We start from the raw sequence: 72089 nt of genomic DNA, 5'->3' as shown, positions 1-72089 counted from the left end.
CTGCTCTCGCCTATTTTCTTTACATTCACTTCAAAGGACAGTGTTGTAATTATCACTTCAGATTTTAAGAGAATTGCAGTGTATCAATTGGTTGTACGGTGTCACCCAGCCTTGTGGCATAGCCTTTAAGAGATACTTAAGAAATCTAATCCTTTTTTACAGCTATCATAACATTTTCTTTGCATGCTATTTATAATTTTGCCATAGTATTTACCCAGTGCTTTTACATTACCAGTCCCATCCCCCATGTTTTACTATGAAGAGGGCTGCCATATTTGTGCAGCAGTAGTCCATTAGCATTGGAAACTAGACAAATTGACACAGGATAAACATGTTGGAAAAACAGACTGGTTTAGGCCAGAGCTGGGCCAACCCAGCCAGGCGCCCTAGGCAACTTGGCCGGGCACGGTGTCGGCTGCGTGCTTGGGTGCGCATCCGCGAAAGTACATCACCTATAGGTAAATTTAAACATGTTTTTTTGTCACTATCACTTTAAAGTGGACCTGTCACCTACACATAAAAAACTACATAATGAAAGTCCTTTCCAAATTAAATATGGAACCCCAAAGATTTTTTTCATTAAAACATCCATACCTGTTATAAAGGTGTTTAAATATCTAAACTGTCAATCAAATATTACCTGTCCCGCCTCTATGCCCGTGGCATAGAGGAGGGGCAGTCAATTACTTTCACTTTCCATTCAGCACTTCCTACATGTCACTGCTCTCCCCACATTCCCCCTTCCCTCCTCAGGCTCTATAATTGTGTAGGGCACTGCACATGGACATCAGGTCCCCCAATCTGGTGCATACACAAGATTTTAGGGTGATACACAATTTTCCTTAACCGTGTCCACAAAATGGCAGCTGCCTGCTTGCTGTGATTGTATAATTCCAAAACAGAAGGAAACAAAATTTAAATAATAAATACAGTGTAAGTAAAGTTTATTTTGCTCAACTAACATGATAGAAAAGAATTTGAAATTATTTCTTAGGGTGACAGGTCCCCCTTTAAAGGTGAATCTCACCTATTCAGCAGAAATGTAAAATTGTTGAAATTCTTGGCACTAGCACCCTAGTGGGCCACATTTTTTCCTGGACTAATCATGGTGTGAACAAACCAAATTTGCACTGGAGCTGTTCGATTTAACCGGCCTTACAAATAATGCAACTTGTGGGGGTCCCAGTCTGCATACAAACACAAAAAAGAATGCAGCATTCTGTTGACTCGGTTAGGCCCATGTGCCGGGCAAAAAGAGGGCTCTAGATTCCTTCCCCTCTTGACAAAACCTGTACTGGCACTGTTGGGAACTGTCCACTTAAATGTACACCATTCACTTCATTACTAAATGGAACTAATCCCCCAAATCTATGTTCTTGTAAACTAGACATTCATAATATAAGGACTGATCTTTTAATGAGTATTCACCAAATGACAAAAAAACTAAAATATTATCCTATGTTCAGCGTGCATCTAGTTTTAAGTTGGGGTATATAATTCCTGTTGCATTTGGGGAATTCTAACAATCTTTAATTTACTGAGGCAAATACTGTTGTAAATACCAACAGAAATCTGGGGCATCAGTAATGTATAGCTAATTTAACACTGCTGTCCTCATTTAACTCCATGAGTGAGGCGTCTGGTTTCCTTCAATTCATTCAAGCTTTGCTCTAGACATAGGAAATCTATTTAAAGTTAAACTGAGTCTCCTTACCAATTGCAGGTTCATTGATTGAGCTGCACATTCTACTTGTCTCTGTTGAAGGGAAATTTCCTATTAATCCTTTTTTTTTTTTTGATGTTACAGATATGAGAGCCGTTATCTGGAAATCCATTATCCAGAGCGCTCCGAATTGCAGAATGGCCATCTCACATAGACTCCATTTTAATCAAAGAATTACATTTTTCTTTGTAATAATAACACAGTACCTTGATCATAGCTAAGATATAATTAATCATTATTGAAAGCAAAACAATCCTATTGGGTTTATTTAATGTTTAAATTATTATTTAGTTGACTTAAGGTATGAAGATCCAAATTATTTATAATATCCCTTATCTGGAAAACCCCAGGTCCCGAGCATTCTGGTTAACACGTCCCATACCTGTGTATAGTTGTTCTATTCAATTATTCTATCGCAGTGTTTAAAATGGTGCTTAGATTTTTATTTTTAACATTAAACCGCTTTGCAGTTTGATTATATTGTATGTAGTTCTTAGCAACAAGGCACTGGGATGAGTGACTGGTAATAAATAAGTATTCTAGATGTATCTCGATCATAAGATGAATATTCTTTTTTTTATTATATATTATGAAAATTCTTTATTATATTCTAATTTAGGTGATATTTTTTTCTTAGTCTCCAATGGAAGATTTTTGTAGAGGTTAGAGAACCGTTAACTGAAAAGTTAGATAAAATTAAAGTTATGCATTCAAACCCCAGGTCCTGGGTATTCTTGATAACCGGTTAGGTGTTTAAACCCCCGGTCCTGAGCATTCTGGATAACAGGTCCAATACATGTGTATATAGTTGTTGTATTCTATCGCAGTGTTTAAAAAGGTCCTTAGATTTGCAGTTTGATTATATTGTTTGTAGTTCTTGGCAATAAGGCACTGGGATGCGTGACTGTTTGAATAAATAAACATTCAAGATTTACCTCGATCATAAGAATATTTATAAAGACAAATATTGTTTATAATTTAGGTTAAATATTTTTTCCTAGTCTTCGATAGAAGATATGACATTTACAGAGGTTTGAGAACCAGCTTACTGAAAGGTTAGATAATAGAAAATCTGAACAAATAATTTTTAAGACAATTGGAACCAGAGGGGAAAAAGTCCCTCAACTGAAGCCGAGAGATTACTGGCATATTTATTGCATCCCTCTGTATCCAGCAGCTCCTGGGATCACTATTAGGTGGTTAGACAGAGAACACATTGTTATCCTAATTCTGCTAGTTGCTAATTCTGCTTCTACACACTGGGATTCCTGTCTTCTCTGGTGTGGCCAAGAATCCACCTGTTCTTTCTTCTGGCCCCTGGGTCCTAGTGCTACAAAATTCCCTGATACAGATATTGATAGATGTTTATTAATTATAGTACAGGTATAGGATCAGTTATCCAGGCACCCATCTATCCAAAAAGATCCAAATTACAGGAAGGCAATCTCCATTATGACTTTTTAAACAATTCAGATTTTTTAAAATGATTTTCTCAGTAATAAAAAAACAATACCTTGTACTTCATCCCAACTAAGATATAATTAATCCTTATTGGAGGCAAAACAACCCCATTGGGTTTATTTAATGCTGAAGTTATTTTTGGTAGGCTTAAAGTGTGGTGATTCAAATTACATTATGATCATTTATCTGGAAAGCCCCAGGTCCTGAACACTCCAAATAACAGGTCCCATACCTGTACACTCTTAAATGAAGAGGGGATGGAAAAATAACAAGTCAATAAAGTGGCTAATTTAATAGTCCAGAAACACCTTGACTAAAACATAAATATTGTCTTTGCAGTTTGCAAGCTGTAGAAATTAGGGATGCACCGAATCCAGGATTCGGCCTTTTTTCAGCTGGATTCGGCCGAATCCTTCTGCCCGGCCAAACCAAATACTAATTAGCATATGCAAATTAGGGGCGGGAGGAAGATCACGTGACTTTTTGACACAAAACAAGGAAGTAAAAAATGTTTACCCCTTCCCACCCCTAATTTGCATATGCAAATTAGGATTCGGATTTGGTTCGGTATTCGGCCGAATCCAAAATAGTGGATTCAGTGCATCCCTAGTAGAAATAGATTACAATGCTGTTTTAAGGTGAAAATCAATTGCTGCCACTTCAACGTGATTTCCTTTTATTGGCAATCTTCACATCAAAGAATAATTTGATGCCGTTTCTTGTTAGAGGAAGATGGCAGCAGGATCAATATCTGAAAACTGCTGTTTGCCGTAGTTGATCAAATAAAAAATATGAAAAAATGTAAACCTCTAAATTGACAGAATATAACACAGCAGTATTGAAACTTGCAATAAAGATCTATTAAAAATGCTAATTATGACAAACCTATACCTTTAAATTTTATTCTAGAATGTGGTATATGTGGAGTTGCTATCCTATAACCTGTGGCTCTACAACTGTTCCAAAAAACAGTTCAACAGAGCCACACAATTCAGAAACTTCTTTATGGATGCCATTTGGTTGGTTATTTTCTGCACTGGGGTCGCCTGATCTTTTATACCCATGAGTATCATTCAGATGTAAAGATTTTGGGAGAGAGATACTTTTTTTTTTTTTTGCATTGAGCTTAGGAGAACAATGCAAGCATGAAAAATTTTCCTGGGTGGTGCAAAATAAGTGCTGTGGTTGGCCATTTGGTAGCCCCTATTTGGGCTGGCAGACTAAGGGAGGCTCTGTTTGGCAGGAATTCAAAAAAGCACCTGCTTTGAAGCCGCTGGGAGCAACATGTTTGGGATCACTGCTCTACATACACATTAGCTGACTATTTACTGTTTGCTTAATATGCTGCATGTGATGCAAAGTCACCATTCATTTCCTTAGCTGACTTTTATCACTCTACAGATGGGCCCTTTGGTTCTTCAAAAATGTAAAGAGCCAGCCATGGCAGTGTAACCTGCGTCTAGTCACTACGTTTAACACAGTGGAAGACTTCTGGTCGTAAGTGTGGGTTCCTGGGGGGTGTTAGCATGCAGAATAATATAATACATTTTGCTTACCTTTAGTCTGGGAGACCAAAAAGTCACTTGTATTGATCCTTTCTTAGGACCTTGATGCATTCAGTCTACCAATGACCGGCACAAAGTTTGATTCACTTGTAGTAACCCATAGCTAACAATCCGATGTTTGCTTTTGAACAGCAGAACAGTCAATGCCCCTTGCTGACTGATTGCTAAGGGTAACTAGAAGCAGAGAAAACTTTGCACTATTCCATTCATAGTGTTATAATTGTCAGTTTACATATATAAGAAAGTCATAAGTACTTGGCTATTACATTGTAAATGTTATTTATATGATGAGGCTTTAAAGGAGAACTAACCCTAAAACAAGCATAGCTAGAAATGCTGTATTTTACATATGTTTAGAACGGCTGTACCAGCCAGAAGTTCACCAAACTATAAAAATGATCTATGTCTACAAAATGGTGCCCATCTTTTAATCTTAATAGACAATCTTGTTCGTGTCACTGATACTAAACATGTTAAGTGTGCTCTAGACAGTTAAGAAGCTAACTTTAGTGGTTTTGGAATGTGAAGTTACATTTGTCATAGATGCTCATGCTACACAACTGATAATCAGTTCTCAGGCAGAATGCAGTGGTTTGTAACTATAAAATGTGAATCTGAATAATCAGTAACCAGGCTTGTATTGTGAATTTTATACCGTATTGTAAATATGCCGTAATATTGCGAGTTGGTCCCTAAACTGACAGCGGCCTAGATCAGGTGCTGCTGAAAAGATAAGCTACTGCAGGCATGTTAGGTGGCACAGAGATTGGTACTGAAACCAAACAGTGTAGTGTTTCCATCATATTTACGTTCTTTTTTTAAATGTGCAGTTTATCAAGAATTTCCCATTGGTTAAGATCCTAATTTGATTGTGTTCTTCAGATTATATACCCACATTCAGCTTGCAAGCAAACTGTCATCTGGCTGTGATTACTCTCTGTTTAAGGTAAGATGAATCTCATGTCTGTTGAGATCAGTGCACTCAACTCAATGGGCCTGCGCAATCTTTTACAAAACGGTAATGGTTCTGCAGATTCTGTCATGTACAGTGCATGGATTTTATTCACCTTTTTGCCGAAAATTAAAGTAAAATGACCTTTAACTATATGCCTGTGCACCTGCTTCACCAATTGTAGTTCACTTTGTTTTTTTCATAAACATTTCAATAAAAGATTTGTTGGTTTTTATATTCTATGTAGCTATACTAATTTAACATTTGCAACACTTATCCTAATTATCCTAGAACATGCCTTTAGGGCAGAGACGCACACTGCAATTCGGGGAGATTAGTGACAAATCTCCTCTCCTTCGGGGTGACTAATCTCCCTGAACTGCCTTCCCGCAGCTAGAATGAAAATCGCCGGCAGGATGGCACTCGGGAGTGCTTTATTTTCCGAAGTCGTCTGAAGAGCGACTTTGGAAAACGAATCTCTCCAAGTGGCAATTTTCATTCTAGCTGGAGGGGAGGCAGTTTTGGGGAGATTAGTCGACAAAGCAGAGGGAATTTGTTGCCAGGCGACTAATCTCCCCGAATTTCAGTGTGTGTCTCTGCCCTTCTATATGAACACTTGCACATGAGCCCCAAACTCCACCTTATTTTTCACAAGTCCTGTCCTTACTATGAAGTTTGTTTACCAGCCTATTATCCAAGTGAGTTCTTTCTGATAACGCCTTATAATGATTCCATTCACGAACAGGATGGGATTGAGCCCATGTGGGAAGATAGCAGGAACAAGCGAGGAGGGAGGTGGCTGATAACGCTTTCCAAACAACAAAGGCACAGTGACCTGGATGCACTTTGGCTGGAGACAGTAAGGGTGTTTCTTCAATAGAAAACAAAACGCAACACTTAATTAATTTGCTCTAGTTCACAAGATGTCACTGCAGCAAAATACCATGCAATCAATGTAGTATAATAGGAAAAATATAATCTACATGAGCACAAAAACTACACATTTTGTAAAATGAAATAATAAATAAGCATTTCTCTATTCCCTTGACTTGTATTGATTAACCTTTGGTTGGCCCCCTACAGTGAGCTGCGATTCTAATACTTGCTTGTGTTCCTAGCTCCTGTGCATGATTGGAGAAGCTTTTGATGAGTACAGTGAAGACGTATGTGGGGCAGTCATTAACATCCGGGCAAAAGGAGACAAGATGGCAGTATGGACCAAAGAAACTGAGAACCGAGAAGCAGTGACTCATATTGGGTAATAAGAATGGATTTTTAGTAAAGTTAATATTAAACATGCTAATCTATATACAGTATGTGTAAGGTTTTTTGCAAGATTCGTTGCTAAGAGTGTTCTTCAACTGAAGGACACTATCGCTCCTCTGTCTAGTGGTGCAGGTTATCACATGAAGAGACCCCTGCTTTATATGTGCATCTTGCATTATTCAGTCAACAAGGGTAACTTTAGACCTTCTATCTATGTAAGAAATATGATGGATATATTGATTGATAAACTATTGGTAAACAGCAGTAATCACAATAAACCAAATCCAGAAGTGTCGTCTGCCTGTGGAGTTTTTTGATTGATAAACTGAACCTTGGCAGCAAAGTTATTTATAGTATTTACTTTGTTTTCACTGGGTATTCCACCAAGTAATAAAATGCAGAATCGACTAATAATCACTTGCCTTCAGTAAAATCTAAAAACAAGTGATGCTAAATTAAAAAACTAAAATAAGTGTTAGTGTCCCTTTTAAAGAGACATTATACCAAGTCTGTAACTAGGACTTGCTTTCTCTTTCAAAGACTTTTTTTAACTTCATCATAGAAACTTCACCAATGTCAGGGTTGCTTAACCAAATTGCTAATAATGTCCCTTAACTTATCTCTGAGGACACAGTATGCTCTTGTTTTTCTCGATCAGTATCTCTATTTCTCTCCCCCATCCCTCATGTATCATTCTGTCAAGTTTCTTTGCCACAACTTGAATGAAACAATGACTGCTGATACGAGGGGAACTTTGCTGATGGCTTCTGTTCTTCCCCACAGGAGAGTGTACAAAGAGAGACTGGGCTTATCATCCAAAGTGGTTATCGGTTATCAGGCTCATGCAGACACTGCTACCAAGAGCAGCTCCCTTTCCAAGAACAAGTTTGTGGTCTGATGAGAAGGGACTCTCCCTTTTTTTTTTTTTTTGTTAAAGAAGAGAATTTTTCACTTGGTGTAGTTTATTTGTTAAATAAAAAACAAAATTGTGTGAGGTTCTAAATGGGTTATGTCCATGTTGAGTTATATACACTGGTGTATAATACAGGCTGTGTATGTGTGTTAGAGGCGGGGGGGGGGGAGAAACAGCAGTTTCTGGCCAAAGCAAGATTTCTATTTTAACCAGGTGTTCATGCAGTCGGGGAATATCCCCTTTTATTCAGCCACCAAACAACGTTTCGGGGGGGATCCTGATGAAGGGTGGGTGTACCCCCCCAAAACGTTGATGTTTGGTGGCTGAATAAAAGGGGATATTCCCCGACTGCATTAATCAGCGTGTGTGCGGATCCGTTTCTTACACACATTGGTTGCTAAGGGACCCGGCCAGGTCAACGGAAGGAACGCACCACCAATTGCAGGATTGGTGAACTACAGGTGTGCGGTAGGAGAATTACATTGTATTTTAACCAGGTGGCATAGACTTATCACTTATTTATAAAGGGCCAACATATTCCACTGTGCTATAGACATATGAAAAAGTTTGGGAACCCCTCTCAGCCTGCAGAACTTACTCCACTTTCAACAAAAAAGATAAAGTGGAAGTTCTCATTTCCCAGGAAGTACTGGGGTGTTTTCTGAACAAAGTTTTTTTTTTTTTTTAAGTGAAGCAGTATTTAGTTGTGTGAAATTAAATCAAATGTGAAAAACTGGCAGTGCAGGGAACCCTTGTAATTTTGCTAACTGCTTAATACTGATTACTACCAAATTGGTTGGATTAGCTTTGTTAATCCTTGAACTTCATAGGCAAGTGTCCAATCATGAGAAAAGGTACAGTATTTACAGTAAGGTGGCCAATTGCAAGTTGTGCTTCAGTTTGACTCTCCTCTGAAGGGTGACCGTATGGGATCCTCATAAGATTGAAAACAAAGATGAAGTATCATGGTTTAGGGGAAGGCTACAAAAGCTATCTCAGAGGTTTCAACTGAAAGGAATGTAATCAGGAAGGCCACATGCACAGTTGCTGTAAAACCCAGGTCTGACAAGCCAAGAAAAATAAAGGAGCAGCATATGCACCCAAAGATCACCTCCAAAGACCTGCAAGAATATCTTGCTGCAGATGGTGTATCTGTACATCGTTCTACAATTTGGTGCAATTTGCACATCTGTATGGCAGGGTGATGAGGAAGGAGCTTTTTCTGCACTCACGCCACAAACAGTCGCTTGTTGTATGCAAAAGCTAATTTATTTCAACAAGCCACAGTCATTTGGGAACAAAGTGCTTTGGACTGATGGGACAAAAATGGAGTTATTTGGTTATAACAAAAAGTGCTTTGCATGGTGGAAGAACACTGCATTCCATGAAAAACACCTGCTACCTACTGTACAAATTTGGTGGAGGTTCCATCATGCTGTGGGGCTAGTTCAGGGACTGGGGCCCTTGTTGAGGGTTGGATGAATTCAACCCAATATCAACAAATTCTTCAGGATAATGTTAAAGCATCAGTCACAAAGTTGAAGTTATGCAGGGCAGGGGTTGGATATTCCAACAAGACAAGGACCCTAAACACACTTCAAAATCTACAAAGGCATTTATGCAGAGGGAGAAGTACAATATTCTGGAATGGCAGTCACAGTCCCCCAATTTGATAATCTATGGGATGATTTGAAGCAGGCTGTCCATGCTCGGCAGCCATCAGATTAAACTGAACTGGAGAGATTTTGTATGGACAAATGGTCAAAAATACCACCATCCAGAATCTCATCAAAGGCTGTAGGAGGCGTCTAGAGGCTGTTAAATTTGCAAAAGGAGGCTCAACTAAGTATTGATGTAATATCTCTGTTGGGTGATGCATATTTTCTGTTCATACAATAAAACTTTACTGCTGAAATACTACTGTTTCCATAAGGCAATCTATAAATTAAAAGGAAGTTGCTTCTTTGATCGCTCAGCCAATGATAAACAAAACTCCAAAGAATTAAGAGGGATTCCCAAACGGTTTCATATGACTGTGGGTTTATAAACTTACCATAGAAAAAGAGCCAAGAACCAATACAAGAGGTAAAGAGGGTCCTGCCCAGAGGAACTTACAAATCATTGCTCTCCTCAGCTTGATTCTTGCCTAGTTGACCCTCAGATCAGGGCTTGAGTTAAGGATGTGTAGGCAGATGATCATATTGAAAGCATGTTTCCATTTTATCATTAAATTCAATGAAGGGCCAAGCATGTTTCTTAAATGTGGTTCATGGGAAAAATGCATCACATTTCAACACCCAGTAACAGAAAAGCACTGTGTTGAATTGCCTACTGTGCAGCTTTCTTGTGAAACACAGCACCACTGCAATGGAGCCCGAGCAGAGGATGAAGCATGTGTTTTGGGGGTGGGGGCTGCTGGAGAGTACTATGGTATATAGGGGGTGGAAGAGACATGACCTAAGGTGACTGCTAGCCTAGGAATGAAAGCACACGGAAAGAATAGGGAAAAGGCTTAACAATGGCACATGGACAGAATAGGAGAAATAATGAAAACATCCAGAAGTAGATAATAGCACATGGGAGGCGAAAAGGGGATGAAAATGGCAGGCTGGGCAGAGGCTGTATGTGGAAAAGGTCAGCATAAAGTGATAGCACCTGAGAAGAGTAGAAGTGAATGGCACACCAGGAGAATGCAAACTTAAAACAAGTCAGTCAAGTTGTGGGGTGGGGCGCTGACATCAAGTTACAACCCCGTGTGAATGGAAGCTGCCTGTTACCACTTGTTAGGCTCAAATCATGCATTTATAGGCTAAACTGCAAGCTGGCAAACATGGCGACAGGCACCTTCTACTATAAATGCTGAATAGGCGTGGGGGGTTATCAGTTGTTTTTCTGCTAGCTGAAATGCAGGGTGGAGAATTACTACAAAATCTTTTTCTACTGAACAATTACCCTGCCACAACTGCTCACAAAAAAAAAGGATGTTGCAAAATGAAAGTAGATCCTGTGTTTAGCACAAGAAATAACAACAAACAAAGGTATGTTCAGCACTATTCCTATTCACTGAACTCATGTAAGACTACTGTCCCTATAAAAACACTCTATGCTTTAGATTCCCCCATGTCTATGAATTTATTAAATGTTTACACATGGAGTCTTTTGACTTGCTGTGTTCCATATCTATAATAGCAGGGACCAGGGTTGCCAGGTCTAATTTTCAAAACCAGGCTAAAACTAGCCAAGAGGCACTAAAAAGTAGCCCAAAAACAATGTGTGCAGTGATGCCAGTGAATAAAAAGTCTAAAAAGTAAATTAATAAATTTGTCTTTTTTAAATGTTCAGTTTCCAGACAGATTCACCAGTCACCAGGGATATAACTACAGAGGGGGGCCCAGGAGGTATAGGGGCCGCTTAAGGCCCTAATACCTATACAATTTCAATAAATATTGGTAAAACAGGTCAACCTCTATACATTTTGGTGGCCAGTAGATGTTTGCCCCAAAATTGTCTGACATTGAGGAAAGTCACTGGAAAAAGGTGGGGATTGTTTAATGGCTCTTATAGATGAGTGTTTTTAGTCGCGCTCCCCTGCGTTCCGGTTTCATTCGTTCAGCCACAGGGGAGCGCAGGAGTAGACTCACTGAATTCTTTTCAATGGGGTTGTACTCACACAGACGCATGTAAACACCGAACACAGGTAAAATGCAACATGCTGAGTCCCAAACTGCAGCCCCGTTGAAAAGAATTCAGTGCGTCTACTCCTGCGCTCCCCTGCGTCCCGCAGCATGTTGCATTTTTCCTGCGTTCGGTGCTTACATGCGTCTGTTTGAGAACAGCCTCATTGAAAGGAATTCAATGCGTCTACTCCTGCTCTCCCCTGCGTCCCGCAGCATGTTGCATTTTCCTGCGTTCGGTGCTTACATGCGTCTGATTGAGAACAGCCTCATTGAAAAGAATTCAGTGGGTCTACTCCTGCGCTCCCCTGCGGCTGAACGCATGAAACCAGAACGCAGGGGAACGCAGCTAAAAACTGTAAGAGCCCTAAGAGAGAAGGGAGACGGGGGTACAGAGGCCAAAATCTAGTCACTCCTGACCACTACATAAGTCAGTCCCATTGCATGCTGGGTATTGTAGTCTTACATTAAATTTGGTCGCTGGAAATTGTTAAACAAAAACTGCATTACCCAACATGCATTGGGAGACGCAGGCTCAGCACATTAGGGCAAGAAAAAACAGGTCAAAGTAGAAACTAGCCAAAGGCCGAAAAAGTAGCCATACCTTGTCCATCCATTCCCCAGCTGCCCAAAGTCATGTGACTTGTGCTCTGATAAACTTCAATCACTCTTTACTGCTGTACTGCAAGTTAGAGTGATATTACCCCCTCCCTTCCCCCCCCCCAGTAGCCAAACAAAAGAACAATGGGAAAGTAACCAGATAACAGCTCCCTAATACAAGATAACAGCTGCCTGGTAGATCTAAGAACAACACTCAATAGTAAAAACCCATGTCCCACTGAGACACATTCAGTTACATTGAGAAGGAAAAACAGGAGCCTGCCAGAAAGCATTTCTCTCCTAAAGTGCAGGCACAAGTCACATGACCAGGGGCAGCTGGGAAACTGACAATATGTCTAGCCCCATGTCAGATTTCAAAATTGAATATAAAAAATTCTGTTTGCTCTTTTGAGAAATGGATTTCAGTGCAGAAATCTGCTGGAGTAGCACTATTAACTGATTCATTTTTTAAAAAAAAACATGTTTTCCGATGACAGGATCCCTTTAAAAAAAAAAAAAAAAATCTTGGTAACATAAACAAAAGTCGACTGCACCAAACTTTGCTTGATTTTTAAGACGACGTCCAGGTTAGGAATCTGGCAGAACCTGAACTGTATTGAAAGGGATATAATCCCCGTCGTTTTCAAGGGAAATCCTAGCCCTGGGCTTCTCAACAAACTGCTGCACGTCTCACGGCAGCTGGGAACTACGATGATAAGAGTCCACTGCGTAATATGCCACTGTCTCCGCAAGTGGCCGCTAGAGCACACCGCGCCTGGGACCTCCCATAGCTGGGAGGAACTGTCTTCATCATCACCGCATCCAGGATAAGGCAGTACAAGCAAAGACATGGATATCCCATGCCCGAATCCCCGGGAAGATCTATAACAATAGGCTGAGCTTCCAGCGCTCCTCACACCTTCCCAATGTCAGCCTTAAGCGCCAGGGAAGCTTTGGTATCACCCCCTCCCCTAGCCCTTCTCAGCGCTCCTTTCTGATCAGGTATCCCTGCGCCTGTTGGACTGAACCATTGCTGCTGCTCCCCCTCCTCTCCGGCTTGATACAAACCATGTCAGGCAAACACCAGCATTTTAAAGGTCCCGAAGTGAGCTGCTGTGTGAAGTATTTCTTGTTTGGATTCAACATAGTGTTTTGGGTGAGTTTCTTGTTGGGAGGGGGAGAAAGACAGATTTTGCCTGGGGGTGGAATATATTCTGAGAGGGGGAAGCTGGCCTCTTTCTATTGTTTGTGCAGTGCTTGGGTAATGTGCTAGTATTATTTTCTGGGATGTGCAGTTAAACTACAGCTCTTTGAAGCATTTGGCACTCTGCAACAGCTGGAGGGCTGCAGGATGGGCACCCCTTTTTAACCAGTGGAACCTCCTCTTCACTTTTTTTCTGGGACTTGCAGCTAACACTTAAAAATAAAAAAAACATCAGGAAGGCATGGGATTCACGGGAGAAAAGCCCCTTACAGGGTTAATGTGTGCAGGAAGGATGTGTGTATGTGTGGGTGGCTGTTTATTTTGCTTTCCCAGCTATAAATCACATCCAATTGGATTTTGCCTTCTGTCTGCATCCCCCTTGTCTATTGGAGAATGTACAAGTTCGTTTAGCACCTGATCTCCAAAGTTGATGTGTAGGGTGCTGTCCACCTATTGGGTGCTTGATCTCCAGTGGAGGGGGAGGAGAGTATGGCTTGTGGTTAGAGGTCATTGGCGCCTGCTTTATTATTGGGGTCGCAGGATATGGTTCGTTGTGGGTAGGGTTGCCGCCTGGCCGGTAAACATGTTGGTTGATCACAATGTTATTAATAGGGAAAAAAGATAAATATATAGGAAGGCCAGTATTTTTTTCCAGTTGTGGGTGAATCATAACTGTACTCACAGATGCATTGTTTGTTCGTTGCCGCTTCACTCTTGTCGAGGGCTGATGCAGTAACATGTACATGCAGTCTGTTTTGTCCACCATTCAGTCATTATCGAGGGCTTATTTCTTACTGTCTCAGGCTGCTTTAACATGAGACTTGATATTATAATTGGTAAGCTGTATGCTGAGGGTTTGGCCAAAGTACTTGCTGAACTACAGCTTCCAGCACCCACCAATAAAGTTTAAAAACAGTTACAGGGTTGCATGTTGAAAGGGCCTTTTTTAACTATATCCTTTTCAATGAACATATTTCCCTTCCATGTGTAAATATTTAATACCTTTATTTCTTTCGGCAGTACTGCAACGGAGGATTTTCTAGCGGGAAAGTAGTATGTTGACTGGGGTCCCCAACCTTTTTTACCCATAAACCACATTCAAATATAAAAAGAGTCGTGGAGCAATACAAGCATGAAAAATGTTCCTAGGGGAGCAAAATATGGGCTGTGATTGGCCATTTGGTAGCCTCTATAACGACTGGCAGCCTACAGGAGGTTTTATTTGGAAGTACGTCTGGTTTTTATGCAACCAAAATTTACCTCCAATCCAAGAATCCAAAAATAAGCTCCTGCTTTGAGGCCACTTTGAGCAACATCCAAAGGGTTGGTGAGCAACATGTTGCTCATGAGCCACTGGTTGGGGATCACTGATTTAACAGGAGCAGCATAAGAGGCAAATACAGTATAAGGGTTAAGCATTGGGTCAATCCCCACCAAAGTTTATTTCCATGTTACATGTGAAAGGCTTGTCTGTCGGACTGCCAGATGTGGACACACGATTCATTACTCACTTCAACAAGCACTTGGCATTGTGTTTTTGTGATGCTAGACTTGGCTGTCCATAAAAACCCCTAATTTCTCTGTAATTGGACTTCGTTACCCCTCCCATCCACTGATTTGGGTCTTCCTATGATGGTAACCCTGTTGTCTGCCTTTTGAGAAATCTGCAGTTGTTTTAGGGCTTTGTTCCCCTTTTTTTTAATAATCTAGGGCAGTGATCCCCAACCAGTAGCTCGCGAGCAACATGTTGCTCCCCAACCCCTCGGATGTTGTTTCCAGTGGCCTCAAAGCAGGTGATTATTTTTAAATTCCTTGGCTTGGCTGCATAAAAACCAGGTGCACTGCCAAACAGAGCCTCTTGTAGTCTGCCAGTCCACATAGGTGCCACCAAAGAGCCAATCACAGCACTTATTTGGCACCCCAGGAACATTTTGCACACCTGTGTTGCTCCCCAACTCTTTTTATTTTTGAATGTGGCTCATGGGTAAAAAAGGCTGGGGACCCCTGATCTAGGTTGTGGAGATGATGTAAATGGATAAGAGGCTGAAGAATTTTATACTTTTTTATTTTTAAACATTAAAAGGGCAGTATACCCCCATCATTGAACTTGACTTCAATGGACAGTGCTTGTGCTGAACGTACTACACTTTGTCTATTTTGTTGCAGTTTGGTTAGGATCAAGTACAAGTTATTGTTTGACAGTATTTATTACCGGTACATAGAAAAAGGAGATAAAAATATTGAACTATTTAATTAAAATTGACTCTGTGGGAGATTTCCTTAATGTTATTTGGAGCTTTGAGTTACCTCTATTCCACTTAAGCACAGAATAAATGTTTATTAGAATTTTTTATATATATATATATATATATATATATATATATATATATATATATATATATATATATATATATATATATATATATATATATATATATATTCTTTCCAATTGGTATACGCACTCCAAGGCTGTTGCTAATGGCGGGGTGCACGGTAATTGTATGTATATCAATTATCAGTAGACCAGCACTCCCTTTTAAAATGTAATACTTTTTATTGTAATGGTATCAAACCGACGTTTCGGTCCACATTTGGACCTTTTTCAAGGATGCCATCCTTCAAAAAGGTCCAAATGTGGACCGAAACGTCGGTTTGATACCATTACAATAAAAAGTATTACATTTACTTTATATATACACACACACACATTTGGCATTCACGTGTGAATTTAATCACCCTTTGTCCTGTTTATTTCATGGCATGTGGTTTTTAATTCCCCTGTGCAGAAGGTATAGTTGAGTGCATAACATTTGTTTATTTGAAGCATTCTTATCTAGGCACAGCCTGAATGAAACAGTAGTGCTAAGAGCATGAAATAGCTGTGGTCTATGTTACTCCTTCCCATGCTGCACACAATAGGATGTAGTTGTACATCTCTGGCATTATAAACACAGGTGAAAGCAGTCAGGCCCAAATGCAAACCGCGTGTTTTTCTGTCCTTCTTATGCAACTATTTGCTCAGGGTCCCCTTCTCTCATAATAAGGTTTCAGATATGAATGTGTCCCTCATACAGGGCAGTAAATTTATATTTTAATACACAATGTTGTTTTGCTGTGCACATCACAGACTGTTTAGTTGGGAGTGCTCTAACTGATTCCCTGCCATTTGCATCCTCTTAACTACTAATATTGTCTGATGTCCCTAGTGTATGAAACGGCTGAGGTGCTGTTTGGTTGCTTGGCTGCCTGTTTGTATTACCATACTGCCATGCACTCTCCCTCTATTTGTATGTATTCTTGCCTGATCTCTGTTCTCTATTTGCCCATTGTTACGTACTGTGATATTTGTTATTTGCCAGTCCAAATAGCAGGGTAGATGATTTGTAGAGATCTTATGAGCTTGGAAGCCTAATTGCCATCCATGCTGCACATATATTATTAGATTTCATCCTGAAAATGGTTTCTGTGTGGTTGGAACTTTATGCCCAAACTACATGTTTTCCTTTTGACATTACTTAAGGACACTGGTCTTTTCTGGTTCAATTAAATTACCTAAATTAACTAATATTTTTGAAAAAATTATTCTGGATCTCACAAACCTGTGACAAGATAAATTGACTTTCAAATTATAAGCTCCTTTAGGCAAGGCCATCTTTACATTTTTTTCTATACACCTATTTATTAGTAAAAATGCTGCAAAATATGCTGGTGCTTTATAAATCCATGTTAAAAGTAATAACGGGTCATTTTGGGAGTGGGAAATACAAGGTAATTGGGGGAATTATTAGAATGTGCAGAGACAAAGGCCAGGCACTTGCAAATGGGAGAATGAAGACTTTATTGGAAGATTAGTGGAGAGACACGTGGGAATGTAGACTTTCTTGGGAGTACAGAGACCCAGGGAAATGGTGCCTGGTACAGTGCAGTGATTTATTTATACAAAAGTGATGCATTATTAAAGCACTGAGGTCAGGGCCCAATTAATGTTCTAGTTCTAGATAACTGTCTATATAATGGCTCTTTTCTTGGGGGAAAAAATTCGAAAAACATGCACAATGATACTGGATAGGGAGAATAGGAGAAAAAGCTAATTCACAAATGCCCTTTTTCTATAGCAGTCTATCAGTTCTTCTGCCATCTCACCAAGCTGTAAAACTGGTCCGATACAGGAAGAAATGTATTAGACCAGAATGTTCTGTCCAATCACATGAGATCCGGACAACTACAGACAGCCAATTGTACTGATCTGTCAGACTGGTTTTTGGTTCATCACCATAGCATGGTAAATGGCAGTAATTGCGGGCAACCTTTCTGTGGTCACCTTCCTTCCATGAAACCCCATGAAGCCTGAGGCTTTCCCAGTGACCAAATATAAAGTGAGCACTTCTAGGAGATTCTGCAGAAGAAGTAGCAGTTTCCACAAGCAAAATATCCGCTGCATCAACTGATGTCATTTCTCATGGAAGAATAAGGTTGAATCTCACTGGTACAGTTCTAGACACATTAGACATCAGAGTTTGGGTGCATTGAACCTGTTCTGTCAGTGCTAATGCAATTATTGACAGTAAAGGACTGCATGCTACCCTAAAAACGCCTTAGACTTACAATGCAGCTTAAATCACATTGCCAGTGAAGATCTCCTCCTCCCAGCATTGTGATTGACATGTGAGGATGTCCGTGCAGAAACAGCAGTGGGTGGATCTTGCATTGCCATTACCACCATTCATTCACTCGGCTCTGGTTCATACCGTAACATGTAATTTCTATAACAAATCTATGTATGCAATCATATTTTTTCAGCTAAAAAAAATGGGGGCAGCAAATGTTGCACAGCAGCGAGGGGCACTGCAACCCAGATCTTTTGAAAACCACTGATATGCTGATAAGCATTCATGTTTAACAGTTTTTCACCTCTGGTCTCCATCTGTTTCCTGTATTTGTTCATCCACTTTCTTTTGTTTTCTCTACACTGCATCCTGCATGGACTTCCCTACATCATCATGACTTTACCTACATTGCTTGCAGGGTATCACTATTTTGTAGCAAGGGTGTATCACTATAATTGTGTTTTTTGTTTTTTATTTAATACAGGTATGGGATCCATTAACCAGGAACAGTATTTTAATCACATCCAAAATTTAAAAACCCATTTCCTTTTTCTTTGTAATAGCAAAACAGTACTTGACTGTTTTGCCAACCTGACTCTCCCTTCTCAACTTGTCAGTTTCTAATGTTAACAGACTCCTGCTGCACAAATATGGCAGCCCCTTATAGGGACAAAAAGGGGGTAAGAAAGGTAATGTAAAAGCATCAGGCAGGTACTTTTATGGAAAAATTATAAATAGCATTCAAAGATAATGTTATGATAGATATTATAAAAGCTTATTTTCTGTCAGTATCTCTTTAAAGGAACCGAACACAATAAAATGAAAGTGTTTTAAAGTAATAAAAATATCATGTAGTGTTGCCCTGCACTGGTAAAATTGTTCTGTTTTCTTTAGAAACACTACTATAGTTCATATAAACAAGCTGTTGTGTAGCGATGGTGGAAATTGGGTAAAAAAGGCTATATTGCACAGGTTAAAAGACCATTAACAGAATTTTTATTTTTTACTTAACAAAAAAAAAAACACCAAGGCAGTTTTAACTTTCAATTCGCAAAGTCTTTATTAAGAAATTACTTACCGATTCTCTGCTTGCGCTCCTCTTCAGAAATGGTGACGATCCATCGTGCAACACTCGATTTCTGCTCCCTGCCTTCTATAGGAGAAGCGCACGATGGATTGTTGCCGTTTCTGAAGAGAATCGGTAAGTAATTTCTTAATAATGACTTTGCGAATTGAAAAGTTAAAACTGCCTTGGTGTTTTTTTTTTTGTTAAGTAGAAACAAATTTTATTAAAAAATTTTTTTAGGTTACTGGTCACTTTAAATAGTGGATAATAAATAACACCATTATGTTCTACAGAGCTTGTCTGCTGTGTAAACTGAGCCTTTCTCCTTTGAATGGCTGCCCCATGGCTACACAGCAGCTCATTTATATAAACAATAGTAGTGTTTCTGAAGCAAACACAATAGTTTTATCAGTGCAGGGCAACACTGCTTTATATTTGTATTATTTTAAAACACCTTTTTTTATGTTGCTGTTCCTTTAATTGTTATTGCTACTTTGTATTGCTCCTCTTTTTATTCTGTTCCTCTTATGTTTATATTCCAGTCTCTTATTCAAATCAATGCATGGTTGCTAGGGTAATTTGAACCCTAGCAACCAGATTGCTTAAACTAGTGAGCTGTTGAATAAAAAGCTAAATAACTCCACAAATAATAAAAAATGAAAACCAATTGCAAATTGTCTCCGAATACTCTCTACATAATACTAAGGGGCCCATTTACTTAGCTCGAGTGAAGGAATAGAGGAAAAATAGTTCGAATTTCGAATGTTTTTTTTGGCTACTTAGACCATCGAATTGACTACTTCGACCTTCGACTACGACCTCGAACTACTACGATTCGAACTAAAAATCGTTCGACTATTCGATAGTCAAAGTACTCTCTCTTTAAAAAATTCTTCGACCCCCTAGTTCGCCACCTAAAACCTACCCAGGCCAATGTTAGCCTATGGGGAAGGTCCCCATAGGCTTCCTAACAATTTTCTGATCGAAGGAATATCCTTTGATCGATGGATTAAAATCCTTCGAATCGTTCGATTCGACGGTCGAATATCGAGGGTTAATTAACCCTCGATATTCGACCCTAGGTAAATGTGTCCCCTTCTGTTAATTTTAAAGTTGAATAACCCCTTTATGTAAGATTTGTGGCAATGCCATGTCCTCTACTAGCCCAGGAGGCCAAACCATTGGAGGAACTCAATTCTGGCACACCTCCTGGTTTATGTCAGAAATATCCTCTCGTTTGGCACTTCACTAAATTAACTGAGCATTCTGTTCTAGCTAGGGGTCATGGGGAAGAAACCAATATTGTACTTAATATGTACCTGCCAGCTTTCATTTAATGGTGCCTAGTACGGAATTACAGTCAGCCTGTTAATAAACAGTGTAGGTTTGTATATAACCTTGTTGCAAGTGTACTCTTTTCAAATATTCAGGCTATGTTTGTATTGCTTTATTTTTTGAATCAGTGTCCCCTCCAGGGATGCTTGGCTGCAGGGCGTCCTTGGAATCTTGTTCCTGTTTGCTTTTGCAGCCACCTCCGTGAGAGTTCTTGAGTTGTGCATGACTTTGTCACGTCACAGAGGCCCAATGCCGGTATTTCAACAACATAATTCACTTCCTACAGCACCTGATAATAATGTCCTGGTAAAGAGCAAATAATAGTATGTGGCTATTAGCTCATTACTTTAACCAGCAGGAAAAATAACAATATTTTTAATAAAAGATACAGTAACACTTCCTTATATAAACATAATTGTTTTCATTTGCTTCCTCCTTTCCAGCCTAGAGTATTGATTCCCTGATTAAAGTGATTGAATTGACGTTTGTATGTAACCAAAGAATTTGACATTGCTACTTCGATTCAGTTTACTAGGTTTCAATGGAGGTTTTGGAAAACACATTTTCAAAGTCTTTGAAAGAGTATAATGTTTATGTCCAATTGTTCAGTCCCAGATTGAACCTCTCAGCTGGGTTTCTTTGTCGGTCCAGTGAGCTCTAGAATGGTTGATGTTACCACCCGTGTTTCATCAGATATTTAATTATAATGCACAAAATAAAGCGAAATTGTGCGTGCTCTCTCTAAATCATGCTGTAGTGTTGACCAGCTTCTATTTTTTTTACAACACTCTGGAATTGATCAGCTGCTACAATTAATTATAGCAATTATTTGCACCTATAAAAGAATTGAAAAAATTTTCCAGTGCTCAAATTCAGCTCATGGAATTCCCTTCAAATACATTTTACTTATATTGAGGTATTGGTACCACATTTTGGCCAAAATATGTAAGTTTCCGTGCCACATCAAGGCCCCTAATTTAACAAAAGTCCTACGCTGCCTACTGTGTAATAAATATTAAAGTGCATTTAAAAACATTTAAAACCCATTAAAGGAAAACTATACCCCCCAAACAATGTAGGTCTCTATTAAAAGATACTGAGTAAAACAGCTCATGTGTAAAACCCTGCTTCATGTAAATGAACCATTATCATAATAATATACCTTTTTAGTAGTATGTGCCATTGGGTAATCATGAGCCAATTAACAGACAGAGTTCAGCCTTTTGCTTCCTCACTTCTTCCTGTTACAGTTAGGGGCCAATTCACAAAGGGTCGAATATCGAGGGTTAATTAACCCTCGATATTCGACTGGGAATTAAAATCCTTTGACTTCGAATATCGAAGTCGAAGGATTTTAGCGCAAATAGTGCGATTGAAGGATTATTCCTTCGATCGAAAAAACTTAGGAAAGCCTATGGGGACCTTCCCCATTGGCTAACTTAGGAAAGCCTATGGGGACCTTCCCCATTGGTAGCTTTTAGATGGGGAACTAGGGGGTCGAAGCTTTTTCTTAAAGAGACAGTACTTCGACTATCGAATGGTCGAATAGTCGAACGATTTTAAGTTCGAATCCTTCGATTCGTAGTCGAAGGTTGTGGTAGCCCATTCGATGGTTGAAGTAGCCCAAAAAACACTTTGAAATTCTAAGGTTTTTTTACTTCAAATCCTTCACTCGAAGTTAGTGAATCGGCCCCTTAGTAGTATTTCTGGTCAGGTGATCTCTGAGGCAGCGCAGATAGAGAGTCACGAAATGGTGGTTCAAGGCAAGAGATGTAAAAGGGCAATATTTATGTAAATATATATTCCAGTTTGGTAAGATTCTTTAATATGTCATTCAATTTGATATAAACTATCTGTTGCTTAAGTATTCATTTTGGGGGTATAGTTTTCCTTTAAACCCCTTGTACTAGAATTGTGTTCACTTGCCCTTTGTACTCAGAAGCTATAGGAACATTTTTCTTCATTGAGCTCCCGGCAACACGAGCATTATGTGCAACTGAACTGTGGAACCATGTTCACTTACTTTTTTTTTCAGAAACTATAGTTAGATCAGCAAGTAAGCTTTTAAGTCCTAACTAATATATGCAGAAAACAAAGAGAAATCGTGAATGCAATGTACAGGAATTGGTGAAAGTAGTTCAAATTAAAATACAAAAAACTTTGTATTAAAAAAACTTTCTTATTAGTGATGTCTTCTGGCTAAAGGTGGCCATAGACACACAGATCGGATCGTACGAATCGAGGATTCGTACGATTTTCGGATCGTGTGTGGCGTGTGCCGACATCTTTCGCCCGGCGGAGATCGGTCGTTTGGTCGATCGGTCAGGTTTGATTTTGACCCGACCGATCCCGCCGGAGCTCATGGCACATCGTAATCTAATCGTTCGGCCATACGGCCGAACAATCAGATTACCCCCGATATAGCCATGCCTGTTAATGCCATATCGGGGAAAGATCCGCTCGTTTGGCAACATCGCCAAACGAGCGGATCTTTGCATCTATGGCCACCTTAAGGAATTAAACCGTGTGCTGTTATTTTCAGGACACATGGGCAATTTTGGTTTAGCTTGTGCTAAAACACTCTTCAAATATGAACTCCTATCTCCACTGAACTACATGCAATACCCCTAGCCCAGCTTTACAGAGCAACCAAGCACTCCTGGGAAGCATGGCTGTCTGTCTGAAACATCAGGAAATGCTGGACTGGGGGATAGATTACAAGGCTGATTTAAATTGCAGAAGGCATCGCAACATGATTATTATTTATATTATATACCCTGGTATTTGTTTTCTGTTTTACAGCATTGTTACACTGAGAAGGTCTCCCATGCTATAGAGAATGTTGCAGTCTCATTGGTCAGATGGACAGCCTGTGATTTTGGGTTAAACAGAGGGCAGACTAAAGTTTAGCACCTTTGAAAACCCCTAGGGTGTTTCATTTAGTTGTACATCATGGATTGCTGAAATCTGACTAGTCAGAAAGATTGTAGTCCGGAGGCCAGCAAATGTTAATTGCTGACCTCTGAAATGACAGTCCCTCAAAATGTTGTGGATTCTGTGTCCAAATGAATGATTTATGATAACCTGAACTTATTCTCAAGGCACCTGAGAAATGAAGGGCCATTGCACATGATGTGATAATATTTCAAAGCACTGAAACTCAAAAGGAATAATTTTGTGCATACACAGTCCGTACCCACAGTTGAATACTTTATCCTTCTGAAAGTGTTTGAATTGGTGCACTTGCAGTTTCTCCCTGTATTTAGTACCATTTATTTTTTCTTGTATTTTAACAAGATGTCTAGACCCTTCTGATGAAAAACAGCCCCATAAATTGTTCTACCACCACAATACTTATCTATAAGGGCAGAGACACACGCTCAGATTTGTGGAGATTAATCGCCCAGTGGCAAATCTCCCCTTCTTTGGGGCGACTCATCTCCCCGAACTGACTCCCGCCAGCTAGAATGTAAAATGCCGGCAGGGTCGCAATCGGTGCGCTTCGCTTTCCGAATTTGCCCGAAGTTGCCTCATGAGGAAACTTTGGGCGACTTCTGAAAACGAAGTGTTCCGAGTGCCATCCCGCCGGTGATTAACATTCTAGCCGGCGGGAGGCAGTTCGGGGAGATGTCGCCCCAAAGAAGGGGAGATTTGCACCGGAGAAGAGGCGATTTATGGCTTAGCGACTAAATCTCCCCAAATCAGAGTCTCTGTCTCTGCCCTAAAATTTTTCTTAGACAGGGGAGTGTCAGATGGGCCACAGATAAGCTTATTTTTGCCAAATTTGAAATCCATAACATGAACATGACCACAAAACCTTAAAGGGGTAGTTCACCTTTAAGTTAACTTTTAGTATGATGTAGGGAGTGATATTCTGAGACAATTTGCAATTGGTTTTAATTTTTTATTATTTAAGGTTTTTGAGTTATTTAGATTTTTATTCAGCAGCTCTTGTTTGCAATTTCAGCAGTCTGGTTGGTAGGGTCCAAATTACCCCAGCAACCATGCATTGATTTAAATAAGAGACTGGAATATGATTAGGAAAGGACCTTACTAGAACGATGAGAAATACAAATGAGCAATAACAGTACATTTGTAGCCTTACAGAGCATTTGCTTTTTGAATGGGGTCAGCGACGCCCATTTGAAAGCTGGAAAGAGCCAGAAGAAAAAGGCAAATAATTATAAAACTATAAAAAATTAAAACCAATTGAAAGGTTGATTAGAATTGGCTATTCTATAACATACTAAAAGTTAACTTAAAGGTGAACCACCCCTTTAAGTCATATCACAACTGACTCCAGATGTGCTTTTACGTGGTTCTTTTTCTTAGTAACACCACAGGCCAGCAGAACTTTTAAGGTTGACCTATATTTACAATAAGCATAGTAGGGGTTACAGCATGATATTCATCAGCAGAGTATAAAAACCTCAGGCTTGAGAGAAAGTCGATCTCTCAGCAGGGCAATGATCCCAAACCCAAGGCCAAAGTAACACTGGAGTGACTCAAAAACAAAAGGTGGATGTCCTACATTGCAGTCTGTTCATTATTTAAATATAGTCTCCCACCAACCTTGAATAACATATATATATATATATATATATATATATATATATATATATATATATATATATATATATATATATATATATATATATATATATATTTTATATATATATATATATATATATATATATATATATATATATATATATTTTATATATATATATATAACGCACACCCATACTCTGAGACACACACAGAAATAAAATTACTGTGGGATTCTGGGAGTTGTGATATTAAGCACAGATTTGCCTGTACTGGGTCCATTTCCGTACTTCACTTTCAGGGCTTTCGGTGTGAGGCCAATTTTTCATGGTGGGTGTTTGCAAAAGGAAATGATTCTAGACATGGCTTTGATATACACACACCGCCATTTTATGTGTGATGGAAAAACATAAGGCATTGTTGTCTGTAAAGTCACCGATGAGACTTGATTGTGCTGCCAGGTAAAGTAGAGCCCTGTTGGAACAATGATTTCTGCGGAATAGGCTACTTCACTCTTAAAAGGGACTTTTCATTTTTTTTGACTGGCTCTGAGGTAATATCATCATCATTGTCACTTATTTATAGAACACCAGCAAGTTTTGCAGTGTAAAGGCTTTTAAAGTAAAAGCTTAAATTAATGTGCATGTTGCTTCTATGGCAGAAAAGTAATTTGGAAATGTAATTTCAAATACTTTTATTAAAGTTTTCTTCCTTCTGCGAGACCTCTGTTGTTTGATGCTGGTTCAGATTAAACAGTCTTCTATGCACCAGCAATGCTGTACTTTTGCAGTCTTATACCTTAGGTTCCAAACAGGGACCCAACTCTGTAGAGTTATGTTCTTAAACCATAGCAGCCCAAATGTGGCATAGCTGTACCCACAGGACAGTGGGGCTGGAGGGTTCTGAAACAGTGGCAAGTGGGGCCATTTAGGGTAAAATCAGGAGTAATGTCTATTTTGCTATTCTACTTACCCCTGAAAAAACACCAAGAAGTTTATATATGAGATTTATATGCTCCCTCATACATTCATGAATTGATAACGCAGCGATAACAGGAATTTTCTTGTGTGTATATATGACCTTGTTATTCGAAGATGGATCCTAGTGCATTTCTAGAGGTGCTTAAACTCTGCATGGACGTTCCTACACTGACTCAGGCAAGCAATACATAATATAACACCTACAGTTCTCAGGAACAATAATCTGTCACTGTATGCCCTTTTAATAGCCTAAGGCAATAGACACTTGATCTGTGTCCCCAGTTCACCTTACCGAAAGCTTTTCCAGAGGGCTGCCAATGTGAAAGGGTGTGATTTGTGATGTGCACACCTGTACATAGGCATTTTTTGCAGACAATGGCGGCTTTGTGAGTGATGCTGTTGATGTATTGGCTTGCCTTCTGTAAGCAGGTGTTAGGTGAGATGCTGACCAGGTTTGCCTTTATGTAATTTTACAACAGAGAGGTGACAGCTGGCCTGTAAGAAAAGATGGCTTCTTCTTTACATTCACACATCTTGCTATTGCTGCTTGAAACAGTAGGTCTACTTTACTTTCGCAGTTTTTCTGCACTGTTGGAATTGCCACCTGCTTATAACACGGTCAAAGGCATACCAAACTGAACCTTACGTTTCAGCTACCAGAACCTCCTTTTCATGGTTATACTCATAAAGCACTCTATACCCATAGTCCATGTAAAATATATATATATATATATATATATATATATATATATATATGTAGGGTTGGCACTCTCTGTGCTAGGTTCAAACATGCCTGGGTGCAGTGTCCAATATATTAGAATATCTATCCCACAAACAAGGTCCGCACTCTCGGGTCCTAACAAAAATAAATGTTTTATTTACATGGAAGACTAACGTTTTGGTCTCTCACTTTGAGAAAGCGTTAGTCTTCCATTTAAATAAAAACATTTTTTATTTTTGTTCAGACCTGAGAGTGCTGACCTTGTTTGTGGGATATATATATATATATATATATATATATATATATATATATATATATATATATATATATATATATATATATATATATATATATATATATATATATATATATATATATATATATAAAAGTCGCACTCATGTTCAATAAAACGTAGCATTTATTTCAAACGCATTAAAAGCATGTGTAAGTTACAGCCAACTTATCTGTTCAGAATTCTGTTCAGAGTCGATACATAGCGACGTTTCGGGAGCATCTCGTTCCCTTTCTCAAGCACGGCTCTGTCACAGAGTATAACATACAGAGAGGTGTCCATTTTTTGGAGCGTATTATCGCATAAAGACGGAAGTGACGTAGTCCATACACACACATATATATATATATATATATATATATATATATATATATATATATATATATATATATATATATATATATATATATATATATATATATATATATATATATATATATATATATATATATATACAAGAGAGAAAAACCGCACCAACAGGTCTTTATACAAAAAATAGAAAACCTTTTATTCAATGTTTCGGCTCAAACCGCTGGAGCCGTCTTCAGGAACAAAAAAAAAAAAAAAAAAAAAAAATATATATATACATATATATATATATACATATATATATATATATATACACACATATATATATATATATATATAAATACATATACATATACATACATACATACATATATATATATATATATATATATATATATATATATATATATATATATATATATATATATATATATATATATATATATATATATACACATATATATACACACACATATATACGGTTCACAGATTGAAAGGGAAGCAAGATACTTGATCCCTAGCTTGTATGAACCTTTTGCCAACCTCCCCATAGACTGACTGAATCATGCAACCCCTCTCTAGTTTTGTTCCAGTATTGAGTTATGGATTTTGGCCATTCTGAGAGTCCCTCTATGCTTTCCATAGAATCTGTAATGCCCACTATATAAAGCAGAGTGACTTCAATTTCCAGAAATCATCCCCTCGCAATGGAAAAAGGTGAGTGATTGTGGGTAGCTCATTAAGCCTGTGGCAGGAAATGGTCCCTTTGAGCAGAGGCAGATTTGTATGTTTTCCCTTTAATTTGTGGAATCATGTATACCTGTATTTACTTTTAAAGTGTTTATGTGCCTTTTCTGTGTAAGCTAAACTGAATGAGCTCATGCATACCTCCGAACATTTGGAAAACATAGAGGGACAAAAACATTTGGCGTGCGTAGTGCTGCAACATTTTTGACCATGCCCATTTTATGGTCACACCCCTTAAATGTCACATCCTATTTACAAAAGTTGGCAGGTTGTGAAAAGTTTTGAACAGATTTCTGGAGGTTTTAGTCAGGTTTTATGTGTTATTACAGTTTTGCTAATAAAGTTGAATTGCCCTTTAAGCTGCAATTCACAGTTTCCCTAAGAGACTTGCTTATGTTAAATAGTTACAATTGTATATTTGCTTATCTCAAATTGTTACAAATGTATCATGGGGAACCTACCATTCTGGGCTCTCTACCAAAAGCCTGTTTTAGAAACTTTGTATCTTTTTCTGGCTGTTCAGTGCAGAAGATTAAAGATAAAGTCGGGGCATTTTGACAGCTTTTCAGCGTTGATGTAATTGAGCAACATAAGTAACATTTTAATTTTACAAACATGTTTTTGCATCAAAAACAAATATTGGTAGAGCTGTATACTGGTTGTGTACATACTGTATGTCCAAATCCGTGATTGACTGTCGGCCTTTAGCAAAAATATTCCATTCCCAGCATCTGATAACTGGGAATTGCAGTTCTACAATATTTGGGGGGGGGGGGGGGGCTGCAGGTATTTCCTTCAAAGCACACTTGTTTTTCTCTTGTGTTCATAAACAGAACTAACACTGAACAAACAGGGCAAAGCTGCATTGCATGGCATTGAGAGGTAGAAAGAAGCTGTTCCTGCTCTCCACTACTGATACGCCCTACATGTATTCCTGTGTCCTTCAAGCTACACCCACCTCCTACAGGAGATCAGAGGGGTCTGCCTGGTTACAGACTGGAAGAAATGGGAGGGCAATGGTTTCCATGGAAACTGAACTGGTTCGCTGTGGGAAATTTCTCATCCCAGATTCTGACTTTCCCTGGTGTGAAACAGCCTTTATGGCTTAAGGACTTTACCAACCCCCAAACACTCCTCCCTCCACTAACTTTTCCCACCTCCCACTAGGCTCTGGAACTGCCTTCCTAAACCTTTTCTCCCCCACCTCAGGCATCTTCCTTGTCAAGCTGTAATGAACAATATGTGGTGATGGATTCCTGCTTTGGAAATATCACTGTAAGGTCCATTTTAGGATTTTTGCTTGTATTCTTGGGTTTTGATGGTCCCTGACCTGTGGCTACTCTGATAATGTAATAGAAGATTAGCACCATACGTGTTGAATGCCCAATCTGCTTCTGAGCTACAGCAACTCACACACACCTTTCATTTAATCATTTAGAACCATTATGACTCCTGAAAGCTGGTGCAGCAGTGAATTTTGGCAATGTGTGTTTGGGCTCTCACCGAGTAAGGGGTTTGGGTGCCATAATGGACTGGCTGCTCTGTTCCCTTCCACAATCACATTATAATAGGTTTTATTTGTATTAGTTTAACTTGGTGACAAGTAATTGAAGGGCTATAGGTATAACAGTAGTGTGTTTTTTTATTTTTTTTATTTATGTTATTTAAAGTATAATCCCTGTCCAAAATCATTCTTTATTTTCAAATAAACATTTATTTTGAGAAAATGTCCAATGTGCAGCCCCAGCTGTTGAAACTACAACTCCCAGCACCCCCAGAATCCTTTACCCATTTGAGAATGGCAGTAGATTCTAAAAAAAATAAATGGATGTTTTGCCCTGAGTGTTATGTGTGAGTTAATAGTTCAATCAAAGTGCATGCTGGTCTTGCTGAGGGAAGACTTTTATAAAGGGTGACGTGTGCCCACTTGTAGCAGTTTACCCATTGTCACACAGACATTCTGAAAAAAACATGTCCTGGCTTGTGCATTTTCACAAATGTACACAAATACACTGGTTTACACACAGATTTACACATGCACAATGACACATCCACAGGCAGCCTTTTTTGAACTCTACAACTATGTGCCAATGATCATTTCTGTACTTAATTATTTACTAAACCTCATTTATCTCATCTACCAAGCTTGCCCAAACTCCCATCTAAGATGTTAACTTATTTATCTATAAAATAACATAAAAAATTCAGTGTGGGAAAAGAAATGATAAAATCCAGCAAAACTTGAATTGTACTAATTTTTCAGGTTTGACGACTGAATCCCACAATAATTTTTTTTTTGGGTTATCGCACAAAAACCCAGAGTTTTTCGGATTATCGGACAAAACCCTGCGCAGATCACAATATCTTCAAATTGTAAATGGGGCATCTGCCATTGCCTTCTACATGACCTTGGCTGGTTTGAGATGGCAGATTTTTAGATTCTGACTAACTGAGCAGCTTCAGAGTATAATAAATTGAGTTTTTTTTTTTTCACTAAAAATTCAAGTTTTTGCCCCAAAACATTAAGGATTAGTAAATTACCCTCCTTAAAGTAGTGTATTCCCTGAAGCTATCTTGCTCTCTGAATATACTCTGGACAGGACATGAATTTGTACATAGAGTGCTTTTCCTCTGCTGTAGGTAGGCAGTGACACACTGGTTATTTCCAGCAGGGTCATGCAGGGTTGCTGAAATGAGATCATTAATACATTGATTAGTCCATCGTTTTCTAACATTGGGCCCCCAGATGCTGCAGGCGTTCCACAAAGAAGAGGCAGTAGTTTAATTGGATTGCATGCAGAACCAAGGGCCTAACTGCTATAATATAGGGCAGTGATCAGTAAGAGCTCATGGCACATAAGGCTGTTGTAAAGCCAAAACAATATTTATATATTTTCCTAGCTCAGTAATAATTGAAACATGATATATACACTTGTGCTGTAGTACAGTAGGTTAAGCACACAGATGTCAAACAGCTGGGTAGGAAGTTATTTGAAACAGCTGCAGGGCTGACAGGGATGGATATCCTGGCTTTAGAGGAAAAAGTCTGGCATCCATTTCTTATTTCTGCTGTCAACAAATGTTACAGGGCAAAAATGTTTGGTGTTTTTTCAAATTGGAGCAGGTTGAAACTTGTAACATCAAACACTCTCCTTCGGCATCCCAGGGAAATGTGTGTGTGTGTGTGTCACTGGGTAGTCACCAGATAAACCCATGCAAATTGGTGTTTTGCCTCCTCCCAAGAACTGACAGCCTGATTCCACTTTGATTGCATGCATTAAATAAGTATTTAAAAGCATTTCTAGCTGCGTACACCATGTATATTGTACACTGCTGCCTGAACTGTTTCTGCATACAGAACATTGTACTAAAAGATAAGCCATAAAGAGTTGAGTACACCTGATATTAATATATAATTTATATAATTTAGTTAATAAAAATACTGAATATTCAATGTCCAGTAAGCAGTCCTCTGGCTTTTGTTCAGGACATGCAGGGTAGGGTTGAGGGACTGCAGAAGTAAATAAGACACCACTGCACGGGTGGTGGGTCGCAGTTTCAACAATTTCTTGTGATTCTGTATGGGATGCAGCTGGAATCTTTTGTGCAGGATTATCTGTTCTTACTCTGTATATCTAAAAATTCATAATAATTCCAATGTATAATATAATTCTAATGTATGTTTCTTCTCCCCACAGTTGCTTGGAGCTGCTTTTCTAGCTATTGCCTTATGGGCATGGGCAGAAAAGGTAAGTCACACTAAAGCATGTAATCAAGCTGTAACTGTGCTCAACATTTCCTAAGGAATCTCTTCTTAGTTTATACAAATGTATTGCTGCTGTTTGGCAGAGCTTCCTTAATTGAGGTACAAACTGGGCTCACTCTGAGACTTTTTTTTTTGTGAGGCTGTATAGAACAGTAGTTGTTTGGGAAAGTATATTTTCCCCATAGAGTTCTCTCTTTTCCTGCATAATAGTGGCTATTAATGTCCACATGCATTTGTTTTATACAAATAAAAAAGCTCATATAGGGACTTTGCCTTGGGCTCTGGGATAATCTAGACTAGAGCCTCCATGGTTTGACTGAGGACGATGTTAGCAGCAGTTCGATCAGCGGTTTTCTCCCACTTCTAAAGTATGGATAGGTGGAGTCATTTCTGTTTAATCTGAAAGCTTTTAATCATTCCTCCACCCTGCTCCCTACATTAACAGCATGCTGGGCGCACAGTGGGTTTCTCAGGATATATGGCTCTGCTTTCTGAAAACCGAAAACTGTGAAAGATGCATTAAATATGCTAGGTAAACCTATAACAATGAATCTTTATTTCACATTCATTAAGTTTGCCTTCTGGGTATTTAAGGTCTTAAAGTTGCACTGCAATTGAATTATAATGTTTATTTTAAATGTATTCCTTATGATAAAGTTACATTTTTTTCTTAAAAAACAAAACATTTTCTCCTTTCTTGTGTACAATCTTCAGCCTTTCATAAATATTTTTTAAAGGTAGATATTTAGCATATAGGTAGGCTAAACCTCTGCTTTGTAACTGTGTAACTCATTGACTGCACAAAATTGCGTTTGCTTCTACACAATGACATATTTTGCTGTATTGCATGTATGTTTTCGGTAGAAACAGGGGCAGATAGAGCACTGTTGACAAATCAAGCCATTCTGTTTGTGCAAAGGGAATGACTTGAAGATACATAATACAGGTATAGGATCCACTATCCAGAAACGGTTATCCATAAAGTTCCAAATTATGGGAAGGCCATCATCCATAGACTCCATTTTAATTTAAATATTAAAATATATTTCCCTTTTATTTGTAATAATAAAACAGTAGCTTGTATTTGATCCCAACTAATATATAATAAATCCTCATTGGTGGCAAAACCATCCTTCTGGGTTTATTTAATGTTTAAATGACTTTTTAGTATGCTAAATGTATGAAGATCCAAATTATGTAAAGACTCCTTATCCGGAAAACCCCAGGTCCTGAGTATTCTGGATAATCAGTTCCATACCTGTGTTGGTAGACTGAGAATGTTGTGTTTTTCCCAAAATACTTGAATGAACATTCTTGCTATCGTTTTTAGCGTAACCCTTTCTCTGTTTCTACAACTGAAATGTTAAAGCTGTTGATTCTGCAAATTTTCATAGTATATGTAACATACTTTTGTTGTTTTGGATTCATTTGTGAAAGGATCTCTTTGTTGCTGAGGTGAATGTGTTGATAACACTGACAGATATTGTAGAATTGAGTGAATATGTTGATCTCGGAGCTGTGCAATTAAAAGCCTTGCTGTGACAGACCACCATAATGACGAGATAAAAATGATATACATTCCCTTTATGGATAGAGGATCAAAGGAAATGGGCCGGCAACCATTATTCCCTATAAGGTTCTGCGCTAGTCTTCTACACACACACAAAAAAATAGTATGTATGCGCACACAATACTTTCACAGACCCACCCACCACTATTCACAACCTGTGTTAAAGCTTGCACAAAGATGTTTTTGTTAAGCACACATCCCACTAGATATTAGAGGGAATGTTATAGTAATGCACAGGCCAATTGTCCTCATTCTTGCAAGATATAGACAGGAGTTTCTTTGTGCTATGCCGCCTGTCACATCACTATTTCATACATCCTGCAGACAAATAAGGTCTAATATTTATTTACTGTTGGCCACATAATAGGGTGAAGACACACAGAGTTACTAGTAGCAGCTACTTTTCACTGCTACAAAAGAGACTATAGTAATAATTGACTTTACTAAGACACTATGTGTGTTTTAGCAGAGGCAATTCTCAGTATTGGCTATGGCAAGGTGTTTTGTAGCTGCTACTAGTAGCTCCCCAGCTACTTTTTGTGGCATCAAAATACCTTGCCATAGACACTACTGAGAATTGCTAAAACACACGTAGTGTCTTACTAAGAGTTAGTCCACACAAGGAGATTCTGGTAGATTTTGTCGCCTGGCGACTAATGCCTCGTCTTCTGAGCGACAATCTCCCCGAACTGCCTCAGCGTGTTTTCCCATAGGCTACAATGAAAAGTCGCCTGCGCTAAAGCACACGCGGCGATGTATTTTCAATAGTTGCCCAAAGTTTCCTCCGTGAGGCAACTTTGGGCGACTATTGAAAACGCATCACTATTGTCTATTTTGTAGCCATGACAAGTAGCTGCTACTAGTAACTCTGTGTGTCCTCACCCTAAGGGCAGTGGCAGATGGGGAGATTAGTCGCCCAGCGACAAATCTTCTCTATTGCGGGTAACTAATGTCTCGAAATGCCTACCCGCCGGCAAGAATATGAATCGCTGGCAGGATGGCATATGAATCTCTTTGGATTACCAAAGTGACCTCACAAGGAAAATTCAGAGCAATTCGTATGCCGCCCCGCCGGCGATTCGTATTCTTGCCGACAGGAAGGCATTTCAGGGAGATTTGTCGCTGGGCGACAACACTATAGTTTTGAGGTTCATTAAAATTTATCTGGAATAAACCCAAAGTAATGCCTTCACTTTAACAAATGCATTTTTTTCTGAAACATTTGTCTGTTACACAGTTTTTTATTATTTTATCAGTATCAGAGTTGATTTCTTACAAATGGAATTGCCCACCCATATTAAAGGTTAAAAAAAAAACAAAAAAAAAAAACAGAACTTCGCGATGGGTAGTCCCCGTCTGACACAATGAAAACTCCTATCAGAGGGAACTCCTTGGAAAAACAAAATCATCCTGTGTTTCAGTTAATCTTCTTCCAAAACTAACAGGCTGGGCATTTTTTCTTGCATCAAACATTCTGCTTTCCTTGATATTGGAATCTGGATGACGGTTTGTTTGGAAAATGGAACAGGGTGTGTTGCTTTTGTCTGGCTGTAGTCTAACAGATTTTATTTATTTATTTTTTTGAACTGCAGGGAGTCCTGTCCAACATCTCGTCCATCACAGACCTTGGTGGCTTTGACCCTGTCTGGCTCTTCATAGTCACTGGAGCGGTTATGTTTGTGTTGGGGTTTGCCGGCTGCATTGGAGCCTTGAGAGAAAACACCTCACTTCTAAAATTTGTACGTACTAAACAAACCTTGGAAAGTCTTGTGGTGAACCTTGATTAGCTATTTTATTATAGCCATTCACTCACACATACACATGATAGGGGACTTCAGCTCAACACAATGACACACCATCCACTGCGTTTTTCCCAATTGTAGTGAATAGTGGGACTCGTAACTTTTTAAGGTATCGGAACTGTTATCAATAATTCCCGTGATAATGGATCTTTCCATAATTTGGATCTTCATACCTTAAGTCTACTAGAAAATTGTGTAAACATTATATAAACCCAATAGGATTGTTTTGCTTCCAATAAGGATTAATTATATCTTAGTTTGGATCAAGTACAAGGTACTTTTTATTATTACAGAGAACAATAAAATAGTTTTTAAAAATTTGGATAAAATGGAGTCTAAGGGAGAGATGTCCTTTCTGTAATTTGGTGACGGATAACGGATCCCATACATAAACACACAAAGTATACAGTCTGTAAAAAGTATCCGAATAAATGGTGCTTAATGATGCTACTGGTCAAATTTTATATTTTTTTTGCACTGTGGAGTTCCCTTGTATAGCTTGTATACAGTAAATGCAGTCTTACTATAGCCATGGAACTTTTCTGTGACTTATAATTATAAGGGGGGGAAACATAATCCAGTATATCATAAAATAAGGTTTGTCATTGGAATAAATCAGGTTTAAAAGCTTCAATTTCTCAATGACACTCTCTTAGCCTAATCCAGTTAAGATAGAAAACAGATTTAAAAAAATGTTCCTTATTCTGTCCACAAGGTGTAAAAAACTGTGTGCTTGTGTTAATGCTGGCCTTTCTGTGTGCCCAGACTCCCTTTTGCAGGAACAGTAAGTCAAAAAACAAGTGTTTTAAAGAAATGAAAATATAATGCAGTGTTGCCCTGCACTGGTAAAACTGGTGTGTGCTAAAGAAACACTACTATTGTTTATATAAATAAGCTGCTGTGTAGCAATGGGGGCTGCCATTCAAAGGAGAAAAAGCTCAAGTTACACAGCAGATAGCAGATAGCAGATAAGCTCTGTCTGTCTAATGGTGTTATCTGTTATCCATTAGTTAACCTGTGTCATATAGCCATTTTTCAATTTCCGCCATTGCTCCACAGCAGCTTGTTTTTTATGAACTATAGTAGTGTTTCTGAAGCAAACACATCAGTTTTACCAGTGAGGGGAACAGTACATGATATGTTCATTACTTTAAAACACTTACATTTTTTGGTGTTACTGTTCCTTTAATGTCCTTTTTTTCTATTTCAAACTGCATATGTTATTGGGTATGTTTAGTAATAGTCATACCGTAGCTCATAATAAGTGACCTAAATAATCTTGCCATATCTATGAGTAAATATTGCCTTTTTAAATTTTACTTCTAGACACCATTTTGTATTGTTTTGTCTGCTGCCTCAGAGATCACAAGACAGGAAATAATGCTTTACTGTAACAGGAAGTAGTGTTGGAGTAAAAGATGTGATTCTGTCCATTTATAGGCTGATGTAACCTATCATGTATGAGTGTCCTTGGTTTGTGTGTGAGCACAGTGAATTGTATGAGGCAGGGGGCAGTCCTTAGTACTTAAAATTTCCTATTTTGGATTCTACAATGGCACATACTACCAGAAAAGTGCATTTTGTATTTAGATGAAGTAGTCATTTACATATGTTTATAGAAACCTGTAGTGTTCAGGGGTATAGTTTACCTTTAAGATACAGTTCTATCTCTTTGTAATAATAATATATCTTCCCTTTTGAAGAGGGTATATCCTGCAGTGAATGTTTACTAAGAAAATTACTAAGCTTCTTCTCACTATTTGTTCCATGGACATTTATCAAAGTATCAAGGAAATACAGGAATGTTGGTCTGCGGGCCAGACTGATAACAACTTTTTCATTGACCATACATGTTATGGCAGCCTATCTGTTGTTCTGATTGTTATGGCAAAATCCCCAAACGATGGGAAGCTGCAGTTCCTCTTCACTTCTTATCTGCTGATGCACCTGGCACTGGTCGACGTGATGTGTTGGCAAATTAAATGTTCAAACCTGCCTGATCCCCATATCAAATTATATCCGTTTTGCAGGGATAATAGTCAGGATTGATAGGCCACCATACATGTACTGATGTTATTGGTACATGCATGGCCAGCTTTACAGGCACTTTTTGAACTCCTTTTGTGATAGTAAAGAAAACCCAAAATGATTGGGTCAAAAGCAAGAATACCAATACGTTAATCACATCCCACTGTCTTCTACCCTGTAACAGCCCTACTATTGTTCATTATGTGTTCTACGAATTTGCAGAAATTGAGTCTCCTTTAAGCCAATGCCAAAATGTTTGTTTCAAATGTTTCATTAACATTGCAGAAGTGCTGTCTTTGCTGTTAATTATGTGAGGGCTAATGACACACTGTCCATTCTGGGTGATTCGGGAGTCGTCAGGCAGGGGGTCACTTGCTAACTGTGCATGGCTCAGCATGAAACTGGTTATTGTGTAACTGAGTCTTGCAAGATTAACAAAAGGACGTAAATAAATAATCCAATTTCAGATGGGTATTTGTGCTGAAGTGTTGAGCTGGATTATTGTTTCATAGCTCTTTTGATCTGTTTGCAGGAAATGAAACTTGCCGTTTCTTTTCCTTTTCTCTGCCTGCGGCCTGTGTGAAATAAAATAGCTTGCTCAGAAAACTTGACAATTAAGCGGACTCGGCTGCTGGGCATTTTACAGTCTGTAAACTGCAGGTATAAATTTAGATTCCAGTCTGCTCAGGTAACAAAGCCAAATCTCAAAGCTTTGAGCAACGATCTGACCTCCTTGACCCCCCCCCCCAACATCCCTATCTACCATCTCTACTGCCATATGAATGGTTCAGATTCAATAACACAGCTTTGGGCTATGTACACAAGAGAATTTTAGCCCCCGCATGTATATTGCATTGATAGCCATACCATTTAGCACGAGCACTGGATATTAACAGCACAGAATGTATACTTCTCACTGGGAGCAGTTTAGGATATAGGGCATAGTAGAAAGCAATAACAGATGGAGACGAGAGGTTTTTAGGACACTATTTGCTCCAGGTATTGTAACCTATATCAACCAATCAACAAATATTTACTCGTCACCTGTTTAGAACCAAACATCTGATTGCTGGTTGCAATAGGTTACTATACCTGGTGCTAACTTTACAAGTTTTGTTACATTGTCTCCAAAGAGAATACTAGTGATTAGTTTGTTTTTTTTGCAATTTATGGCTTTCGATTGCACTGTACACTGGGTAGTTTTTATAAACAAAAGGCTTACTTTAATATTTAACATTTATTTTGATGTAGACCGTGTTCGTCTAAGGCAGTCTGCATTTGGTTTCATGTTTTTTCTTACTTGTTGTTTATTCGGTTTCCTAACATTTGGAACTCCCCAGTTATTTAACGTGAAATGTCAAAAACAAGTCACATGCAAGTCATTGTATGGTATAAGGTGTTTTGATGTCCTCTTTACAGCTACTTAATAAAATGGTGCAGAAAGAGCATGAATCACCCCCCCCCTTTTTTTTTTTTTAAACACAAAAGGGTTAATTTAAAATAAAAATGTAGTTGTAGAACTTTTGTAGCAGTTTGCAGGTCTGGGTTTCAAAAATTGGTTCCATGCAGGATTCTAGTTCACACATTGGCCTGTATCTATATACGCACTTGCGACTAGAGAATTGTATGCTGAGGTCATTTTAATGATTTTGAGTGCCAGAAGTGATGTAGTCCAGAAATATTAAGTTTTCAGTACAACTGTATCTGATTTGTTCAAGTGTACTCGGATGCATTGCTGCTTTGTGGATCCAATTACAATACAAGTACAAGGAAAAAACCCAATTACATTGTGGGTAAAAGGAAACCGTGATGATTGCATCCGAAATTGCACTTTGCACAGTAAGTTAATGATCCCTTATATTTTGGGATTTTTAGTAACCTCTTGGCTTACCTCACTGCCAGCCTATGGATTTTCAAACTTATGCTAATGTTGCAGTGCAGATCAGCTAAGAACAAAATGCTTGTCCTCACAGTACGAAGAATGCACATTCCAGAAGTTGGAACAATGTGGCTCTGTATCATGGCAAGTTTTATTTAGCGTCCTTCTAAAAGGGAAAGTACAGCCTGTGCAAATGTATTCCTTTTTCTAAACAATGATGCCTGTGTGTTAAAAGCCTTAACGTAAAATTACCCTATTTAAAAGCAGGTTTGATCTTACACATGATCAAATACTGTAATGGATCCTAATCTGCATATTAAAATGTATTTTTCAGGGGAAAAAAATATATCAAATTAGTTTATACTCCGATCAGAACTAAATACAAAGTCACATCATGTGGTACTCTAGTTTTGCTTTATTATTGTTTCCATAAAGAGAGCCAGTTACTCGCTGTACTGCATGGTCAGGGGCAAGATTATAATAAAATGATAATGTCATTTTAGGACCACACACACTGATGGTGATAACCTATTATCCAGAATGCTCAGGACCTGGGGTTTTCCGGATAATGGATCTTTCCGTAATGTGGATCTTCATACCTTAAGTCTACTAGAAAATCATGTAAACATTAAATAAACTCAATAGGGTGGTTTTATATCTTAGTTTGGACCAAGTACGAGGTACTGTTTTATTATTACAGAGAAAAGGAAATCCATTTTAAAAATTTGAATTATTTGGATAAAATGGAGTCTATGGGAGATGGCCTTTCTATAATCCGGCACTTTGTGGATAACTGGTTTCTGGATAAGAGATCCCATACCTGTACTACATGCAAACATGGACCCGGCTACATTGAATCATGGCAAAAAAGGAGCTTGTTGTTTGGTGAAGCGTCATTTACAATTCTACTCCTCCTCGATTTGAGACTCATGGTTTCAAACAATGGCCTCAACCTGACTTGATCCACCAACTGGGTGGCCAAATAAGATGAATGATTTTCTGTTTTGTGACCTCACCAATCAAGCACATCTTTGTATGTATGGCCCACTTAAATTTTGGGTCCAAAGCATGTTGAGATAGAGAACTGAAACTGCCACATTAACAACTCAAGTGCAGGACTCCGTCCTTTTTCCACTACTCAAGACCAGAATGGTTTACCCACAGATTAATCATTAGTGAAACCTGTTGGTTGATTCCCAGAAATGAGAGTTGCATTGTCACCCCCCCCCCCTTGCAAAATGTAACTAGCCAAATCAAAAAGCACTTCTCTTCTACTGTAAAGAAGAAATGGAAAGTAGCCTGTTCAAATGAGTTGGGTATGGGCCAGTTTGTTTGAGGAAATTCTAAAGGGTACATTCATGTTTTGATAAAAGCATATTCCAGGTCAGTGAGTCTGAAAACATAAAAAGAATATATAGTATATTGGTTTGAATCAAGTACAAGTTACTTTATGTTATTACATAAATTACAATAAAAAAAAATGGGTAAATGGAGTCTATGGGAGATGGTCATAGCTTTCTGGATAACAGTTTTCCAGATCACTGATGCCATACCGGTATAAGCATATAATATAAGGTCCAGTTATTTTGTATATTGTATGCTTTTGAAGGGATGGCATCAGTTATCTGGAAACCCGTTATCCAGAAAGCTATGAATTATGACAAAGCTGTCTCCCATAGATTCCATTTTTTTAGATTTTATACTAGACTTAAGGTATGGAGATCCAAATACAGCAAGATCAGTTAACTGGAAAACCCCAGATCCTGAGCATTCTGGAATACCTATATATACGTTTTCAAAATAAGTAACTGTTACTTTTTGTTAATGATAAGGATATTAGAATCAACATGGAGTGCAATGTCCTTATGAAGCAGGGATGCTTAACCTGTGGGTTAGGACCCAAAACATTGCCCCATGCTCTTTAGAGTAGAACATAAATACAGTGAAATTACAATGGCAAATGGTCATCACACTGCACACCTGGTTGTAAACAAATAATCTTCAGGCCAAGTTCATTAATAAAGGTAAAATAACTCCCAAGCCCACTATTTTTATTTTTTGAATTAGGGGTATATTATTACTATAATAATCAAGTCTCGATGAGCTGTGTGATCCAAGTGTTAGCATTAAGCATTGGTTTTAACCAATTAGACGACAATGCAGAGTTTATATAGTGAATAAAGTACCCCCTCTTGTAAAATATAAGCATATTATAAGTTACTGTGGAGTTTCATGACCATGGTTTTTATACAGGTCATGAAACTCCAAGGTAACTTCTAACATCCTCATATTTTACAACTGGGGGTACTTTTATTTATTATAATACACAAGTTTCAGTGAGTCATGTGACAGAAATGACATCAGAACTCACCGTTTATAACTGATGACATCAGAACTCACCGTTTATAAGGATATAATTTACAGGATATTTTGTGTATTATATAGTGAATAAAGTACCCCCTCTTGTAAAATATAAGGATATTATAAGTTACCGAGGAGTTTCATGACCAAATAAAAACACGAGGCCGAAGGCCGAGTGTTTTTATACAGGTCATGGAACTCCGAGGTAACTTCTAATATCCTCATATTTTGCAACTGGGGGTACTTTATTTATTATAATACACAAATTTCAGTGAGTCATGTGACAGAAATGACATCAGAACTCACCGTTTATAACTGATGACATCAGAACTCACCGTTTATAAGGATATATTTTACAGGATATTCATGGCTTTTGTGTATTATAAAGATATATTTAACAAATTAACTATGGCTTTTGTGTCCTAAATCACATAAATCAATATCAGTTATATTGTTCACATAGCTAAACAAACATTCTTTTTTTTATTTTTTTTTTATTTCTAATTTGTCCACTGCTGCAGTAATATGAGTAGAGATAATATTTCATGATCAGTATCTGATGAGGTGAGAGCCCCATTGAGCTGTGGATGCAATACAGCTCTGTGGGGTCGGAAGCAATTTTGGGTATCTGGAGTTGGATTTGGTAAACTCCTAATAACTTTAAATACAAGCAATGAAAATAATGAAATCAGATTTAATCGCTTCTATGAAGGAGGATATGGCAGAAGCAATTCTGTTTTCTAATAACAATACTTTAGTTAAATTTGGATTTTATTTAGCAAACCTTGTGATCTGATGACTTGGTGGTCAGATCTAGTTGTCTCATGATTTTTCCACGTTTAGGATGTCACAAATCCTCTTTGCTGCTGAATCATTGGGCTAGGTGTCAGAAAAAACTGAGATGGAAACAGGATTTCCACATTAGACAGTTACAAAACACACACTATATTATAGAATTCTTTGCCAACCATTTCATGCAACACCAACTTGGTTTTCGCTTTATTTCCATTAACGTTTATATCTAGAAAGGAAACACATTTGGAGGGGCACGTACTGGAACACAAGGTTATTTCCTGAAATTGGAGAATACCAGGGACCTGGAAAAAGTGAGCTAGTTCTGTCATAGGATAAGGAATATGTAGGATATGATCCAAATCAGCAGCTTAAGGGCCACTGTCACTGCAGTTAAATGTCTCTATCAATTTGTGGCTAATTTCAATAGATATTTTTTAACCATATATTTTTCTCAGTTTCTGAGGTATTCAATATTTGTTAATGAGCTTATAAAAACCTAATATTTCTATAATGCAGAGTCCCCGACTGATATCTTAAAGTAATGGTTGTTCCTTGGAATCATGGTTTGCTGATGTGTTCCTGCACCATGCTGACTTAGTTAGTAAAGGGATATGAGGAAAAGGTAAAACTGTTAGGGCTTTAGTACACGGGAAGTTTCCTCGTGAAGCAACTTCAGCCAACATTCGGAAATCGAAGCGCCGTGAGTGCATTGCCACAGGTGATTTTTCATTTTACCAGGCGGAAGGCAGTTCGGGGAGATTTGTCACCCCGCAGAAGAGGCGATTAGTCGAAAGGCGACCAAATCTGCCCGTGTGCTATCTCCCGTATAGGCTTGCTGTAGTTTTTGATCAGCTAATCTGAGTTGTATATGTTGCATCTCTCTTTAAGAAGGTGAATGCGTAAACCTCAACTTACATTAATTCAAAGACAGGGGATGTCTGAGTCATTTAGCATTGGTTTGTTAGTGATAGGATGGTATATATCTGATTATACAAATTGGTTGTTTAACTTATCTCTGCCTTTCTCTGTTTTTACAGTTCTCAGTCTTCCTGGGGTTGATCTTCTTCCTGGAGCTGACTGCAGGGATCTTGGCCTTTGTTTTCAAAGACTGGATCAAAGATCAGCTTAATTTTTTTATCAACAACAACGTGAAGGCGTATCGTGATGATATTGACCTCCAGAACCTCATTGATTTTGCTCAGGAATATGTAAGTGTCGCTGGAATAAGATGATGTTTGGATGGTTTGTAGCAGATTGTTTCTATTGCATTTGTAATGAGTCTTATCAGTGCATCAAAGGGAATCCTTCGCTGCTTCAGAAGAGTAAAGTGCCATCTAGTGGTAACATGAACACTCTTTTACAAATGAGCTGCTCTATAGCCACAGCTGATTGTAACCGTAGCAATGTACAGAAAATAAATTGCATACTTCTTCAAAATGTTTACGATTTTTTTTTTAAGTTTTACTGATTAAGACAGCTACAAAATATGAACACTTGTTTGTTTAACAAGGTTGACAAACAAGCATATCTTTAGTTGGTTGGATACCGAAATGTTAGTGCAAAATAAGCTGTTGGGCCTTAATGATGGGTACATGCAGAACTGGTGAGAGAGAACCACATTCATGGACCAATGTGATCCTCATCTGATGGGATTTTTCAGCATGCCAAATTATTTTATAATTCACATTCCAAACACTTTTTTCAGTTGAGTTGTCTTCAGATTGGTCACCGAAAATAAAGACTTTTTTCAGTTTCTTCTGTGCTTCAATTTTTGCAGTTTTTCCAAAATTGAAATTGAAATTTTAATTTTTCAGTCTGGCAGCTCCGTAATCCAGGTGCAGATTCTGAACTGAATAGTATCAATTCTATCAGTTGCCTTTAATGAAACTCTGGGATTATTCTCAGCAGGACCAAAAATAAGAAGTGTATCAATTTAGAACAGTTTACAGAGTCAGTGACTGCCACCCCCTGCCAAGAGCTGTTTCAGAAAGACGTAAGAGTAAAAATGAAACTCTAAACTTCAAAATTAGAAAACCGGTCACAAATAGAAAATAATTGGAAAAACTTCTTTATTTCTGGTAACTGAAAAAAAGTGTTGGAAGGTGAACAATCCCTTGAAACAAGGAGGTTATTTTTTGGGGCTCATACATGGGCAGTAGGGTACTGATTTAGTCAAGAGTCTCTGTTTGACCAACTTTAGAATTTGATAAGGCGGTTGTTCTGTTTGACGCTTTAACCCTCTGCAGGATAGTGTATGACTGTGCATGGTATCAGTTGTCTTTTCTAATGAGCATGCACAGTCTGTACAATGTAACTATAGATTTGCATTTAGCCTACCATGTTTTGTGTAGTTACGAGCGGAAACCCAAATCGTACAAAATTTTCTGGCTTTTTCCCTGAATCACTTAATTTTTTTTTGAGTTTTTGCCAAAAAAAGCTTGATAAGAAAAATGTAAGTTTTAGTAAATAACGCTCATAGTGTCACTTGTCACAAATAAGCTGCTAATGTTACAATTACTGTGCACCATGGCACTACTCAGATCACACAATAAATGTTTGAAGTGTTCCTTGACTTCATCTTTCACATCTGTTTCCTTGCAGTGGTCCTGCTGTGGTGCACATGGACCTAATGACTGGAACCTCAACATTTACTTTAACTGTACAGACTCCAACCCAAGCAGGGAGCGCTGTGGCGTGCCATTCTCCTGCTGTGTGAAGGACCCTGCGGTAAGAGATGTGTGCACTCTAGGTTCTTTGGATGAAGATCAGGCTGTGGTTTTGCTGGATGTGGCACAAAGGGTGTCTGTAATCCACAGCATTAAAACAGCAGAGAAGAGTATTATACATTTAATCTGCAACTGATATAGTAAACATTGCTGTTGAAATAGAAAGAATGTTTGCTAAGGCTTTCCTGGTCAAACAGAAACATAATAGCAAGAAGAAAGAGGCAAATAGGCATATACAAGCGCTGCTAAATGGAATCGCTAGCAGGCGAGAGAATACAGAGTCCCTTGTCTCTGCTGCACTGCAATAGTCAACAAGCAATATGAATTAGTAGGGAACTAGAAGAGTGGAAGGGACATTGGCATTTACCAAGTGCTGCCACTAAACCATGACCATAGACCAGGGGTGCCCAGACTTTGTTACCCTGGGATCTACTCTCGACACCTGGCCCTCGTCAGGTGATCTACCTTGATAAAAATGGTGGGCTGTCTACCATACGGCACAAGATAAAGTATCACAAGCCCATAAAATGGTTATAATACTATCTAGAATAGATTTACCTTGATAAAAATAGTTTGTTAATAATTATACTTATTAGGGATGCACCGAATCCACTATTTCGGATTCGGCTGAACCCCCGAATCCTTCACAAAAGATTCGGCCGAATCCTAATTTGCATATGCAAATTAAAGGTGGAAAGGGGAAAACATTTTTTACTTCCTTGTTTTGTGACAAAAAGTCGAACAATTTCCCTTCCCGCCCCTAATTTGCATATACAAATTAGGATTCGATTCGGCCAAATCATGATGAAAAAGGCAGAATCTTAACTGAATCCTGTATTTAGTGCATCCCTAATACTAATATCCGTACCTTCTGGGGAGAGTATGGGGCTGACAAGGGATTGGCCTCTGGGGAGAGTATGGGGCAGGCAAGCGATTGCCCTCTGGGGAGAGTATGGGGCAGGCAAGGGTTTCCCTTCTGGGGAGAGTATGGGCAGGGCCGGAACTAGGGATAGGCAGAGTAGGCATGTGCCTAGGGCGCAAAGGTGGAGGGGGGCAGGCACGTACTTACTCCTACCCCTAGACCGGTCCCTTCTCTGCCGACCGCCCACTGTCCCATGCATGCGTCAATTCGCGCATGCGCAGAAGCGGTTTTCACGCATGCACAGAAGCGTATTTTTGCGCATGCGTAGAAGCATATTTTCTCGCATGCGCAGAAGCGCTCATCCAGCCGGCGCAGCAGCCAGGCAGGCAAGGGTGTCCCTTCTGGCGAAAGGAATGCGCCAAATGCAGGGAAAGAGACAGGCAAAGAGATCTCCATTTGGAAATAGTGGGGTTAGGAAGAGGCAGGTTAGGGGTCTCTAACTTTTATTCTGCTCTTTTCGCAAGATGTCACTTCCAATCTGCGCCTGTGCTGATACCTCACAGCTCACGTGGTTACGTCCGTGTGTGTCAAGATCTTGAGACCCCGCTCACTCCTCAGCCATCTTTCTTTTCCATTGGCTGCTACAGTCTTAGTGACAAAGCCCAAGGAGCTAATGCAGGAGGGATGGGACTCGCAAGTCATCACGCCCACAAAATGCCATTAGCACTACTGGCAGATCGTGGTCTACCAGGAACATTGCCAGGATCTACTGGTAGACCGAGATCGACGTTCTGGACACCCCTGCCATAGACTATACTCTGTCTCCCATAAAACAAAGTCACTTGTGATTACTTCCTGCATGTTGGCTGATCTGTATGCTTGTGCATGTAGAGGGGTGGGTCTTGATCTCAACCAACAGGCCTATTTAGGTTTGTAGCACCTGTAGTTTCTCATTGCATTAGTCTTTGTAGGTCAGTCAAAGTTTCATGAAGCACTGTAATATGCCATGAATATCCTTAAATATCCATAGTTGCTACATCAGCAAACATCAAAAAAAGCAGCCATCAAGGCAGCTCAGGGGCTTCCAAACTGGCAGCTAGTGAAAACATACCACAGTGTGGAGGCCTATTTACTAGTTTTTGAGAATGAGGGAAAATTTGTGTGGCAAAACAAAAAACTGCAACAAAACTTGTGTGACTTTTTTTTCTTTGAACACGAGTTGAAGAAAAACCGATAGAGAATATTCCTGCGTCTGTTTTTTCTCTGAAAAAAAGTCGCACAGCACCGAGAACAACCTTGTTCCATTCATTTTCAATGAGACTAAAAACCTTGAATGTTTTCATGAACTTGGAAAATAAATATATAATTAAAGCTGCTAGAGACAATTCCCATTGACTCCTATTGGACCAAATTTTTTCTTGAATTGTGAAAAAAAAAATTAAAAGTCGACTTTTGATAAATTGGGCACCATAGTATTCATTGGTCAAGTAGTTTGTCTTCAGATGGGTTTCTACAGTATGAACGTCACATGATTATTATTAATAATAACAATTTGTATTTATAAAGTGATAACATATTCCATAGTGCTGTAAAAGAAATGGTTGTAGATAGGGCAGAGAACAACAAAAGAGAAAGTGAGCAGAAATTTGCACTTTTTTAAAATGTATATCTGAGCCCGAGGTTGCTTGTGTACATAGAGCAATGCAGGAGTATATATGTACCTTTTTATATCATCTGACAACATTGTGCTGCCTATGTGGAAGGAGGAAGAGCCGTTCAGTGAGAGCAGTTTTTTGCCTTAGGGACATTGACAGATTAGTTGGGGAATCTGCACTACCCATGGGCGACAAATCTCTGACAAATACATCTCCCTTCACTAACATTCAGATCACAGCATATAAAACATTTTCTTGCAGCAATCCAGCATAATTCCTGAAAATGTTTGAGAAGGGAGAGGTATACTTGGCATATTTGACACCCGCAGATAGTGGCAAGTCTCTTCTTGGGCCATAACATTTATCTCTGATGTTGTCACATCTCCCTTTAGTTGGTTACACAGTGGCAGTGCCATGAGATCGTTAGGACCAACATTGTGCCATGAAATGTTGGGAGCCAGTGGAACGAGAGAGAGGTGAAAAGGCAGGGTTACAGCTGCAGTCATGTGGACAAATGGAGAGGAAGGCACTATTTCCCACCCAGCCCTGGAACACTGTGTCAGCCAGCAATACTCCGTTTAAGTTAATAAGAACGGCTCTGAGAAATTAAAGATATAATATACAAAAATACAACCAATAACTTATACAAAAGGTAAAGAGAGCCCTGCCCAAAAGTAATTTTTATTTCCTTTTCTTTTTCCTCCTCACAGGAAGATGTTCCCAACACACAGTGTGGATATGATGTGCGGTTGAAGCTGGTAGGTATTAAATGCCCTTGACATAGCTGTTTTTTTTTAATCTTTTCTGTTAAGTAATATGGCAGATTAACATGTTACACTCCATATGGAAAATATATAGGCAACATTGTGGCATCAACCCAAATACAGGTTGCTGTTACGGTCACCGGGCATGTCAAAAAAGAAAATGAACTGTTCTAATGTTGCACTGCTCAGAAAAGACATCAGTTATCTGAGGTTTCTCGTGTCTTTCCCAAAGACCAGAGGGGTCATTTATAATGCCCCAATAGGCTCTTGTTTGTGCTTTGCCCACAGTTTGGGGTAATGTACAAATAGCCGCAGGCCTATGTGCTCCATTTTGGACTGCTGAGACCTGCAGAATGCAGCACTGAGCGCTGCCTGTATTAAACACGACTCTATCAAAGAGAGGTAGATGTGAGGAGGCACGTAGCACCATTCCTTGCACACCATTCAGAAGCAAATGGTACGAAGCGGCAGGAGGCACAGCCTTCATACTGTCCTTACTGCCTACCTGACGCTTCTCTTTTATGTAGATAGCAAGAACATTATCAAGGTCCTAATATTTGTCAGACAAATACATGAGTGAGTACAGTGGTGTAAATAGATGTTACTAGGCCCCACAGCAAATTCATTTTAGGGCCCCCAACATATCCAGAGGTTGTCCTGTTTTACCAATATTTATTTTAACTGTATATGAATTAGAGCCTCATGGGGCCCCCTATACTTCCTGGGTCCCCCTGCAGTCGCAGGGTCTGCCTCCTCTGTATTTACGCCCCTGAGTGATTACGTTGCACCATCTGCTCTTCTTAAATCATTCTCACTTTCCATTTTTTCACTCCAGGAACTGGAGCAGCAAAGCTACATCTATACCAAGGGATGTGTGGGCCAGTTTGAGAAGTGGCTGCAAGATAACCTAATTGTAGTGGCTGGAGTGTTTGTTGCAATTGCTTTATTACAGGTGAGGCTTTTTCATCCTACATGACTTACATTACATTATTCTGTTGTATCCTAAACACAACTGAATGCTTAAGGGTAAAGTAAATATTATATAAAGGCCATGCCACTTTCTATAGAATAATATGAAGTGCAATGACTTTATATAGAATAATGCAATGGAATTGTACTAGAAGGGATACAGATGCCTCCTGGAAGGATCTGAGGTATTGGTGTAAATGAAATGACTGGCCACTAAGAACTTTTGCACTCACTCACAGTTAAGTTCAGACATGGTGCCTATAACTCACAAATGACCAAACTTGACATTTCAGCTTCAGGTTGAGAGAAGCGGATCCGCCCCATGTCCCAGCTACATTTGGTTGAACTGCTTCCCCTTGCATACAGGCATGTAAAACGGAGGTTGGCTTCCACTGCGTGTGCCTGCATGCAAGCTGATCTAATTTAAATCAGCAGAGATGGGGCATGGAGAAGGATCTGCTTCTCTCAGCCAGAAAAAAAAAATATGCAGACTGAGCGCAGTGGAGCCAACATTCTGTCTGCCTTGAAGGTGTGCCCCAAATAATTGTGTTTTTAGAGACGTTATCTCCTAACTGAACTTCTCTTACTGCTTTGCTCAACACAGTTTTCTCTATGGACTGAAAAAAGCAATGCATGTACAAGCAATCCCTAAATTAAATTAATTGAGGGGTGGGGCATAACCAGTAATTCAACCAAATGCATGGGACATTTTGCATTCCATCCAGCAACTAAATGGAAGGCACAATTAAAGGAGAAGTAAAGGTTAAAAGTAAGTAAGCTTTATCAGAAAGGTCTATATAAATACACCAGTAAACCCTCAAAGTAATGCTGCTCTGAGTCCTCTGTCAAAAGAAACACTGCATTTCTTTCCTTCTATTGTGTACACATGGGCTTCTGTATCAGACTTCCTGTTTTCAGCATAAACCTCCAGGGCAGGGCTTGAGCATGCTCAGTTTGCTCCTCTCCTCCCCCCCCCCCTCCTCCCATCCCTGCTGTAATCTGAGCTCAGAGCTGTATGTGAGCAGGGAGAGACTCAGGCAGGAAGTGATGTCACACCAAGCTTAAATGGCAGCTTCTATCCTAAACAAACAGAGACAGTGTCTAGAGCCGTTTACTCTGGTATGGTAAAGCATTCTGCAGAATAAAAATAGTGTTCTAACTTGCACTATTGTGGCTAATCTGTTGGCAATAAACTGGCTTGGACCTTTCCTTCTCCTTTAAGGTATGTGTTCAGCCTCATGTAATGAAATACAGAAGAGATACTTTTTGCATAAGTTGACTATACCCCTTTTAGACTGGCCTGCCACACCTATGCAGTACCTGTCTGGTCTGTCTTACAGACTGAGTCTGCCAATAATCAAATTGCTAATGAGAGCTTGCACTAATAATCACTGAAATAATGCTTTCAATCCATATTTATAAATAGTTTCTAGCATATGGAGGCTGATATTCCTGCTTTTAAGCCTGACATAAACAACTCCAAATGAAGGTATTTAAAGTGCCTTTAGTTCTGTTGTATGCACTGTATATAAAATGTTTCAAAATGTATTGCAATACCTCAGTTTTAAAGTATGTATGTTGTATTTTTTTTATAGTAACATTTCAATAAGTTTAAGTGCATGCTTTTTGCTTTCTACAACCACATTTTATTCAGTAAGGCAAAATAAACATCAGTAAATACATTACTGATCACTCGTTTGACACAAATTTTAACTGCAGTGTTACCACATGATAACAATGTCATATAAAGAATTCCTACTTCCCTGCTTCCATATTATCCATAGTTTGTATTTGTTGCATATTTGTTACTAATGTGGTTAATGCCTGACACTATGCACATGGAGATGGATTTACCTTTTGCCATTCAGGATCATACCATTCCAAATACTACATACATATATGCAGTTATGAACAGCCAGTTTTATGAATCCTTTACTATTAATGGGGTTGTTCACTTGTTATATTCTGAGACAATTTGCAGTTGGTTTTCATTTTTTACAGTTTGTGGTTTTTGAGTTATTTAGCTTTTTATTCAGCAGCTCTCCAGTTTGCAATTTCATCTGGTGGCTAGGCTCCAAATTACCCTAGCAATCATGCATTGAATTTGAATAAGAGACTGGAATATGAATAGGAGAGGCCTGAATAGAAAGACAAGTAGTTTTACAGTGCATTTGTGTTTAAATGGGGTCAGTGACCCCCATTTGAATGCTTGAAAGAATCCGAAGCATCTAAAAATTGTTTGTAAAAAAAAAAACCTTCACTGAATGTGACAGATGTATAAAAAAAAAAAAAACCTTGAGATTCTGACACCAGAAATTAAACTCTTTTTTTACATCTATCATAATATTGCTTTTGAAAGCTACTTATAACTTTGCCATAAAGTATTTGCAAAATGCTTTTACATTACCTGTCTGATGCCCCATGCCCCTGTATGAGAGGGGCTGCCATATTTGTGCAGCAGGAGAAACTTTAACTGACAGGCTAAGGTTGGCAAAACAGTCAGATTTAGAAACATTAGAAACTAACAATTACTTACAAAAACAAACCTCTCATCAAAAAAAATATTAACATGACCTATAGGTAACTTTTAATGTACATTCATATTTTAAAAAGTAGTTTTTTAGTGTCAGTATCACTTTAAGGCACATCCTAAATATGAGTAAGGCGACCCACGGTACTGTAATCTCTTTAATGCGTATGATATACTCATCTGGAATATTTTATGTGAAATGTATTTGTGGCCTCCATTCTGTCCATGGCATTTCCATTTTGTATTATTGTGCGGCAGTGGTAAGTTTGTCCATCCGAACTCTGATTGATCTTTTTTTTCTCTTTCAGATTTTTGGCATTTGTTTGGCTCAGAATTTAGTTAGCGACATCAGAGCTGTGAAAGCGAACTGGTGACCCATTGCCGTCCTTACCACGAAGCCGGAACTCTCTTAACACTGGAGCCTGCCTTTTTTTTTTTTTTGCACTGCCCTTAAACATCACACAGACATTAAAGCATGAACTTCTGGAGGATAACGTTCCTTGATAGTATTTTGTGGAGAACCAGTTGGCTGGAGTGGTCTGGCTAATTCTGTCTAACTATGGGTTTTACACATAACAGGGGACAAGATGTTGTTTGTGCCACAATCTACAAATCCAGCCCGAGCTTCCTTCCCTCCGTGGACCTGGAGGGGCTGGCACTGGAAGCCTTGTGTATATACGTGCATGTGCGATGTCAGAAGGCGGTGTGACTGTGATTTATATTTATATATAATTATATAAATATCTATATTGTAAAAATGTAAAGACTCTTAACGGCCATGCCAGCCCTCCTTTTATTGGAGAGGCTCCAGGCTTTATATGTGGAAGGGGCTTTAAATGTCTGAATCATCCCTGTCCTTTGGTGCTCTGTGGGGTTCAGGCTGTCAGCCAAAAAAAACCTCCCAATATTGTCTGACACTGGAGGCATTGTAGATTTTTGATTTTGTATTAACCTGTTTAGTCTCCAGAGCTGCCTATGTGAGTTTTATTGTTAATGCTACTTATTTTTATTTGTTTGTTTTATTCCCCCTTGCTGTGTTTTGTTGGCAGTGCCAGTTAAGGTCATAGCAGTAGTTGAATACTTGAATTGCTGCCATCTTCTCAAGAAAGACCAAGGGTCATGCACCAGCGCTTTAATCTATAGGGAACATGGTAGGCCTCTTTATCCATCAAAAAGCTCTTTTAATACCAAAGCAGGCATTGTGACAAGATGGAATCTGCAACTCAGAATTACAAATGGCTTCCCTATTCATATGGCTAGGCTGTGGCAGCCTAGTTGCAGTCATTTTTAAGTTAAAACCCCAGCTTGGGTTCCTTTCTTCCTGTTGCACATTCAGCTAATACCAATGAACATAGAAAGGAGGAACTCCCTGCAATATGGAATGTTTCAGCCATCTTGTTTCTCTTAGCTGAAATATGCAATGGTTTCCCCATATGTTTTAATAAATTATTCAGCTTGAAACCTTATTGCTTTGTCCAAGTATTGGTCGAGATTGTATTTATCAGTAGGTGATAAATTCAGGGTGCCATGATTTATTTCTTAGAATAGCGTTCCTTGCTTTCTTACAAAGCCGGGAGGATGAAAGTTTTGAGACCCATCAGAGCTATTCATTACTTCAATCTGTACCTACTGGCTTTTTAACCAAATGGTCACACATTTCTTATGTAACCAATCAGGCTCTGGAGTTAGCTGGGAAGTAATCACAGTAGTGTATAGATATCACAGCATAATGATGGCTATTGCACACTGAGTGCTTAACTTATACTTTGGGTGGGGCTTAAAGGGAGGTTGTCCTAACCAGGGCCGGATTTACATAGCAGGAGCCCCTAGGCCCACTGCCATTCATTGCCCCTGTCCCCTCCATTTCCTTTGTGTAAACAAATTTTCAGCATCGGGATTAGACTATTGGGGATTGGTGTACAGGGAATTTACTATTGTATCTCCTGCGGAACCTCAGTGCTTCAAAACCAATGTGGGTGTGGTTGGGTGGCACGCCACCCCCCTAAAATTCTGCTTCCCTAGGCCCGGGACTTTCCACAAATCCAGGCCTGCTTCTAACAACTGTCTGTTTTTCTTCCATTTGATTTTCTTTTGGAAATGTTATCCCTTTTGATCTCACTTGAATCCATTTGATAACGGACAAGTAACACCAACTAAGTAAAACTGTCTCATAAATGTTTATATAATAAAAGAAATTAGGATTTATGTTCTATTGGTAAGGTTCAGTGGACCAAGTCATGAACTCTGTAAAGCTCAACTGAAAATAAGTGATCTGAGACTGACTAGGTGAGTGTGTATGCAACAGGCCAAAGATGGCTGCCATCGTCTAAGCAGGCACCATACATTACAATAAAAATGAGCACAAGTAACCTATTTGCATTTACTGTTTATGGAAAAACTGGTACCGAACTGCAGATATGTTCCGTGTTAACTGTCCTATTGTGTGCACTGTGGGTCCTACTATAAAAGTGACTGCGTGGAGCACTCAGAGGTGGAATTTACATCCTGGGGGGAATTGGTGGGTGGTCAGCAGAAGCTGCTCTGTTATTTTAACACTTGTCTCCCTCAAAATAGTGAATGTTTCCAGGTCTCGCAGATGTCCCAGTCATGCCGATCTGTAATGACTTTATGTGAAAATGCACAATGCCATCCGTCCAGGTTTTAGAAGGATGATTATGTAAATTTGGTATCTACATTGAAATGTTATTAAATGCAGTCTTCATGAAAAATAAATTCCTCAAACCTTGTGCTAATGATCTGTGGTCTCTTGGGCAGCACTCACACAGGATAGGTAGGGACTAGGTGGACAAGCGCAGGGACGAAACAGATGGCGCATGTTCACTGTTCAGGAATAATCAACTTTGCTCTTTAGAGGTTGTCAGCTTACATTAATGAGTTGCACAAATGAAGACATTGGAGAGGAAACCTCCAACTGCTTTCAGCAGAATCACATCAATGCCACTAGATGGCAACATTGACTAGCAAATGCTAATGAATTAATAAAAGATGAGCAGTTCTACTGTAGTACAGGTATGGGACCTGTTATCCAGAATGCTTCGGACCTGTTTTTTTTTTGATAAGTTGATCTTTCTGTAATTTGGATCTTCATACCTTGTCTACTAGAAAATAATGTAAAAATGAAATAAACCCAATAGGCTGGCTTTGCATCCAATAAGGATTAATTATAGCTGAGTTTGGATCACATACAAGCTACTGTTTTATTATTACAGAGAAAAAGGAAATCTGTTTAAAAACTTTGGATAAAAGGCAGTCTCCCATAGACTCCATATCTGTAATTCTGAGCTTTCTGCATGACTGATCCCATACCTGTACTACAGTTTCCTCCCTCTCTCCAAAGACATACAGGCAGGTTAACTGGCTCCTGATAAAACTGACCATAGTTTGTGGGAAGCTCCATTGGGGTCAGGACTGATGTAAAGATGTGTGGAAAATGTCTGCACTATAAAAACAAGTTGTATATGAAAATGTGTGACTGCACACTGAGCCCTGTATGAGGCACTGTTGCACTATAAATAACTGTAGGTGCTATCAATTCAGTATTTGTGCACATTTATGCTATATATGTACTCTAAGCCTATTTGGTGGTGTATTCCTGCGAGATTTAGGGGTTTGTTTATCAAAGGTCGAGTTGTGTTTTTCCCATAAAATTCAAGTTTTCGAGGATAGTTTTAGTAAAAACTCAAATTTTTCGGGATAAAAAAACCCCCCAAAATTTAAATTTTTCGAGATTTATTATGCCCCAAATCTGCAAAAAGCATAAATACTAAAATACTCCAGCTAAAACGTGTCAAGGTCATGTAGAAGTCAATGGCAGAGATCCTTTTAACCATTTGAAGATATTATAGCCTTCATGATTTTCTGGTGTTTTTTCGGTGGTTTGTGCTCAAAAACGCAAACCATTCGAGCTATCTTAGGCATCATAAACAACCTCCTTAATCTATGCAGTGGATGGGTTGTACAATGCTGCCAGTAAATTGGATTATATTTTTACCCAAGTAGAATTGCTCAAGAAACAAGTATTCATTGGTTGCTCTGAGTTACTGCACTAGAGAAAATATGCACTTATGTTAGTAAAGAAATGCTACATACTAAGGGGACACATGCTTCTATCAGGCTTCATTGATTGTTGACCCCCATGAGTCTATAAAATGTGGCAGTGCTCTGATTTTCTGGTGTCTTTAGTGTCGTATGTCTTAATGTTGGGACTATGCCAACATATACCTTTTTTTAAATTAAAATATGCCCATCAAAATAAAGCTCATCGAAAACAATAAACATCCAGTTGTGAATGTATAATAGCTATATCATTCTTTATCTGAGCCCTTTGCTTTCACCACGTAAGCCCTCTGGTCTGGCTTGTTGGTAACATTTGGGAACAGAAGGTGGCGCTGTGCTGTGCAAATAATGAAAGTGACAGGAGCAAATAAATTCTATGTGACACTAATGCATTTTTATGGAATTTGCTTCCCTGATCTATATCTCCTCAATGGTCTGTTTCCCTGCAAAGCACATTTACTCTAACAATGTGGCACACGTAATCTGTATTTCTCATTTCTCACTGATGCACAACCTTTGTTTCCATACAAGCTTTCTGATGCCAACAATTTAGCACAGGTAGTCAGTGTGTTAACAAGGGAGTACTGGTACAATGTATAGCATGGCTTAAGGGAAATATAAAGTGCTGCCAAGTGTATTCAGACTGGAGGGAAGGATGCTACAGCTTTATTAAAGGAGACCGCTCACCTAGACATAAAAAGCTGTATAATAAAAGCCCCTTTCAAACATTAAATTGTTGTTGTTTTTTTTAAACATCCATACCATCTCAGCTGTCAATCATATATTGGTTTCCCTGCCACTGACATAGATATCACTTCCCATGCTAGGCTTCTCTTTCTACATTCACTTTCCACTTACCTCCTTAATATCTGTTATCTGACATAGTCTGCGCTTGGGTGCATGCGTCATGTCCTACTTTCTGATGCTTAAACAAGGTTTAGGGACAATGCACAGACAATGACAGCTTCACCAACTGCCAATTGCAGTGATCATGGATTGCAGAAAGATGAAGGAAAGTCGATTCGATTCATTTGTTATGTACACATAAAGTTGATCATACTTGATTACAGTACAAGGAAAGGTAAGAGCACGGGGGGGGGATGGGTACTAAGTCATAAGGCACCCCCAAAGTGCTCACAGTCACTTTCCTGTTTTCACAGGCTGGTGATTCTTCTTCAATAACCACACCAACCTGAGGTACTATGCCCGTATCACAATTTTCTTCCTCTTCCCCAGGCATACTTTTCAGTCAGGGCATTCACATTAGTGATGAACAAGGGGTAAGCAGAAATGGCACATGCTTACGGCACAACCATTGGGGGGGGGGTGCTGGTCATGTACCTTTTCTGCCTGCCTACTCTTAGTTCAGGGAAACCGCAACACAAAGAGCAGCTGAGCAAGTGCCGTCATTCCCACATGTGGTGATGAGTGGGAGTTCTCATTCTCCACCCCAATCTTCCCCAGTCATCACATCGTATGAACAGGCAATAAACTGTAATCACTGGAGTTGACTAACTACTCCACTTACCCCCATGATTTCACCTTTCCTTCTCCATTTTACACAAAAGAAGGGGATTTGGAGTTATTTCTTTGGGTGGCTTTAAAACAAAGAGCTTGACCCTAAAATGTATTTTCCTTATTCTGGGCACAGGATAATATACTAAGATACTCACCTTATCCAGTTTGTTTGTTTTCACCCACATTGGCCTTTATCTACAGGCCCAGTATTAACCATAAAAGTTGCTTTTTTATTTAAAGGAGAAGGAATACCATTTTCTAATAGGGGCGCCAAAAGCTAATCCTTGATTGTTCTTCTTATGCTGTTCTTTAAAATGCTTAGACGCACTATGACTCACTACTTCAGCTTTAATATTCCTTACAAACTGTTCATTTATTCACTCCCTTAACTGCCTGTTTGTTTTCTCTACATACTGATGTCCACAAGGACATTCTAAGCAATAAATGACACTTTCCAATGTGCACTTTATACAGCATTCAATGCTATATACCCTGTGTACCGCATTTGCTATAAATGATTATTTTCACTGCATGCTTTGTTTATTTCCTGGTCATGTGATTCTTGCTCCATTTCATCTGAAAGTCCATAGGTCTTTGATCCCTTGGACATCACAACTCTGCACAAATCAGAAGGGAAATTAACAGAAGCACATGATAACTAACATCATTTAGGGTTTGGGTTTTTAGCCTTTTAAATGAATAATTAGTAATTCATTACTGGGTTACTGGAATCTTCATCTTTCTGAAGGGGCAGAGACACACCAGGGAGAATTGGAACCAGGTCCAGAATGGCAATCTGTGGATTCTGGCAAATGCCAAATAGGCTGCTGTAATGTGTTAGAGACATTATTTATTGGGCTGGTTGGGCCTCTGTGTACTTGAAATGCCTTTTCCTATTATGATTCCCATTCTAGACCTGTTTGGCACATATTCACTATGGAACTGCAACACCATTTTCCACTTTCTGGAAGAGATAGTGCATAACATCCAACATCTGAAAAATGGAGGGAGGGTCCAGTGGCATAACTAAATGTTACTGGGCTCCACAGCAAATTCAGTTAAGGGCCCACATTTATAAACTGAGAAATTCTACCAAGATATTTTGAAATTGATCATTAATTAGGGCTTAACTGGGCCCCTACACTCCTGGGCCAGGTTTTGCTTCCTCTGTAGTTCTGCCCCTGTAGCCACACTATAAAGTCACCCTCCCCTTTTCTGTGGTGGCATCAGGAGTAAAGAGCACTAGATGCTCCAGCATTATATGACAGACCAGGGTTGCCAGTTGGCGGTTTTCCAGCCAAATTTGGCTACTAATTTAAAGCCCAGGAGGGGTTTGAAAGTACAAACTAGCCAATTTACAGATTTGGGTTACTTTTTGGTCCTTTGGATAGTTTGTACTTTGGAAATCAGTCAAAGGTTTTCTTGCCCTAATGTGCCAAGTCTGCATCTCTTAATGCGTGTTGGGTACTGTCAAGTTTAATGTAAGTTTAATGTAAGACTACAATAACCAACATGCAATGGGACTGACTTGTGCAGAAGTCGGAAGTTACCAGATTTTGGGCTCTGTACCCCAGTCTTGCGTCATTATTAAGCATTCTTGCATTTTCCAGTGACTTTCCTCAATTTCAGAAATTTTGGGGAAAAAATCTGCGAGGCTGACCAGTTTTACCAATATTTATTGAAATTGTATATTTATTAGGGCCTTATAGGGACCCTATACCTCCTGGGCCCCCCTCTGTAGTTAAGCCCCTGGTGACGGGCGAATCTGTCCCATTTTGGGCACACTGAGGCCCCCAAACATATCATAACACACTGTTGCCCCTAAGCATGACAGAGACAGTGCTGGCCCCGTCCCCCAAACACTGCACAAAAGGTAATATAAGTGTTCCTCAGGCCTCTCGCCTACAGGTGGCTGTTGGTGGGTTTTATTGTATATAATAATTTTTATAATGTGGGAAGTGACATCACATTCTCATCTCCGGGGGTCTAACGGGCACGCCAGAGGGGGTCAGCCAGCACAACTGGTAAACTGGCTATGTGATAAGCAAATAAGCAAAATAAAATCTCAATACATTTTGTCTGCATTTTGCTCTGACCCTGAGGTATGTAATGATAACATTGTGAATGCTAGGGGGCTCCAAGTCGAACAGAAAACCAACTGTATGTAGTTTATTTGGCTCTAAAATTAGTTTTACTTTGTAGCCTGGTGATTTTTAGTCACATACTACAGAAATCTATGATTCTGCATCTTCTTTTAAAACAACAGACAAGGAAATGCACTAAGGATGTTGCTATGTATGGATCATTTGTCCGTGGATGAAAGTATAGCTTCTTTGCACGTATAATCATTGAACTTTTGTATAGGCCCAGGCTCTGCAGAAAAGCAGGAGACGTCCATTAGCACAGTGACAGGTGAGAGCGGCTGTGACCAGAGGAGGCAGCAGAGTACCGCAGTCACACGAAAGAGCCGAGATAGAAGCAAGCGTGTGTGTAAGAGGTAAGTGCTACTGCTCAAGACTGCGGGAGACAATTTCACCCTGATTTGTGTGACCTTCCAGAGATGCGTGTCCCACGTTCTCACTTATATATCGCAAATTAGCAAACGGGTAGAAGTTTAGCAAGTTGCATCTGTTGCCTTCACTATTCATGATACCATGGCTCACATATACTGGCACTGTTGCTGCTGCTGCCAATAATAATTACAGCTGCTTAATATTCACAGACCAAGCTGAGGAAGTTGAGAGCCAGGCGGAAGAACACTAGCACTTTCCAGCCGACATAACTATAAAGTGGGGTCCAGGAGTTATAACGGACCCCATCAAGCCCTAATACACATACAATTTCAATAAACATTGATAAAACAGGTCGGACATTTTGGTGGCCAGAAGATTTTTGCCCGAAAATTGTCTGAAATTGAGGAAAGTCACTGGAAAATGTGAGAATGATTAAGAGGGATGGGAGACTGGGGTACAGAGCCCAAAAACTGGTAGCTCCCAACTTCTACACAAGTCATGCTGCTGGTTATTGTAGTCTTACAGTAAACTTGGCTACATTACCCAGCATGCATTGGGAGACGGGCTCGGCAAATTAGGGCAAATTTGGCACTTTCCAAAGTACAAAGTACAAGTACAAACCAGCCAAAGGCCCAAAAAGGAGCCCAAATTGGCTGGAAAACAGCCAACCTGGCAACCCTGTAGCTCACCTGCCTCAGCTGTGCATTGATCTGTCATTAACCTCTGCCATGCACTCCTTTGCTGCAACCTGATTGGTCAAGAGGAATATTCACTTAATTAGAACTGTCCTGCCTGACCAAAGGGAGCGTGGCATACTTAATGGATCTCGCTACAGAACTAAGTGTGGATTGGTTAGTATCATACTGACATTAGCAACAGATCAGTTTTGTATGTCAGACTAGAAAACTGCAGAAAAAAAAACCCACCTAGGTGTACAGTTGGTCCTCTGACCCTGGCCGCTACATGTCATTTTTATTTTCAGTTGTGAAACAACAAATATATGTGTATAAATGGATGAAGCCCATTTTCTCTTAAAAAGTCCAGACTGCATAAGATACTGATCCAGTATGCATCAGGGACTTCCAAGCTATGTCCCTTTATCTGTTGTACTACAAACTCCTAACAGCCTGAGATATCCTGAGACACCTTATTTTGCATCAGTAAAAGACCTTTAGGTTCCCTATTTCAGCCCTTATAACTCTCTGAAGTGCCCACAACAAGGATTGATTGTGCCTGTAAGTCTGCCATGCATAAATGGATATTTGCATTTAACCTGCTTCCCCTTTACACAAGTACATACTCCATGAGATGGTTTGTTCCCTCCGAAGCAGCGCCACTGGATAAATGCGCTGATTTATATCTCTGCAGCAAGGAAAGCTAGACAAAAACATTCATCTCTGGGAAGATGAGGCTTCGCCTTGTCGCTTTTGTTGCCCGAGCTGCCAGAATTCATTCTTGTCCTGCCACCTTCGCTGCTGGTCTAAATGAAGAACCCTAATCCTGCCCTGTTATGTGGGAGATGCCAGCTTTCCAGACAGCCACTCTCAGCATCCTTTTGTCTTTTTCTTTAAAAGCTGACTTTTCCCAGTCTTCTCTCCTTTCTTAAAGAGAAACTATGATTTAACTATGACTTTTAAATTGGAGTCTGAAAATAATAAGTCATGTTCAGTAAAGAAGATAAGGGTAGGTAGGTCAGCTATAATATGACACATGTTGTCTGTCAACATTGTTGTAGCAGGGACCTGTAAATTACAAATTTGACACTTGCAGTACTTGCAACTAGCTCCCTCAGTCAGGCCCGGATTTGTGGAAAGGCCACCTAGGCCCGGGCCTAGGGCGGCAGGATTTTAGGGGGGCGGCATGCTGCCCAACCACACCCACATTTACTCAAAAACACTGGCAATGAGCAGTAGATACAATCATTTTTTAAATTTCCCCATTTCTCCAGTGCAGATGATGAAAATTTGCACGAATAATGGGGTGGGGACAAGGGCGACGAACGGCAGTGGGCCTAGGAGTGCCCACTATGTAAATCTGGCCCTACCCCCAGTCCTGATTCTGCCACTGACCCTGTTACTGGACAAACTACCAGATGGTAGAAAAAGAAGGGAAATGAGGGCCTTCGATGTAATCCGTACATGGAGTAGGGCTGCTACTTGAGAGGGTGCTCATAAGTTTACCAGCTGGGGAACACTTTGGATTGAGTCGTATATATTGTACAAAGTATTAGTTACTAGTGGGCATTTAAAAAAGTATCAGTCATAACACATTGATTTTGTTCTGTGGAACATGGGTCTGGAGTAAAATCTAGCTTGCAGCCCACCCTTGTCAACCCCTGCATCCTCCTCAATCGCCACTTGTTTCACAGTAGTATTGGGTTGATACCTGGCCCATATTTTATTGACCTGGCCTGTAAAAACTAAGCTTATGCCAATGAAAGTTAATAGGGAAGAAAGATAAAATATAGGAAGGCCAGTATATGAAAAAATCAAATCATTTGGTTAAAATGGACTGTATGGAAGATGGTCTCAACTGTAATTTGAACCTTTCTGGAAATCGTGTTTCCAGAAAAACAGATCCTATACCTGTACCTTAGCTATTCGACATCATCAACACTATTATAATTGAAACCCAGCAGGTATTGTTAATCATTCTAAACTCCACTGTGCCAATCATTAACCTTCATTAATATGCAGTTGGTAATGTGGAAAAATCCTGAATGTTAATAGAAAATGAACATATCAACTACAATAGTTTTATACTGTTATGGTTTAATTGACAAGGCCAAGACTTTTTTTTTTACTTTCCTTTTTCTTCTGCCATTCTTTTTGTAATTGTGTTTTATACATATAAAAAAAGGCCATTTCTATTTATATTAACCCGAGAAAGAGCAGACAATAGGCTGAGAGTCTCTTGAGGAGTCCTGGAGCATTAGAGGTCTCGCTCCATCATTCCAGCCTGACAATCTTCCTATTTGTTCTCTTTCTGTTTCTATACTTATTACTTTTCATATCCTCTGACCCAGCAGGTTATATAGGGTTGTTTCCATGGTCACTTTCACTTCAGTTTCCTCCTCTGTAGTAAAAACACCTCTTTTCTGTTTCTCTGCAGGCCTCTCCATGTTGTAAGAGTACTTCACAGAAAGCTGATATGTAGACCTGTTCAGAAGCTTTTACGGGCCAGGTAATACAGACAGCAGCCCTGCCGAGAGACAGGAGACACAAGCAGGAACATTTTAAGTGTAGCCCATACAGCTTTCCATAGAATTACAGTGCACAATAAGAAGATTTGTTCTATCCCAGCATGTAGGAGGGTTTCTATTCATGCATGATTGCACTTATGACCTCAGTTTGATAGAGATTATCGCTGTACTAACCTCTTTTGTGATGCCAAGACCCATAGATTCTGATTCACACTTACATTTGAGTCCTTAATTAACCATTTCACTGTTCCATTCAGAAATTATTAAGCCACTACAACATGGAATAGATGAATCAGTTTCTTGATTTTTTTTTTATATTTAAGTAACTAGATTTCAAAGAGCATAAAATGTATAATTTTATCATGTATATTATGACCTACTAATCCTCAAATATATTGTTTAATGCCTTTTTTATTTTTTTAATTACTCTTTCAGCGTTTTCCAACCCTCAGCTAACAAGGAATATTGGGTGAAATAACTGGTATTCTAACATCCAGGAACGCTGTAACCTTTATTTGAAAACACAACTTTCAATAAACACTATGACATTCATCACATAAGTATATATATATATATATATATATATATATATATATATATATATATATATATATATATATATATATATATATATATATATATATATATATATATATATATATATATATATATATCTCCTAGTCTTAGAGTAGAGAAGCTTCAGCCATTGTGTCAATAATGTTCTGGCTGGCTTTGCAAAGCCTGATCACATGGAGAGAGAAAAGAAAAGATGCCTTGCGGGAAACCTTCAAGGAGTGGGTCTAACAAACACAGCTCTAAGCCATTCAGGGCTATGGGGCAGGGAACCTGAAAAAGAAAAAAAGTATAATTGGTCTTACTTGACAATCAGGGATTATATTAAAGGGCATTGTTTGATCTTTTAAACCCATCATGGCCAAAAACATGTTCATTAACTTGTAACTGAATCTAAGAGAGGAAATTCCGCTCTGTCTTTCTACTATCCGCAAAGTCTAGAAGAAATACTGTATGTGTTGTTTTCTTAGTTTTGAAATATTGATTGCTTGCATGCATTACTCCAAAATGCAGACAGGGGAAATGGCATTATATTTTATACATCCAAGTGTGACATTCTTTGTCATGCAGAGCAGAACTACTCATTTCAGAATTTGATATCTCTCTTTGTACCAGGGAATCTCAAAGCTTTCAAGGAAAGAGTTTGCGCTTAGAGCTGACAAAACTTTCAAGACTATTTAGAAAAGATGAACAATAATACTCTACATAGATATATAGCCAGATATGTTTTACTTCTAATGTAGGTCTGCTTCAATTTACTGCTGAAGATAAACAATTTGTTGGATACCTGCAGAACTCCAACGAGAATTTGGGCTACATTTTTCACTTATTTTTTGCAAAAATCCCCTTATGTCTAATCTTCAAGCAATTCATTTGTCTATTTTGAGGCAGTAGGATTTACTGGAGCATAAAAGGTGGCAAAAAAAATAATTTATTTTTGTTTTTCTATTTGAGTAAGTCTAGCCTGTATTGTCATGATTCCATAATATCCTTTGCATTTATTACCCACAAGCAATTTTGCATTTGAAAGTGATTATTTCTAATAATAAGAGGATAATCTCAGCCATCCTGCAGAATATTTTGGGGCTTTGTAAATAAAAGTGGATTTTAATAATCCCCTTAGTGGTGGAAAAAAAGACAAAAGCATTTATGCAGACATTTTTACGAATGCTTTCTTTATGTTAAAGAAAAAAAACCTTTTCAACACAATGGTAAATGTACATCACTGGTTGTAATTAGCTGTTTAATTACTGTTTCTGACCTGATCAGCAGGGGCTTTAATCAACTTAACTATTGATAACCAGATGGGCTGGTCCAGAGGGAGTAAAAAGGTCAGAAAAGACTGTCGGAGATCATTAATAAATCTGTTCTTCTCTGTAATTGAAATCAGTGGGCCATTCTTTAAGAGGGCAGCAATGTACATTTTTGTTATGTAGAAAAAAACAAGAAAAAAAACATCCAAGGAGGCATTATGCACTTGCATGCATGATCAGTTTAATTTAAAAGTAAATGCCATCAGTGTTTAATACATTCAAGAAAGAATCTAAATGTGTTTTGCAAGGGAAAACCTTTAAACGTGGTTTACTCTTGCGTTCCTGTGCAGTGGTGTTTTGATGAGTTAACATTGTATTTTTCTATTACAGCCATTCTCATAGCACTGCAATGAACTGCAGAACCTACATTAGAAGCACCATGCAACGTCCACCTGTATCACCAGTAATGCGCAGTCCTGTGAGTACAGGCAGCATAGGGAAGAATGGGCTCTGTCAAGTCATGCATTCCTGTGTGGTGGAAAACACCAAAAATTCACTGCACAGAATGTGCAGTATAAATGACTTTGTGTAAAGGTGGTCATACACGGGCTGAGTTGTCGACAGACAAAGTTAGCAGCTTATTGCCCAGTGTATGGGGCCTTCTGACAGGATTTCATGATCAATCTCTGGCCGAAAATCAACCAGATGTCAATTGGGCAGCCTTAACATTCAGATTGAGGACCGTATCAGTTCGATGTGGCCCTCGGTCCGACCACCTGTATTACCAGCATTGAGATCTGATCGTTGGGCCCTAGGGATTAACCAATATCGCCTGCCTCAAGGTGGGCATATCGGGTAGAGATCACGCCATACAAGCGGATCTTTTCGTGTTTGGGACCCGTAAGGGAGATAAAACTGGATTTAAAGTTTAAGATGTTTTGATTTTGCAACCCAGTTAGTAGGCAGAATATGTGCTGTTCCAGTTTATGGCCTCTGTGCACACATATCAGAAGAGGTCCAATCCATGGCCAATGCAGTCTAGAGGACTTAATTACTTGGTTAGAGGCAATATCAGGCTAGGTATGTCCAGCATCTCAAAGAAGTACATGAAAGCTGAAGAGCAGAATGACCAGTTTAAGCAAAACTTTGGCTTCGATTACTCCTGGAGAGATTCATAAGCTATCTTAAACAATATAAATAGGCTGCCCCGTTCCCAGCCCCTAGCTATCTGGACCCTCTGTGTCCACAAACTATGAGGGTAGTGTCCAGGTAGTATGGCAGCTGAGCCATATGGTGTTCTGACTCCAGAAAAATAACTGGTAAGTCCCACATCTTTATGGCGAGACACTGCTGTGTTTCATACCAGAGAAATGGGCATGCTACTCTTGTACGGATAGTAAAACAAGGACTGGATTTAATAAAACTTTATAGCATGGATGAATCGTACAATCCTGAAACCACAGGCTCCAAGGTATCTCATTACTGCCACAGTTATAAACTGAATTGATTAGCCATGAAGTTGCTTACAAGAGCAATGCAGCATACCATAATTATTTACTACATGATAAGTTGGTTCCTAACGGGTGGTACATACATTAGATGTGCTACTCCAAGCCTCACCAGGCAGTCCTCTATATTTCAGTGGCTTCTTCGTATTTCATGTTGTTATGGGGAGTGCAAGAAAAACAAACATTAGCTGCGAGCAGCTTTTAAAAGAGTCTTGCATTAATTTATCTTGGTCTGAAGGGAAATGTATATGTAGATCTGAAAAGAGTTCTTCGCCCGGACATTAACGCACCAGTGCTAAATTTCATAGCACAGAAAGTCTTCCTCTTTTATGAAGGTGGTAAAGAACAAAATGAGCTTGGAAATTGCAGTCACTGTGCATTGCTTAATTATGGAACTCGTGCAGAAATGCAGAAAAATATTTCACTTTTTTTTTTAATTACACAAAGTTTAGGCTAAAATGTATTTTCCTGTTGGATTTTGGTTAAGAGCCATTGAAAAAGTCAAATGCATATTGTTACTTCCTGCCTTTATGGAACGGGGGTTTGGAAAATTACTAGTAACGACTATGAAATCTATACCCCCAGAACTGGCTTTGCTTCATTGATGTGTAGAAGTGCCCAGGGCAGCTGCACAGCTGGGGCTATTGTTGACATGTGTAACGTGGTATACCAGGAGAGTAATATCTTTTACAGTAGTAATGTTGATTTAACCCTTTATGGTACTCCCCACCATAACATGTAAACTCTTTAATCATGAATAAACTGAAGAGCCATACAGGTCAGGCAGATACACTTAGAAACAGTCCCAAGTGCCGTTATTTGCCCCTGTCCTTTACTTGTCCCAGTGTCAGGAATCTGATTCTGCTGTTTGTATTGCATATAACCTCTCTGGTGCAGATCATTTAATAGACAGGTTAGAAATATCGTTCTTGCATATGAAACAGTCAAATTTTATTTTTGAAAATCAGGAATATGATTCAACTTAAAAAAAAGCATTGACTTGAATAGCTATTCTGTCAAAGACAATACAGTAGCCATACTGACGCTAAATGCACCGTGTCAGACTAAACAGAATGAGTTTTTACATTTTGAAAGCCTCTTAAGCCCTTATTCAATGAAACCCCTAACTTTATGTAAATGGGCACTTCCAACTATTTAAGCGTGTGTCAAAACCTGAAAAGAATTATACACTGTATAGAGGAAATAATTTAATGCCGAGAAACTGATCGATGCCTGACTTTCAGCCAGTTGTACCCTGCCCTCCGAAATGTCTTTTGATAATCAATTATGCTTTTCAAGCAGCATAAAGAAGAAAGCAATACATTTACCATAATGAGATACTGTTGTGGGAAACGTGTTTTTTCAAAACGCACCAGTTAATGGTTAACTGTGATTTGCTATTTGGTATCCACTATGTGGGCTTGTTTTTATGCAACCAAGAATTATCTCCAAGCCTGGATTTGGAAATATAAGCACCTGCTTTCAGGCCACTTAAAGAAACATCCAAGTGGTTGGTGAGCAACATGTTGCTCACGAGCCACTGGTTGGGGATTACTGGTATAATACAATGGGAAGAGGAGAAACAATAGCTGTCTCAAAGCTCTATCCTGAAGTGCTGGCTCTCTTCAGGATAGAGCTTTGAGACAAAGCTCAGGATCAGGCACAATGCAATGAGATGGCGGCCTCCTTACTAATATCACAGCTAAAAAATACATTTGTTGGTTCAAGAGTTACATTTTAAATAGTAGAGTGAAGTATTTGCAATGTAAAAAGTGTAATTTAGATATAAAAAGTAAACCATAAAAACCATGACAGACTCCCGTTAAGAATGCGTTCATTTATTTGAGGTTATCAAAAACAGTTTGCAGCACATACATTACACTGCAACATACACTAATATATCTATTGGCAGCAGATAGGGGTTCATTAGTGGCTCCAGTACATGTACTGTAATATAGCTAGTTAAACCCCAGATTTTAACATACAATTATTGGCAGATCACCATTATCCACTGTAGTGAATAGTCTAGTCTCTCCCATGACAGAGATTGAGCTATTAGTTATTAGTGGGGTTTTGTTTGACTGATAACCATACACTAGTGCTGGCTACCCAAACGCAACATATCCAAGGTACAATATCATACATGCAACAAAGTGGCAGTAGACGCACACATTTTGGAGGCTCAAAGCAGAGAGACTAGAGTTAAAGATTGCTAGGCAGAAGACACAGGAGCTGTTCTAAACATTCTCATTTATTGGATGGCAACAAATAAACATTCAATGACGGAAGTTATAAAAAAGTACCATCAGAGATGTGCATAAGGCCTCTCCAAATGAGTTTAATAAATACAAAATAAACATGTGGACCAGTGCTATGCAACTTTTTACATGTAGTTGGTCAGCTGTGTTCTATAACACATTTTCGAGAGCCAGATTATATTAAAATTATGTGTCATAAAAAGAAATCTGAAGGTCCCCCCTCCCCAAAAAAATGTCTTTCAATTGCATTGATTGATATTGTTACTTTTATTACTTATCTTTCTATTAAGGCCCTCTTTGAATAATATTCCAGCCTCTCATTCAAACCACTGCCTGGTTACTAGGGTAAATGGGATAGCTGCAGAAATGCCAAACTAGTGAACTGCTTACTTAACAAAAAGCTTAATTATTGAAATACCTCAAAAAAATTAATATGTCAGACAACTCTACAGTAAATTCAGTAGCCGATTTGCCAGTAGTTTCTTGGTTAGACCAGACTTCTGCATGCACACTATACTTACATTTACATGTGCAGGTCTAACTGTAACTGAAGGGTGACTGGTTAAGCAAGTTAAGATGGGGGGTCCTGATAGAAACTTCCCTGGGCCATTGCATTTTTGCTTAAAAGAAGCATTACCCTTATAGCAAACCTAGCAACTGAATTCACTGGGAGGTGCCTAACATAACGGTATCCCCCAGTGAATTTTTGGTTTTAAATCCTTTTTAATGTCTAGAAACAGAATGAGCGGGTGCAGTCTGTAAATAGTACTTTTTTGGGTACAACTTGTATTTGTCAGAGACTTGTGCATTCATGTGTAATGCTCATAGTGGTTTGTATATATGTAGCGTGTGCAGTTGCATTCTGTTTATCATATTTAATTGCATACCGTCGGTTATACGAAAGACATTGTGGGCCATGTAAGATTTTATTCTGTATGCAGGGTATATTCCAATGTTTTCGGACAAACAACACAGAATCTGGACTTTATAAAGATTTTCATAGTATCTAGACATAGCTCTCATTCCTAAAAAAAGACTAGGACTACCAGTGATCATAATTGTTATGCTAATTTTGCAGCGATTGCAAGCTCCTATATCTAACACTAAATGATCATCTCACCACTCAGGATACCATAGGAACTTCTTTATCTGTGTTTATGATTCAGTAGTGAAGGGGTTCCCAAACAGTTCCGAAAGCCACAGACTTCCTTTGGTGGTAGCGACAGTCAAGGTTACCTACTCAGGCAGCCGCAGGGAACTGCTCCACTCCGTGACAATAGCGGTAAGGGAAGATTGTGAGACTTGTATTATTATTCAAATAAGGATGTGGAGAAGAGGCATTTCACTTGATTGGTAGAATAATGGGATACATTTATCTGGCATGCCTCAACTGCTCATATCTCTCACTATATTTTACGAGTCACATCTATCACAGCAGGAGAAGACACACTGCTAGATAGAAATTATGGAGCGAATTTTATTTGGGGGATAGAGCTGATTTGGCACACCTAGGGACCCTGAAATTAAGGAATTCAGGGGCTGTGCTTTCCTACTGTATACATTTTTTCAGCAGTATTTATTTGCAGCTTTCCAAAGAATGTGACAGTTGATTAACCTTATCAGGGAATATATTCTAGAACACAGTCAGGGCAATCCTTAGTGATACCAGGGCCCCGGGTAAAGCAGTCCTTGTGGGGCCCAATTGTTATTACAAAGCCCATTGACCCAAGCTATTCTTGAAATTTAGCTATTGTTGATCTGTCAGTTGTACTAGCAACTAAAGGGCCAAAGGTTGGGCAAAAGCCAATCAACATGTTGCTCTCTGCATCTTGATTTCCTGTGCCCATACCTTCTATCCCACATATAATCTGCTGCCACCTGCTGTTTGTTGTGTCTTGAAGTCATATGGGTGTATAACTGTGTGCCAGTTGGAACCCAGCTCATTGTGTTAGTTATATGGTCATAGCTGTTTATAGGGACATATGTTTTTTTTAACCAGTACACAGCGTGTGACCGATAAACAAAATCATTCATAAAGGGGAAGTTCAACTCTAATCTTGGTGGTGATCACAACATTGTCACCTGCTGTGGATCAGTGTTCTCTTGAACGGCAAACTCTGTGTGAAACTCAGTGATTAGTGCTGGAAGTGCAGCCAGGGCACATTCTCCACCTGCACAGAAAGACTTGCTGCATTTCCCATTCAAGTAAATGGAAACTGATTCCCGGCAGTAATCTATGATGTGATTATCTCTACCAAAAGCACTGAACAGTATGTCAATGCATAGAATTGGAATCTATAGTGTTATGTTTCAGAATGACACTTGGATTGTTTTTGCCCTAATAATCAGAAGGTAGACTACTTCAATTGTATTACTACATCTTGCTCAATTATTTCTGTTCATTTTCCAGTTTGTCAGTCAAACCCTAGCAACCAGTAACCAGTTTTGATGCAAAAACTTGAAATACCGCTGAACAAAAATGAGAAATATTTCTGTACCCACAAAATTAGAAAAATACCACCAAATGTATATTATTTCACATTATTATCACAGTCTTTGTAGCATACCATAAGGAACGTAAAATAGCCCAAACCTGATTCAGCTAAATTTGACCCTTTGAATGAAAAATCAGATAAGCTGGATCATGTGCTTGGCTATAGGTTCCACTTCTTTAATCAGGTGCAGGGGTCTATTGCTTATTCAAAACATAATATAGGTAAACTCCACTTGGCATTAATGTTGGCATGTACCTGTATGTAGAGCCAAGTTATAACCTTTCATTGTACAACCATTGGATTTGAACATATAAGAATATTCATACCAAACTGATGCATTTTTAGTTCTGCTTTATTAAATCACTTTTATGTAACTGCATGTTCTATGTTCCAAAAAAAAAGAATATGTGTGGATATGGTGCCTTTAACAGCTAAAGAATGCAATCTTTCAGAACACTAATGTTCCAAGAAATTAAATACAATGAACTAGCTTGATCCTGTGAGACCAATAAGAGGAAGAAGACATTAAGGGCATTATTTATTAAACTCTGCTCGGGCTTTTTGGGGCAAAACTCATTTTTTTTGTAATACCTGCCGAGGTTGTGTATAAGTCAATGGCAGAGGTCCCTTATTTTGCAGTTTCTGTGGTCTGTGCTGGAATTAGCCCAAAAATCTGACCATTTCAGACTTTTCGGGGCAAATATATGAAAAAGCCTGAAAAAATTGAGAGATTTGGGTAAAAACTCAGAAAAAATCGTACCATTCAGGGTTTCGCTACATTTTACTGAGTTTTTACCCAAACCAATTATATCAAGCTTTTAATAATATATAAGGTAAAATCAGGTATTAAAGTTTGGTCTGGGTTTTTTTTTTTTTAAAAAAAAAAAAATTAGTTAAATTTGGATTTTAGTAAATAACCCTCCCTATATAAAGATAAGCAAAGAACAGACATGGGAGGAATGGGCTACAACTTCATTTTGTACATTAGTCTGTATTAAAACATTGGCAAAACTGCTGACACA

General features: G+C 38.9%; 2 protein-coding genes across 4 annotated transcripts in view; both read left to right on the top strand.

The window, feature by feature from the left end:
- Positions 1–7961, top strand: part of LOC108710984 (eukaryotic translation initiation factor 4E) — a 13875-nt gene extending 5914 nt beyond the window's left edge. The window contains exons 3-7 of the mRNA XM_018252250.2: positions 4586–4681; positions 5632–5695; positions 6447–6560; positions 6820–6959; positions 7751–7961. Coding sequence (XP_018107739.1) covers positions 4586–4681; positions 5632–5695; positions 6447–6560; positions 6820–6959; positions 7751–7865 — 529 coding nt within the window. The 3' untranslated portion in view covers positions 7866–7961. The remainder of the gene's footprint in view (positions 1–4585; positions 4682–5631; positions 5696–6446; positions 6561–6819; positions 6960–7750) is intronic.
- Positions 7962–12903: 4942 nt separating this feature from the next.
- On the top strand, positions 12904–54417 carry tspan17.L (tetraspanin 17 L homeolog). 3 transcript variants are annotated; one of them, XR_005966277.1, is made up of 8 exons: positions 12906–13310; positions 31662–31712; positions 34892–35038; positions 43202–43372; positions 44766–44891; positions 46277–46681; positions 48118–48165; positions 49007–49097. XR_005966277.1 is itself a non-coding variant. In XM_018252247.2 (8 exons), the coding sequence occupies exons 1-8, from the start codon at positions 13224–13226 to the stop codon at positions 52042–52044; spliced, it is 813 nt and encodes a 270-aa protein (XP_018107736.1). In that variant the 5' UTR covers positions 12910–13223; the 3' UTR covers positions 52045–54417. The 3 variants fall into 3 exon arrangements, 2 of the variants coding, with proteins under 2 accessions (XP_018107737.1, XP_018107736.1); XM_018252247.2 differs by lacking the exon at positions 46277–46681 and adding an exon at positions 51979–54417 and having other exon boundaries at positions 12910–13310; positions 49007–49123; XM_018252248.2 differs by lacking the exons at positions 34892–35038; positions 46277–46681 and adding an exon at positions 51979–54417 and having other exon boundaries at positions 12904–13310; positions 49007–49123.
- The last annotated feature ends 17672 nt before the right edge of the window (positions 54418–72089 follow it).

The sequence above is a fragment of the Xenopus laevis genome, chromosome 3L (genome assembly GCF_017654675.1).
Source record: "Xenopus laevis strain J_2021 chromosome 3L, Xenopus_laevis_v10.1, whole genome shotgun sequence".
Classification (NCBI taxonomy): Eukaryota; Metazoa; Chordata; class Amphibia; order Anura; family Pipidae; genus Xenopus; species Xenopus laevis.
Note: the sequence above shows the minus strand (reverse complement) of the source record. Positions and strands in the feature narration are given on the sequence as shown.

Coding starts and splice junctions, on each gene's coding strand:
- tspan17.L (XM_018252247.2), top strand. CDS start 13,224: ATGTCAGGCAAACACCAGCATTTTAAAGGTCCCGAAGTGAGCTGCTGT. Junction 13,311..31,661: donor GATTCAACATAGTGTTTTGG/GTGAGTTTCTTG, acceptor TTCTCCCCACAG/TTGCTTGGAGCTGCTTTTCT. Junction 49,124..51,978: donor TTGCAATTGCTTTATTACAG/GTGAGGCTTTTT, acceptor TTTCTCTTTCAG/ATTTTTGGCATTTGTTTGGC.